General features: G+C 42.2%; 2 long non-coding RNA genes across 2 annotated transcripts in view; both read left to right on the top strand.

Moving 5' to 3' along the window:
• Window positions 1-639, top strand: part of LOC308583519 — an 18,408-nt gene extending 17,769 nt beyond the window's left edge. Inside the window, exon 4 of the long non-coding RNA XR_014006272.1 lies at window positions 1-639. This exon is cut by the window's left edge and continues 699 nt beyond it. This is a non-coding gene — a long non-coding RNA (uncharacterized lncRNA).
• Window positions 640-10,980: 10,341 nt separating this feature from the next.
• On the top strand, window positions 10,981-21,379 carry LOC308583520. Its single transcript, XR_014006273.1, has 3 exons — window positions 10,981-11,082; window positions 20,398-20,462; window positions 21,307-21,379. It is a non-coding gene; the product is annotated as an uncharacterized lncRNA (long non-coding RNA).
• The last annotated feature ends 50,710 nt before the right edge of the window (window positions 21,380-72,089 follow it).

Here is a 72,089-nt window from a genome sequence, read left to right on the forward strand (position 1 = left end):
TGGAATAGAATTTTCCAACAGTCAACAGGAAAGGGAAGAATCCTAGACAGAACCTAAAATGTAGCATCCAATTTCACACATAAGCCTAAAACAAATGCAAACTTCAGGCCTCATGCCCTAAATAGTTCTGCTATTTTAGCAAGGTGTATATGTCTGTTTGTGATGAGATTATGGTCAGGAGAAAGACAAGTATAGCCACAATGTGCTGATTCTCCTGTGGTTTGATACCATCAACTATGGTATTATTCTGGATAGGCCATCCTTGTTGGAGACTAGAGGCACCGTACTATATTGCAGTGGTTCCACTTCTATCTGGATGGCCTGTTCTAGAAGGTGATGCTAAGAGGCCTACAGCTCAGCTCTATAACATTAATGCAATGGGACCATGTTATTTAACATCTAGCCAGTGTGGTGTAGTGGTTAAGAGCGGTAGATTAGTAATCTGGGGAACCGGGTTCGCGTCTCCACTCCTCCACATGCAGCTGCTGGGTGACCTTGGGCTAGTCACACTTCTCTGAAGTCTCTCAGCCCCACTCACCTCACAGAGTGTTTGTTGTGGGGGAGAAAGGGAAAAGAGAATGTTAGCCGCTTTGAGACTCCTTCAGGTAGTGATAAAGTGGGATATCAAATCCAAACTCTTCTTCTTCTACATGTAACTGTGTGGTAGCCATGCTGTTATGGATGGGGTTGCCTTGAAGGCTCAGCTTTTGTAGCTTATGGCTGCTGTTGAATCCCACATAAGATGGAACCAAGCCATTTCCACAGCACACAATGTCTTTTATCTTCTTAGGCTGCTGCCTCTGGTTACAGCCCTTCTCGCAGTAATAGTCTGGTCACTGTTATCCATGGGCTTGGAACTTTGAGGCTGGACTGCTGCAATACATTGGAGCTGCCTTTGAAGATTTCTTGGAATCATCAGTTGGTACACAGTGTGGGGCTAAGCTAGAACCAGTCACATTGAATGGATATCACCAGTTCTTAAACAGTTACACTGGTTCTAGTGTCTCTAGGCAAAATTCGAAGTGCTGGTCATTACCCATGAAGGTCCAAATGTCTTGGAACTCAGCTATTAGAAGGACCAACCTTTTCCACATGATCCTGCCTGAACCTTTCAGTGACCCACCCTCCAGCTCCCCACTCCCTCAGTACCTGAGGCTAAGCAGGTGCTGACTAAGGAGAAGGCCCTAAGGAGAGTTGTGGTGACTCAGAGATTGTCTTTCCTGGTGAAGCTTGCTTGGCAAAACACTCAATGTCTTTTCAGTACCAGGGATCTAAGGAAGGAGATCCAGGTAGTTGATAACACACCAATTCAAAGAATTTGGTGGCCTCAATATCACTGGCAGAGGAAGTTTGCTTGTCCAGCTCAGTTGGGATGGCTTGATGAGGTGGGGCAGCCTGTTCCCTTGCTTTAGAAAGGCTCCTCTGGGCTGCCATATTCAGAGGCAGGCTGTCTCTAAATACTTCTGGAGGCATCTGTCTGGTCATTGTGGAAAGCAGAATGCTGGACTGGGGTGGCCACTTGATCTTCTCAGAGAAGACTATTCTTACATTAGGTGCATGACTTTGTGCACCTCTGTTACTAAAAGAAGGCGTTGCATTGATGAAATTCAGAAATCTAAGTTAGTCATGTATATTGACTTCAATGGGTTTGAGTAGAACTAGCACTGACTACCACCCATCCGCTCTATCAGTTCACTCCACTACAGGAGGATGTGGGGAACCAGACAGCTTCCTGCTATTCATCCCCCACTTTATTTTTTCTTTTCTTTCTCTTTTTTAAAAAAATGCTTACTAGATGAGTGGCTCCCGAGTAAGATATTTCACAGCCCCCAGAGAAATTAGAGACATTTATAAAATGTAGTAAAACCTTTAAAAGGTTCAGAAAACAATACAGAAATCTTCCATTCAAGAAGCGCTTGTGACACTTGAGCAACCAAATCCTACAAAGCAAGATGAAAGTGCTAGGAGTTATTCAAAATTAAATTATGATAATTACAACATATAAGCATGAAGCCGTTCATGTTCATTCTCTCTCTCTCTCTCCCTCTCTCTCTCTCTCTCTCTCTCTCTCTCTCTCTCCCTCATACTTCTCTTTTGTCTCATTTGGGACAATGGCTGCTGTTCTTGGCTGGCTGATACACCTTTCTGATTTAGTAGAATAGAATTTAACAAAGAGATCCAGCTTGTGGCAGACACTGGTTTTTGAGAGCACGCTTTTGAGATTTGTTCAAAATCAAAGTACCCTTCAGTTTCAAGGCTTTTGAATAGCCAGTGCCTTTTGGCAGATGCATAGGATAAAAACAAAGGAATCGCTCTTATTTTATAAGACTTTCTGGGGCTACTAGTTGTAATGGCTATATGTTACCTACAATATTGGAGGAAGCATGTCCTGTTGAGGACCATGAGTGGGAAAGTTGTACTGCACTCAGGGCCTGCTTGCAAGTTTCCCAAAGGCATCTGGTTGGCCTCCATGAGAACAGGATACTGGACTAGACGGGCTTTGGCATGGTCCAGCTGGGCTCTTCTTACTTCCTCCCATACATGCTGAACATGAGCCCAATCTAACAGACCCATGCATACAGCAGTTGGAGTTGTACATTTTGGCACTCCTTTGGTCTCCATTACTCTCATATACTAAGGTGTGCATCTCCCATTTGGGGCCTCTGCTAGTTAGGCTGGGGCCAGTGATTTTGATGCTAGAACATATCACATATACTAACAGGAAACTTGACTCATTTGAGTGTTAATCCTTATGTGATCAAAATGGCACTAACTCCGCCACCAGAGGGGAGGTCTAAACAGGCCTGAAAGAATACCCAGCGTTTGTGGAAGTACAAAAATCTTTAGAAAGCTAACTCTTAGAAGGAAAAGCCCCCCAACATCCCAATGAAAACTGAATGTGATCAGTAGGTATGCAATTCTGACTTTCTTTCTTTTTTGAGGGGAAGAGAGAAATGGAATTCAGGATGAGGGGAAAGGAATGACACTCACATGCTAGCATTAGATTAGGGTTCAGTTGGTGAGTCCTACTAGCAAAAGTCCACACAAGGACTTCCACTAGTGCAATGGGGCTTTGCCCCCTCTCCACCCCCTCACACCCCACAAAAGGCCTCTTGGAAGGTGGGAGAACAGTGTGCAAGGGGAGGAGGGGGGTAATTGTTTTATCTGTCAAGTTGCAGCGCTTGTGCTGAGGGACTAATTGCCACAGTGCTACATTGAATCCCTCCCTCTGTCGCAAGTCCCACTTGTTTTCCCCCTATTTCAGAGCACTGTAAAAGTGAAGAGCTAGGACAACAAGTGTCTCACGGTCAAAGTAAGGCAGGCGAAAGAGAAGTGAGCAAAAATGGCCTGGAGTAGCTATGCACATACACTTCAGCTTGCTGAAGAAAAGAAGGTACACAATCCCTCAATATAAGTCTTTGGATACATAATGGACTTGCATTCATTTGGTAATTTTGTCATTTCCCACACACCGTAAGAAAGAAAGACAAACTACCTAAAATGAAAATGACTCACTCGTTCCCTTTTCTTCTCATTAGTTAATGACGCCATTATTAAGATGTCTCACACTTCGTCAAGCCAAGCAACATCATCTCCGGACCTCCCACCCAACCCCATTTCCCCCTTCACTAAAATAGATGTGAAATGCAAGGCAGCATCCCTGGTGAATTTCATTCACACGATGTCGGGCTTGCTTGCACCTTTCCCAGGGCTCGCAAATGCCTGCGATGATGACACGGAGGAAGTTGTGATGGTGTCCAAGTTCATAATGACCTGGTTCGGAATACAAATTTGTACGCCTGGTAACGCTAGGCCATATTAAGAATTGATCTACAGTGGACCCTCCAGACATGAATTAAATTCATTCTGGGGGTCTGTCCGCAACCCAAAAAGTCTGTAGGCAGAGGCGTCGCTTCTGTACACTCGCACAGCGCGATTGAGTGCTTCTGCGCATGCACGCGGGGCAAAACCTGGAAGTATACTTCTGGGTTTGCCGCATTCGTAACCCGAAAGTTACGTATCCAGAACAGTACGTAACTAGAGGGTCTACTGTACTGTATTCTCAAATGAGACCCTGCACATTCACTGTTAGCACCCAGCAGACCAATCACTCAAGCCAGGTCTTTGTAGGCACATGGACTCAAGTTATTTGATTTTCATCCCTTCATGGCCCCTGAAGCTCGCATCGATTGCTGTGATCCTCACTATCAAGACAGCTGCCTCCTATGCTTATGCTCAGAAGATCTTTAATGCTAAGCCCCCAAATTGATTGGTGTGAAGTATGTGGCCAGCCCACTTCATCAACCACCCTTTTCTTATGTCTAGTTTATTTTGGCCCATCCATTATTTTGACCATTTCTTGAAAAACATTTTTATGTTGCGGTGGTTCCTCCATCTTCATCTGAAACTGTCTTGTTCCCCAGCGTGTTTGCAGAAATAGCTGCTTGAGTTTCCAAGGAGCTGCCTGTTGTGGCTTGTGCAGGCAATTTCAATTCCCAGGAAGCAGGTGGAAAGACACATGCATATGGCACCATCAGCATGTGGGTGCCAACATTACAAGCTAGGAGAGAACTTTTGGGAAATAGATTTTCCCCAGCCACGAAAGCACGCTAAAGAAACCTCAGGAATGGGTACATCTTTTTCCCAGGGACAGATTTCAATAAAGCGAGTGGCAGGCAGGAACACTTGTGGGAGTGAAAGTTTGATGAAATGACAACAACATGGGAGATATATCCTGTTTCTTTTTTCTACCACAATATGTACAAGAACCCAAAGTCTTAATTTTTAGCAAAGCAAAACAAAAGTATCACAGACAGGTAACAAAATGGGTCGCAAGGTGTGGTCTGAGGCACTTAATGGAGCCACATTGCTGGAGAACCTAAGCAGATCCGGGCTTGGTCAATGCCTGGATGAGACACTGGCTGGGAATTCCATGATCGCCACCCGGAATTCCATAATGAAGATATCAAAATGCACAAAAGGTGGAGCAACCAGCCCAACTGCTCCAGTGATACACACTGTACTAAGCAGTCTAGGGTGAGGGGTGCAGACTAAGCATCTCTATATGGAAGAATCGTTTGATAGGAATGGGCAAATCTATCCATTTCTGGGTCCCCCTTTTTCTAATCTTCAGTTCAGTTCTCCACATTTTGAGACCTGTTTGCAATTTTAAACAGAAGTCTTCGTGCAAATTCAGCGGCATTTTAGTTCAGTATTTTTCTAATATACATATTTCCATGCAATTTTGCCTAATATATACGTTTTTGAAAAACACACATTCCCCCCATATATTGTACATTTATTCCTGTTGTTTTCTCCATTACATGCATTTTATGGACACCAGGGGTGGCTCGTCCCATTCCTTCTCCTGAGGTGAAACAGGAATGTGTTGTCTCCTGTCCCCTGCTGTGCCCCGCTCACCCCACTACTTCTGCTGTCATCATAATGCCCCCCTTGCCAAAACCTTGCAAGAGGAACCTTGGTGCTCATCTTCTCCACCCCAGGGGCAGGGAAGATAACTGGCAATACCCACGTGTGGAACGCCCTGTGTGCTCATTGAAACTCGGTGACAGGGCGGCATTCCAGTGGTGGTGGAAGTGCTGGGGCAAGCAGGGTGCTACCTCTTGCATTTCTGCCAGCTGAGGCGGCTGCTTCACTCTACCTAATGGGTGAGCTGGCTCTGATGGATATTTTGCCCTAGTAGATGCATTTTTGTATGCATTACTTGGCTGGAGAACTGCACTGTAAAATTTGGAGAAATTTCAAAGGATCACTGCGTGTTGGTTTGCATATTGCTTTGGAAAGTGCAATTTAGGCAGGTTCCCTTATAAATGTGAACTGAGTTGAATTTCTCCCATCTCTACTTAGATGGATCCACCATTAGGGTTGTGTGCATGCACAGAGGTGGTAGTAGTGGAAGGATGGGGGTTCCTGGGCTCAGCAAACCTGCTCCCTCTCCTCTGCTCCCATCCTATGTAACATATCATTAGCACTGAGTGAGGTTTCCTAGGGAAGCCTCTTTTTCCTAGGGAAGCCTCTTTTTACTGAAGGATGCAAGAGATGATACTGCACTGAGTCTGGTGCTGCCTTTTCTCTGCTTCGATCTCACTTAGCATCTGGTCCACATGGCCCAAATAGGGCAACCTCAGCCAACCTCAGCCAAATAGGGCAACCTCCACCAACTTCAGCCTGCCACCAACCCTGGCTGTGAGCTCTGTCCTCCTTAGAATCACTATTGCCCCTTGTGGAACTCAGCCAGTAGGAGAATGGGCCAAAATTAGAATTAGTTGGCTCTGCTTGACATTGGTTCTGACTTCACCTACTGTTGGTTTCCCTGCCTCCCACCCTGCCAGTCCTAACGGGCACTAATTACCACTGTGCTAGTGGGAGCCCCAGCAGCTAAATGCAGTGGGTGAAAGAGGTTGAGTAGCCCCTAGCACAAATGCTAGTATTATTCTTATCCTTGGTGACAGTTAAGCTGTTGTACTACTGTTTGCTCTACCTGTTAGAATTCCTGCTCCGTGATCGCAGTCATGCGATTGTTGTCTATCAAATGATGGTATGTTTTGTCTCCACAGAGTGGGAAGTGATGGAGACAGGATGTTTGTGTTACTGTGTTCCGTGAAGTGGGACTATTGTCCTTTGTTCTTTCTCTTTGCTGTCTGATACTAGAGAGAGAGGGAGCCATGTTGCAGTGCTCCGTGTGTCTTTATATGTAAATAAAGGAGATTAGCCAAAATGCTGAGTTGCTGAGGTCTGTTATGCATGATGTGCAAACTCTGCGGATCCCTAGGTGTGCCGATGTCTCTTGGCATCAGTTGCTGTGATGTTCGGGCTGAAGAAAGCTTTTGAAGTTCCCAAACTATCAACCAGGAGGGAGGGAACATGCCAGTCAGGCATGTGTCTCTGCCAGGGTCCTACTCAAGTGTAGGCTGAGCTCCTGACACTACCAACTATCAAGGTTATCAACGTTATATTGGATGTCACCCCAAACATGCAGAGTTCTCCAGACTGGGTGGATGGGCAACATCTAGCCCTCTCAAGCTGTAGTTTTCAGCCAGTACCTTTTCTTCAATGTGTAGGGTATAATATATTGGATCCTCTCCCAACCCCAGGCTTCCACTGGGCAGCAGGTGGTGGGCTTGAAATGAGATTTAAATTTTGTGGACATTGTCCAAGGGCTTAAGCCTTGCCAATGCTAAAAGATCCAGTTATTTTAACACTCAGTGCAGCTTGTGTGCATAAATGGGTATTGTTTTGTAGCCTAAAATTCTTATTAATTCAACATTGCTACTTGCTTCTATTTTAATAAGTTCACTTTTTAATTTTTCCTCTAAAGCTTTTCTTTGATGTGCTTATCAACTTGCTATTTAAAGAAAATAATATTGGCATGTCACATCTGACAGAGCGTTCTGAGTATAGTTGAATATTTGTACTTTGTGGGTTTTATAAAAGTAATGTTATGTTATGTTCATGTCATGTTTCCCTGTCATGAACTTAATGTTTCAGTCAGTCTCTCCCCCCCCCCCAATACATGTACCAAACACAACCAGAGGTTACAGTGTCAATTAGCAAAAGTTCATTTTTGGAATGTATCAAGTTTATAAACAAAGTGGATTATGCACAGTTGTTCTTTTCATCATTTAATGAAGGCAAACTCTTAAATGTCTAAATCTGTGCATCTGAAAATTTCAGTCTTCTTGTGTGTTTGGTGTTTGTTCCCTATAAACCCAAAGGCCCTGCCATGTTTTTGCTGGGTAAGAGATCACCAATGCAATAAGAGATCACAAATGAAGCTCTTTCTGGACACATCACCACAAAGATACTGCTTGAAACAGCCAAGATTTCCTTTTGAAATTTCATAGTAAAAAACATTTGCAGCCGCCAGGACAGGATGTCATGTCAAGCTGTCAACATATTTTTCTATATTTCAGCATGTTCAGTGCTTTTAACAATGTTAGTGTTCTGGTCAAACATATTATATATTTGTTGCTTCTAGCTGCATTGGTTGGTTGATGCTTCCCTGGCCCCTCAACCCAGCACAATATGTTCTGAACCCAGACAGCTATTAGAAATGAAAGAGCTGAAAATGTTGTTTATAAATTGTTCCAAGAGGTTGCCGCTAATACTCAGTGGTAGAAAAAATGCTTGTAAAATAGCAACAGCAATGCAGTGCAGTCATCAGCAGGAAACGGCAAGAAATTAATGTGGTGTGATCAGAAATCAAGCTGTCTAAGGGAACTCTCTTTCACAGTTTTGGAACAGGAAGAACTAAGGCTCCACACCCACCCTTCCACGGGGCTGCTTTTGAAAACTGTTCAGAAAACAAAACTAGTGCAAAATACATAGGAACCATAACCAGGGCTAAATCTATTATTAGACCGAACAAGCAGATTTTGGATGTCATGAAATGACAGTGGATGATTAAAACCCAAATATGCATTACAGAAACAACATTTTCCTATAAATGCTCTGCTGTTTAAAATAGCATTTTCCTACATGTGACTGCTGTAAGAAAATTACATATATTCTGCAACTTCTTAGCCACTTCCAGAAACATGTTCCCTGATACAGAGATCCTCAAATGCAACAGATAGTTGGAATCTTTTGCAATGACAGCATTGTAGTTAACAGAAGGGAGTGATCATCCCTCAGTATCCTCAACAGGGGATCAGCACTACCAAGGTGAACAGTTCCAAATATTTTTCTAGCAGTGCATGTGTAATTTTGATCCCAGGGCAACTGTGTGTGTAGCTCTAGTTACTGGACATAGGGTCTTCTCCCCACACCCACAACATGCTTGTGTATATTTCACCCAAGTATCCCCCACTTCTGAGTTTGAAGGCCTACAAACCCTTTGGCAGAGCTGCAAAATATGACAGACAAATCCGACAGCCTGACTTTTCTGGAATTCAATCAATCAATGTTTATTATGGCAAGCAGCCAGCATATTAAACCAGAATTTATGCCTAATTCTCTACATAAGCATAATTTCTACATAATTCTCTACCTGGAATTCTTCAGGTTCAATGTAGGTGCTGGCAAGCTGGAATTACATCACTATTTGGAACCATCACTTTTTGGTTAATCTCTAAGCTTTATCTTCCAAAGGACTGCTTTTTTTGCTACAATATCACCCAAGAATTTAACGTGGGTAGTGGGAAGCAACATCTTCAGAGATATAACAAGGTCCACCAAGGGGAATCATCTCTCATCCATCACACTAAAAAACGGCCTGATTTGGAGAATAGTGCTGGCTGCGAGGAGAAGTGGAGGCCACACCCAGAAGGCGCAAGCCTATGAACAGGCATAGGCAAACTCAGCCCTCCAGAAGTTTTGGGACTACAACTCCCATCATCCCTAGCTAACAGGACCAGTGGTCAGGGATGATGGGAGTTGTAGTCCCAAAACATCTGGAGGGCCGAGGTTGCCTATGCCTGCCTATGAACCAAGGTAAGAGTCCTTACTCAGGTCTTGCCTACTGATGACTCTGGCCCCAGCCATTTTTGGCTCAAGCTCTGCCCACCACCAGCAAGTGGCCCCCACATATTACCCACAAGGAAATGTGTGATTATGTAGTGCTGCCTTCACACCAGTCCTTCACACCATGGAGAAACAATCACTTTGTGACTACTTCTTGCTGTCAAAAAAGATTGCTGAAAACTCATCCTGCACTCTTAAGCACACTTATCAGGAACTGGGCTTCATCTACCCCAGTGAGACTTATTCACACATAAATGTGTTTAGGGTCAGAAGGCTTTGATAGGCATTACTTGCCTGGGGCTGCATGTTGCAAAAGTTAATGATCTCTCTATATACAAGAGTCTCCCTTTGCATGTTTTCCAGCTGTCCTTGGTCATTAATTTTTCCTTTGGATTCCTTTGAGCCTATCCACCTCTGACCTTATCTCTGTTGCCATAAAATTATACTATGTTGGAAGGCCTGTACAACAATCCTGTGCCACCTCTAAATCCCATTATAATTTGAACCTGTCAGATTGACTGCCAATATCAGATGCTCCACTCCTGCCTGCCACGTAGCTCTGGGCCAGCTTCATGCACTGATGAAGCTTGGCTTTGATCTTGTAATATCTCAGCACTTCGCCGAAGGTCTTTATGAACCTCATTAATCGTGCCATCTCCTATAAATGGGCCCTTTGCTGCCTGCTGCCTCCCCTCCGGCTGCTCCCAAAATACATATAACATTTCGGAAAGGTCTTCTCCGATATGTGTGAGAAAGCTGTCAAAGGTACTCCTGGAAGTGCTTGTGATGAAGGGGCAACCTTTTAGTTACCTTTTACAATGCATTTAAATATATGCACACGCCAACCTGCCTCGCATTGAGGTAGGGTGTTGCCAGGTAACCACAGCAATCTCCATTCCTCACGAGAGAAACCATTTTATCACACTCCATTTACCTGGTCTAGAGTGCAGCAACCAGATTATTAAAGGGATGTGGCCCATGGGAGCACATTTCAGCTGTGCTCAGAGCACTTGGCTCCCAGTTAATACCTGAGCCCAATTCAGAGTGCAGCTTTTGACCTTTATAAAAGTTTAAAGCCATAAATGTTATTGATCCAGACTGAAGGAGCAGCATGACCCATGTAAGAACACAGGAAGTGCCCTCCTGGATCAGAGCAAAGGCCCATCTGCTCCACCATATTGTCTTCCACAGTGGTTCCGCCATAAGAAGAGCCTTGATGAATGGAAAAACTGGAGAAAAGGATACAAATTGCTTGTTGGCAGGGAGCGGCATATGGTGAAGTGCTGAAGCACATAATGTATTGGCTGCTGAGGAAGAGCCACAGCTTAGTGGTAGAGCAGCTGCTTAGAAGGTCCCAAATTCAATCCCCACATAGGGCTGGGAATGGGGCCTGCCTAAAACGTGCTGCCAGTCTGTGCCGATAGCACTGAGCTAAATAGAGCCACAGTACTGACTCGGCAGAAGACAGCTTTATCTATTCTTATGTTCCACAGGCCCTCAGAAAGCACACACGTCTCGCAGGAAAGCAGCGTGCAGGATAGGACAATAATGATGCCTGCTGAGCTTCCCAATTCTGTGTATCTTCAGGACCCGTGTACTGTAAGTGCTTTCTTTGTTTGCTTGGCAAACATTTTCTATATTTCGCCTCCCTCTCTGCCCCTTCCACGCCCTTCATTGTTTGGAATGCCTCCACCCCATCAATTCCTCTTGTATGTTTACCCTCAGGAGCTAGGCAGCTATCACCGAGTCAATTCCCTCTAATTTTATTTTGCTCTGTAGACTGAACCAGATGAACTACTGAAATGACATTTTTATAAAAAGTAATGGCGCAAGAAACCTTCCGTGTTCAGGTGGATAATTAAATACAATTTCTTCCAAGGATTCCATTTGCAGTTCTTCATGTCTGCATTTTCCAAAATGGAGACACCAGGCTTTCAAATGCAGAACCAGCAAACATTCATTTTTTAAAAATGAATTTCTAGCTTTGATTTCATTTTCTTTATCGAGTGAAGATGATGAGGAGAGTGTCAGTCAATTGTACCAAGCATTCAAGGCAGTTGGAAAAACAAAACAAAAAAACCTTTAGCTCACATTTTCCTTTAGCTCTGATTCAACGTCCAGATCCCAGATTCAGAGATATGTGTAGAGGTGGGCTTTGCAAGTCCACCTACACGAATCCCCTCATCCAAATCAATGATCCCTCTACACAAAGAAGACTGTATAATGGAGGTACATCAAACTGAAATAAACAGGGAAGTCCACCTGCACTGGATTTCTACATGCTTGCCCACAGAGCATATAGGATGTTTGAGCAGGCAATTTTGTCTCCTTTCTAGTGAATGTAAGTCTGGAATAAAGCTGGAGGATGAAATATTTCTCTTGCAGTAAGGCAAGGCGTTTTCCCTAATTTATATAGCCTTGGTTGGAGGAATTGACTGTTTTCCACTTAAATATAATCACTCAGTTCTTGTCTGTCACCGGGAGTCATATTACTGTAGAAATTGTTCTGGCACCAGCTAATGAAATAATGCAATTTTACTGCACTGGTGTAGACAGAAAACTGTCACTTTAGAACTGGCCAATAAAATTCGCATTGTTTTGGAAAATGGTCACGAGAACATTTCAGAGAGTACACAGATTTCCCCAAAAACAACAATGGCTGTGTTTATTTGGGTTAGACTTTCATAGAATGGACTGTTAAGTTTTCTGCAGGTGGAATGTTGGAGCCTGGCAGGATTCCTTCTCCCTGCCCCTTGCATCTATCTGCTCTGCTCCTTATATTCAATTTCACCGGTAAATATCACCATCCAAAATGACGCCTTAGCAATCAACACACCACAAAACAGCTGATATGTATTTTTTTCCCCTAAGAAGAGATAGTGTGTAACATTTGTCAGGCGTATCTCAAATTACAGTGATATGAAACTCAAACAAGCTCCCTCAGTCTTTATTACGCCAAGGGTGAGATTAATTTGCTTTCCACTCTTACTTCTGATAAGGTTCTAACAATAAAACATCTCTTCTCTTGATGTAGCTGCTTACGCTTCTTTCTTTCCTTAAAGATTAGAGACCCTTCAGGATTAGGGACCACTTTCCTTTTCCCTTCCCTTTTAACAACAACAACAACAACAACAACAACAACAATAATTATACCCCACCCATCAGACTGGGTTGCCCCAGCCACTCAGGGCAGCTTCCAATGCATATAAAAACACAGTAAAATGCCAAAATGCCAAACATTAAAAACATTTTGAACAAATAAACAGATGAACTATACTTTCTTGTTGTTTTTTTTTAAATCTACCAACTATAAACGTGTCAAACAAATACGTGTTTCCCTTCAAGTATATCACAATTTTAATGATAGCAAACTAGAAATGATCCATAAAATTACAATTCATCTCAGGACCAGATACAGAAGCCTAGAACACTGCATTTGGTTCCTAGGCCCAAGGTTCCCCAGCCCTGCTGTAACATGTCAAAGAAGCAGAACACAAGATGAGGCTATGCAGATCGAAGCAGCCTTGGTTCCATGGTTTCCATAGGCAGGAAGCAGGCTGATCCACAACTTTACTTTCTTCCCTACACCTGAATAGCTGCCATCCATTCCTGTGGGAAATGTAAAGTGCTGCACTAGAGGAACTACACTAGTGGAGCCAAACCTGACCACCACCAACACTGGGTGACCCAGAACCAGGATGCAGGAGATGGCGATGTGTTCCTGAAACATCTCCGCTCACCCTCCAAGACTCAAATTCTTGGGAAGATGGTCAGTAAAGAGCACTTCCTCCTCCCATGCCCCAAACATCTTCTTGGTTGGAGGGCGACGCATACCCTGGTGAGATGTGAAGACCTTGGTAGGTATTGATTGTAGGGGTACTGTGGAACAGAGGTAGGTTTGGGAAAACCACACTGTTTTCAGTGATGGATGGATGGATGGATGGGTGAGAAAGGAAGAGTACGAGGAGAAGTGGAATTGACAAAAGAATGGAGATTCCCCCTTGCTTCCCTTCTCCCACCTGTCACACTTGATGGACCTTCAGCTAGTCCGTAATCATTCAATCAGCTGAAACCTTAGAGTTAAGGATTTTAATGCATACATTAAGCTTGCTGATATGCAAGCTTCAAGTTTCCTCTGGGCTATATTTAGAGTCCAGGTTATGTTAGATTTGTTGATCATCAAATATTTATCCATTTTGAACTATAAAAAAATAAAATAAATTTCCCTCTCGCCAGTTCTTTATTGCTCAAATGAGAAAAACATGTTTGATCATTTCCCTTTTACTACCATTTCCTAGGCTGTAAACACTGTGCCAGTGCAATCCATTCCCCCACCTTTATGCACATTAAACTGATGACTCTTAACACAACTGCGCAATGAACATAAATTATCCAGACCCACCCCCACACTGCGTGCTTACATAAGTTTGCCCATATTCTGCTTACAACTCTATTTCTTTCAATGAATTAAATATATGTGAAATGCTTTCAAGTTCAAAATATATTCAGCATTTTCAGTGTATGTCGGGATAAAATCTTTACTGAATTTTAAGCAATACACAGCAGATTGGAAAAGGACACCTTACAAACATTTCCATACACACACACACATATATATATATGGGGGAGAAAGCAGAATGGGAGAAACGGAAGGGATCCATGGTTAGGAACAATCACATTTAATACAAATGACATCAGCAATAACAACTAGCCTTTGGGGAGAAGGCAATCAAGGTTATTCTCTTTGTTTCACTCAACTATCTTATAAACTACTGGTTTTATAGAGCTGGAAACAAAAGGAAATTTGCCCAGGCAGGCTCATTTTGTGATCCCTTGAGAGCGGTGAAATAACTGACACAGAACACCAGGTGTTGGTTGATAATCGGACCAAATCTTTATTGACTAGCAGCAGGTAAGCAGGGTTGGCGTGGCAATAGGGCAAGGATCAGTTGCTCACTCCACTCAGCCCTCTGTTGGGTTGGAACTACCCATCCCTTTCCCTGGGAGTTGCCCAGTGTTGAACCCTGTTGTGGTGTAACCCAAGCATCTAGGGTCTTGCTGTGTGACCAAGGTGGGAGATTCCATCAAGGCAGGGGCCCTGACCTGAGCTTAGGGCATGTGATGGCTAAGCCCCCTCCTAGGCCCCTTATGTGGGATCCCTTTCCTACTTCTTCCCATTTCTGGCCACAGTTCTAATAAAATGAACCCAATGCCTAACACAAGGAAGCCAGATTTCACTGAGGGAAAAGTGAAAAGCCCACCAAACAAGGACCAGTTGAGGTTTATAGGGGGAAAGTCCCTTGTTGACCCTGTCAACCAGCAACCCCAATAGCTCAGTGAGATGCTAACCTGAAGGTGGGTGGGAAGCTTGTGGGGGGAAATGGCTCCAAAGACTTATGGGTGAGGCCTGTAAAGTCCTTGGTCATTTCTCCATCGAGTGAGATCCCACAGGATGATTGTAGTCTTGTGAGATCTCATGAGAGTCAGCAGGGAGATGCAACTCAGTCTCTCCATTGCTTTCCAGGACCAAAGACGGTTGCATCCCATAACCATGTTAAACTTTGTCTTTGAACTTTAGGCATAACCTTGGACATGATTCAGTGCAAGTTAAAAGTGTGTAACTCCTACAGCTTTCAACTGGATATAATTAAGCATGTATTTAGCTCTTTTCTTAGGCTCAATGAGATCTAAAAGTGCTTCACTTTGGTTGAATCATTATCTAATTCTTATTCTTCTTTGGTATTCCCCTCCCCCATTCTTCTTTTATTTTTTTAGAAATTGATCATTGCAAGGAAGCATATTTGTGAAACCAGAAAGACATTATGCACTATTACAAGGGTGTTATCATTGGCCAGCAACCTGATAAGTAACAAAAAGTAATAATGCGATTACATTACAAATATAGTTTTCACTCAGACCTAATAACAGCATAGTTGACACTGAGGTTCAGACCTAGCAACCAAATTTCCTTATTGACAAGACACAAAGAGCTATATTATATGTTTGCATAAGCAAAGGTCACTTCTGAAGTAAGATTATGTAATATGTCACTGATAAAAATAGCTTTTACATTTGTATTTTAAATAAAAAATAACACATACCCCACAAGTGTTCCGGGAAAAAGGGACATCCTAGCTTTTTGCGTGAGAGCACGGTGGTCATTCTTCCCCCCCCAAAAGCCCTTTTGGGGGGCCGCTATCTTGCATGGCATCCCAAAATGTGTGTTTATGAGCACTGCTTGAGCACAACCCCAAGAAAGTGTGTCTTTTGGGCTCTATGATCTCACACAGGAGCATGGGTAGGAAGACTTGTATCCCAATTTTGGGGCTGATTATTTTGGTAGTTAAAACCAAAGTTCTTTGTGTGGGGAATCTCCGAATTTGCTTCAGGTTTGTTTGTTTGTTTTTCCTTCAGCTGAGTGACACAACATGAAATTAGATTATTACTAACTGGCACATGTGTGTGTGGAAAGTAATTGGCATAGGAGATATTTTAAATTGACTTTTTGTGCAATAAACCGTCATGGTGTTGTTGTTGTTTTAAAAGATATAACTTTTATTATGATATTGTGTCTGCTGCTTTTTCTTTTCCTAACATGAACCTGGAGATTCTAGCTTACAGTAGAATCCTCTGCTGTTTATTTGGAAGAAAGTCCCATTGTGCTCAGTATGGTTTAGTCTCAGCTACCTGTTGATAAGATAGGGATGGAGGTGTCTGTCAATTTCAGCTTCTCATTTTTTCAATCTTAAGTTCATGTTCTCCACATTTCCACCTCAGTTTGTGAATTTCAGGGTAAGGTTCACTGGACATCTCAACTGATGTGCTGTTTCGGAACAAAGGAAGCTTCCTTATGATGAATCAGACTGTTGGTCCACCAAACTACGCTGGGGGTTTCAGACTGGGGTCTCTTTCAACCTTGCTTGAGATGTGGAGGATGGGACGCATAACCTTTTGCATAGAGAGCATGTGCTCCGTCACTGAGCCATGATGCCCCCACTTATTTTCTTACTTTTTCTGGTTTTGTTCAAATACATAATTAGACCCTCTGTTCTGTCTACCTTTAAGCTGCAGAAGCAGGTATCTCAAGAAAGCACAGCAAAATATGCTGTGGCATAAATCTAGTGCTCTAAATCCCAAGCTAAAGTTGCTTTAATGGTTAGGCTGGCCTTGGATTATGCCTCTCCTCCAAATATGCTCTAGGATGCTGTGTTAGTCACAAACTCCAATAATTACAAAGGAGAAGGCTAGCCTCAAGATGAAATAATCATAGTAGATACCAGGGGTTGTTTTGTGGGTTTTTTGCTTTCTTTTGTAGATCAGAAAATGACAGAGAACAGCCGTTTCAAAGCTATCATTATACAGCCGAATATAAGGAACAATCACAAACCCCTCCTGGAATTACATTCAGTTGTGTGCCAAGTCATTAATTCCAATCTGGAGAACTTATCTATAACTGTACTGCTATTGTACATTGTCGGACTCCATTGTTCAGCTGGCTTTTGCAAAGCTGGTTTTGATGTTTTCCCTCCCCACCCCACCTCAAACACTTTTAAAAAGGGAAATTGCCACCTACTGGTATTTGAATTGGGAATGGGCAGCATTTTTTTCTTCCTTTAAGAGAACCACATGCAGGAATAAAAATTAATATTGGGGAGAGGTGCCTCATACATAGTTCTGCTTGACTGGAGAAACATAGTTAGATTTCCTCTTAGACAAGCAGGATCTGTTATGTAACCAAACCCCTGATCCTGTTCAGGGCTTCAGCCCTCTCAAATGGGACTCTGGCATGTGGGAAAAGAGAAAGTTTCCCTGCCAAAAGTTGCAGTGCTGCTCTTCAGGATTCCAACCAGTCCAATCCATTCCCCTTTCCTGCAACAGGGAGGGCTCACCCACACTTCTGCTTGTCTCATACCTTAAAAACACAGATACAAGCTGTTTTACCTTTGCCCTCAAATTTCCTCCTCTGTGATGAAATGCTTAGCTAAAGTGTGGGGTTGTGTCCAACACTGCCTTTGCCTTAAGGCAGGGTTTCCCAAACTTGGTTCTTCAGCTGTTTTTGGACAACAACTCCCATCATCCCTAGCTAGCAGGACCAGTGATCAGGGAACTGTAGTCCAAAAACAGCTAGAGAACCAAATTTGGGAACCCCTGCCTTAGGGCACGGCTGAGCAACCTGGGGCCTTCCATATGTTGTTGGACTCTCATCAGCCACATGGGCAGTAGGTAAGGAGTGACAAAATGTGCAGTCCAGAAACATCAGGAGGGCAGTAAGTTCTCCAGGGGGCTTGCCTTAGGGCAGCCTTTCTCAACCTGTGGGTCCCCAGATGTTGTTGAACTACAACTCCCATCACCCCTAGCTAGCAACCTCTGCCATAGGGGAACGCACTTCCACTTGGGTAAGTTAGGGCCCCTGTTTTTCACTGATCTCTCCTACTTTGCCCACCCCAAACTCCTGAGAACTGTAGAACTCTCTGCAACAGAATGGGTGATGGTGCAACAGACTGCAGCAGAAGGGGGCGGGGGGCAGAATTGAGGGGGGGAGGGTGCTGCTGCTTACATGAAACAGTTTTCACTAAGGCAAAGCCACCACCATTGTATACACCAACCCATTGTTGTGAGGCAGTGTCTTCACAGTATTAGGACATCTGATTTTATAACTGAAATCTTACCCTTTAAAAACAAACAAACAAACAAAAAAACCCACCCAACTCAATACATCTATTAATGTACATTATTCTGAGTCTCAGCAGGGCTCCGAGGCTCTGTCGAATATTTCAGAAGCAAATTGAATTTCAATTCCCGACATTCCGAGGCTAGCTGTTCTACCAGCCAGACAAGGTTGGTGAAAGGGGGATGTGATCTGATTAGAATGCAGTGAAAGAGACAGCTTTGTTAGTGGCTCATTGCACCTGTGTGACTGGCAAGATGTCATGTGTGAGCACAAGTCTGCATAGTCTGTCAAGCACCAGAAATCAGAGTAGACTAAACACAGTGCTTTGTACAGTGAAGGAGTTGGGGGAGGAGACATTCTCTTGCTTATCCTCAGGTGGAAGGAAAACGATGCCATTTTTGAAGCAAGCAGAATTTTTTTGTATAAGCAACAGAAGACTGAAAGTTTATATGTAAATAGTTACAGTCATGATTACAATCTAGAAAAACATTACATGTGTGGATTTCATGGACACAAAAAAACCCCAAAGTATTCCTGGTGAGAAATAAATAGGGGCCCATCCACACAAATGCCCACTTCTGCTTTCCATTTCAGCACCCTAGCTTAGGTGAGAATAGTCACTTTGCTGATGCCCTTATGAAACAATTGAGTGTTGGAAACCCTGGCCAATCTAATGCAAATAACCCAAGGGTCTAATGGTAGATCCCAGTCTTCATTCTGCCCACCAATAGTACAGCAGTGGGAAGCCTTTTTCAGCATGAAGGCTGCATTCCCTCAACAGCAACCTTCTGGGGACCACATACCAGGGGCAAGTGTGGCTAGAGGCCAACTAGAGAGGCCTGAAAAGCCACATTTGGTCCTTAGACCTGAGGTTCTGCCCTCCTGTCTTAGCATAAACATACATGCTTTCCACCATATGATGGGCATATCCTGAGTTCATGAAAAGTAACAACAATTAGATTGCTACAGTCATGCTGGAAGTGATAAGGAGAGAAAATGTTTAGAGTAAATAAGAAGTATTCAGTGAGAGATATGTTGTGTTAGCGCAAGTCAATTCATCACACACCAGATGCTCTGCATTTAAAATTCCAGCAATTAAAGAAATAATGTAGCTCTAGTGCATCTCAGAACTAATGAGTACTCTTCCAATAACTGATGCTACACCTAGAATTTGCATGACAATTAACGAAATTATGGTGCACATGCTTTGGTTTTAATGAGTGGAATGTGTATACCTTATATTAGCTAAGAAATATAAGCATATTGGTCTAAATAAAACAAACTTTGTACAGGTTTTTTTTTAAAAAAAAAATCATAAGCTGAGTATGTCATTCCAAAACACAGCTCCCTTTTTTCCAGTACTAGATTGCCAGCATGGGGAAGAGATTGGTACATAACTCTCAGACAAAATACTGGGGCAACCCAGTCAGACGGGCAGGGTACTACTACTACAACTACTACTAATGATGATGATGATGATGATGATGATGATATGCTCGCTGGGTAGGTGTCCCAGAGGTGATAGGATAAAACAGATCTCCCTCTCCAAGGGCTGAGAGGTCTTTGTAGGTCCTTGCACCATGCCATGGTGGAAACCTTCACAGTCCTCATCTGACAAGCTTTGGAACCCCAACATTGGTAGAAGTTGCAAGGTGGGGCATGTGAGGGTGGATCGGGGAAAGGCATGGGTCTCACAAGATCTCGCCAGAAGCAGGAAGCCACCACAGGCACATCTCACTTCTTCAATGGCAGTGGTGGGGGACAGGGGGACAGGATGATGTGGTGGTATACCTCAGATTCTGCCACCTAAGGTAGCTGCCACAGTTTGCCACATGGCCAGGCCAGCCCTGGATCAGAGATAGTTATTGGCTTTTTCATTGGGTTTTCTGGGCCTCTTTCTTACGTGATGCCCCACCCTCTCACAGCCACAGATTGCCCTCTTCCATCTAACCTGACCTGTAGCAATCTGTGGTTGTCTGAACCTTATTGATCCAATGCTGGTTCCCTCTGAAGATGCCTAGCTTTGCTCAGGCCTCAGACAGTTCCTGTGCACAACCTTCACGTTTACAGACCTTTAGCATTGAAAATGCATGAATGTAGGATTTAAAACTTCAGTTTAATAATATACATAGATGATATATTTAACGTGAAATGAGTAGTCACGACCTAGCCAAAGGGGAACTTTTTAAAGTTGCATCGAAGTCAACAGCAGAATTAAGCAACTGCCTAATTTTCTTCCACAGAACTCAATGGAACTTTAAAAGTGCATTAACTTTGGCTGAATTCTGACTCATACATTTATGTTAATGTGAGTACATAAATTCATCCCATAAATAAGGTTTCTGTAAAATTAGAAGCCTAAAGGCACTTGTCCCTATTTTAATAAATTATTTTGCTCCTGCTACTATTGGCAGAGAAACCAGAGGTGGGAAGTTGAGAACACTGGAAAGAAAGAAAGAAAGAAAGAAAGAAAGAAAGAAAGAAAGAAAGAAAGAAATGAGATGAAATCTCAAGGGTGCACAAGAATACAAAATATCCTTAGCGCTACATGTTTCAAAATATACTTCTTCTTTGGAGCACAACTAATAAGAACAAACAATTTATGTAATATAATACTACTAAAGCAATTATACAATATAATAGGAAGGGTGAGGTTTATATCACTGAAATATCATTAGCAAGAAGTATTTTTTTCTTTAAAAAAACAACCCACAACTGCACCACTGTTATTAAGTTATGTGATACTAATATTGGTGGAAATATTTGTAAACTCCTCGCACTGAAAGGTGGGGATATAAATGTTTTAACTAAAAGTGCAAGTACTCCAGGAGTTCACATCTGGGAGAAATTAACTCCTTCCAGCTTACCAACCCTGATCACAGTAATATATTTGAAGAGTTGGGTATGATTATAGCCTGTATGGATGGTGGTCATCTTTAGTAGGATGGGATAGGATTTGTCCTTTTTATGTTATTGCAAGATGAGCATGTTCAGCTAATTTATCTTTTTTTTAAATGTATTTTTAATTCTATATGTATTATTATTTTTGTAAATCGCTTAGGGGCACTTTTGTAGTAGGTGACAAATAAATGTAATAATAAAGAAGTATTTTATTCATTTATTAAATTTCTGTCCCACTCTTCCTTCTAAAGGAGCCCAGACTTGCATCCTTGGAATGCCTTGTACCTTATGCAACCACAGAATCATAGATTTGTAGAATTGGATTGGACCAGGGGTCAGCAACCCGCGGCTCCGGAGCCGCATGTGGCTCTTTTACACCTTTGCCGCGGCTCCGGGGCGGATACTAGCGAGGGGAGGAGGTGCATTGTGAGCCCCGACACTCCCCACTGTTTTAAATGTCGCAATGGTTTTGCGGCTCCCAGTTTTATTTCTTCGGTCCAAGTGGCTCTTTTTGCCTTAAAGGTTGCAGACCCATGGATTGGACCTATTTGGAGAGCTGTCCTGCCCAAATCTGGTTTAAAGATGAAGAATTATAAGAAGGGAAAGCTGCAGAAGCCTTGAAGTTGCCCGTAAACAATGAGAACACAGGGCCAACCTTTTGCTATATGGTGTGATATACTGTATATCCATATAAATTATAGTGATTTTTAAAAAATACATCTATACATATAAATCGGCATTTGCAGATATGATGCAAATCAGTGTCTTCTTTTGGCCTATTTTTTGTCTTCTTTTTTTTCTGATACCTAAGTGAAAAAGCACCCTGGTACTGATCCTGATTTAGGTCATTGCTGCAGGAGAAAGATTTTCAGAACAGCCCTAGACCAGACAACAAACTGGCACAAAAACAATGAAAATGTTTTCCAGAAAGAGTCATGCATAATTGCATGCTTTTTTAAAAAGAAAAAAAAAAACTTAGCAGATAAGTTTTGTGGTTTTTAAAATACATGCTTGCGCGCACACACACACACACACACACACACACACACGCACACACACACGCTCATTAAGCTGCTTTTGTGAATTAGAAATCAAAATTCATTGTTCTCATGGTTGGTTATCTGGTGGATTTCCATCCCCGCACCTGAGGTGGTTGTTTTGTAAGCAGCTCTTCACCCACCACTGCCATCTTTTGGCAGCCCGATAAACGAAAGCTGTCTCTAAGAGCCATTAAGTCTCCCACATTATTACAGAGCAGCATTTAAACTAATTAAGCCACTCAGCTTGAAGTGCCTAGTGGGAAAAGCCAGCCAACATTCCCTCAGTACCTGGAATCCCCAAGCCTGAATTAAAGGTTTTGTTGCAGAGTCTACCAATAGAGGACAATACAAGTCTTCCCTACTGTTTAATAATGCGTGTTTTTCTCCAGACAGTCATAAATGCATGGGTGTTTGTGGAATGCTCTGGTTTAGCTCCTATAGTCGAATAGCTGCACGATCAACAGAAAAGCTGGTTAGAAGCAACAATGTAAGAATTTTTTAAAAGTAGCTGAAGAAGTGGAGGAGTGCGACTTATGCAACACATTGCCGATTAATATACACAGAACAATAATTACACATACTTTATCAACCTTCTGAGAAAAATACAAAACATTAAACAAAGCCACAAAGACTTGCAAACCACCCAGCCTAAAATGAACTTATAATGTCTGGTTTCAATAGATTTTTCAAATAATTAAATCAGTCTTTTGGATAAGTTCATGAAGATACCAACAAAAGATAACTTCGGTGATATTCATAATACCGAGAGAGGCTAGTAGAGTTGTAGACAGAGACAGGGTGCCAGCGTTTTGCACCTGTTTCACCCTGGCAGTCCAAGTAATCAAAAGGCCGCTGTTCACCCCCAATGGGGCCCTTTAACTGGGGCTTGCAGGTAGCACACTCCCAAGATAGTTTTCTGGGCTTCTTCAGTGGTCTAATCTCAAAGTCTTGATACATATATTGATATTCAATCTTATAGAGAATAATCTTCCTTGGCTTAAGTTTAAGAGACTAATTTGCTTAGCAAATCAACTAACCAGCCTACAGCAGGGATATATAATTAGGACTTGTCAGCATAGTGCTGAACTGAGCAAGACTCCAGCACCCTTGGTCCCCAGCTACCTCATGGTGGCAGTGAAGGGTGGCCGTTTAGTTTTTCCACAATACCCCTTATGTAGCAGCCCTTTGGGCCACCTAAGGAAGCTGCCAAGGCCACAGGGCCAACCAGTATCCTGGATGTCCATCTGTGGTTTTACCTCATGGCAGTAATGGTGGACATTCATTTACATTTCCCATAATGCCCCTGGCACAGCATTGCTCTGGGGCATTGTGGGAAATCAAAATAGAGAAGCAGGGCCCACCAGAGGGCACTTTGCTGAGGGGCCCATCAAACCAACCATGGGGCTGTGAAAGGCAGCTGCTGCTACTCAGAGTACGGATTTCAGGAACTTCTCTAATACAATCAAAGAACAGCATTTGGAGAGGATTGGATAATGATTCCATAGTGGCTGACCTTGTGAGGTTAACAAAATATAAAGCAAGTCATCTGGTTATAGTAGGATATGTGATATCTTAGCAGGCCCAGAGTCAGCCCACTAGGACATCATTGCTCCCCACACTGGGCATCTGCGCTTGCTGCCACATGGGCCCCCCTGCAGCATAGTTGCTAGCTGCCAGTCACGTCGTCCCCCTGGATGGGCCTACTCAACGGTGTTGGCAGTGGTGTAATGGGATGTGAGCCAAGTGGCGGCTTTGCCATGTTTAATCTCCCACAGTGCTCTGCCCGGTGGCCAGTATGTCAAGCTACAGCCTTGCATATTACATTATTGGAGTCCTTTCTTTCAGCATGCCGAAGATAGATCAGCAGCACAGCCCCACAAAATACAAAACTATACTCATTAGAGCATGTGCTGCTATCTAGGTGTTATGGATTACCAACTCCCATCATCTCTGACCATTACCCATGCTAGCTTCAGGCTGATGGAGAACACCACATCAGCTGCTGCTTCATTAAAGCATTGTCATTTTTAGCTGCTGGCTGAGAGTGCAAGCCAATGCAAGCTTATTCAAAAGCGGATCCCACTGGGTTTAGTAGCTTTTACTTAGGACAGCCAGGATAGCTCACTTGGTTACAGCGTGGTGTTGATAATGCCAAGGTTGCAGGTTCGATCCCCATGTGGGACAGCTGCTTATTCCTGAACTGCAGAGGGTTGGACTAGAATTGATGATCCTCAGGATCCCTTACAACTCTAAAATTCTATGATTCTATCTATTAGTCAAGTTTAGAGAGACTACTTACTTCTCAATAAGAGACATAACACACAAAAATCATAGGAAGCAACTTTATCATTTCCCATCCCTGGCAAATAAATAAGATATCTCAGATTAAGGAAATTTTACTTTCATTATTGAAACTGTTCACCTTACTCCACCTTTTCACTGGTCCACAGCTTGCTTCGTATGACATTTATTTAATTGTCTTTGTTGCAGATGGTATCTTGATGGTTTTATATATAGGTTTAAATTATTATTTTTTTCTGTTACTGTGGATATGCAGGCTATGCTTTGTTTTTTTAAGAAAAGGTTTGCGTCAAAAATCACTACATAAAAAAGCAGGTGAAAGCGTCTCTGCTGTCCCAGACTAAAGTACCATTTACTCTAGCATCCTGTCATCAGTGGTGCCAACCAGATGCCTCCACTGGAGAGCCAGTGTGGTGTAGTGGTTAAGAGCGGTGGACTCGTAATCTGGTGAACCGGGTTCAATTCCCCGCTCCTCCACATGCAGCTGCTGGGTGACCTTGGGCCAGTCAAACTTCTTTGAAGTCTCTCAGCACCACTCACCTCACAGAGTGTTTGTTGTGGGGGAGGAAGGGAAAGGAGAATGTTAGCTGCTTTGAGACTCCTTCGGGCAGTGGCGTAGTGTGGGGGGTGCAGGGGGGCTGGCTGCACCGGGCGCAACATCTGGGGGTTAGGGTTAGGGGGCGCAAATCCACGGGTTAGGGGGCGCAAATTACTTGCCTTGCCCCGGGTGCTGACAACCCATGCTACGCCACTGCCTTCGGGTAGTGATAAAGTGGGAGATCAAATCCAAACTCTTCTTCTTCTCCAAGGTGCTCAAAATGAACAGCTCTTCTGGCTCCTCCACCATGGTTTTGTCTCCCTTCAACTGGCAGTCAAAGCTATACTGTCTCTAAGCAGAAAGGTTCCATTTAGTTACCATAGCTAAAAATCACTCCCCTAATATATAAGCATGGCATAAATCTAATTTGTTCAGCTTTCTCTTCCAAATTCTGATAGGTGTCTTTTCCTGGCCTCTGGAAGGTGACATTTCCACAGCCATCAAGGAATATTAATGTTATTTTGTTAAGTCTTGGCCACCCCTTAGTTGCCAAGTGCTCAGCTGATTCACAGTAATCCAGACAAGCAAATAAACCTTCCTTCCTTCCTTCCTTCCTTCCTTCCTTCCTTCCTTCCTTCCTTCCTTCCTTCCTTCTTCAAATGATACAGAAGATAGGTAGTAACAGAATGATGCACTACTGTCCCCAGTCAACAGTTCACATTGCAACTAGAAAAACTACACCCCCAAATGCAGCTAGGCATCCCTTTCAGGACTTGGATACCTTGAACCTCTCAGATTGGTCTTAAAGCATATAATTATAACACCAATTATGCTGCCATATCTGCTTCCCAAACACTGAGATATGTAAAAACAAGTATAGCACACTGTTTTGCTCAGTGTCTGGCTTGGGCACAAGCTAAAAGAAGTGACTCTTCCTTGCTTTTAAAATTACGTCGGTAAAACAATGCCCTGTATAATCTTGATGTTCCAAAACTAAATATTCCAAACAAAGATGTTCCAACTTCTAAGTTTTGCTCACTGGACATGATTGAAGGGTTATGTGCATCAATAAAAGCCAAAAGAATTTCCTTACTACGACCACACTCACTGACAATACGGACTGCTTTTGTAGTGCTTCCTAAGAGTAATTGTTCTCTAATGAAGCTTGATGAGTTGTGGATATAGCTTGCAATTATAGTATTTATCCTTTTAGCATAAATGGCTGCCAAGACCTTATAATATTGATTTAATAAAGATTCTGGATGACATGAAGCTGTCAACTTAGGATCTTTATCTTTCTTATGAAGCATAATAATTACAGCCTCATTCCATGAATTTGGCCTTTCAGAAGAGGTCGAAACATTCATTACAAAGAGTCTGTAGCAAATTCAGTAGCAGGTTGGCAAATGGTCTATAAAACTCAGCAGGAAAGCCATCTAATCTTGGAGATTTATTTGGCTTCAGGTTTTGGATGACCTATTGTATTTCATTCTTGCAAATGGTAGCACTTAACTGTTGCTGATCTTGTTTAGAAAGTTTAGGAATATGATGCTTGCCAAGAAACTCATTAATTAATTCTAACTTTTGAGGGTTGATCTGGAGATTTATGAAGTGCAGCAAATTCTAACACAATTCCATTCATTATTAGTAGCAGTCTTTCTCCCCCTGTCCTCTCCCCACCCCCACCCCATGGATTGTTAGTATTAATCTACTTTTCTGTTCCCATGCTGATTTGTGAGCTAATAACATATTGGCTTTGTTGTCCTTTTGAAAATATTTGTGCTTTGTAAATGTCAAGGCCTTATCAGCCTCCTGTGTATTCAGAAGATCAATAAGATTTCTATATGTGTCCAGTTCTTATATATGTTCAGATTACTATGTAGTGAGTGTTTGGGTGTTATCTCGGGGGGGGGGGGAGTATCATTCTTTTACAAAAAGTTGTTTTTCTGCTTGTTGAGTTATGAAAGATCTCACCCTAAAAGGCCCCGGCCCCCAAAATGAGTTTTAGTAGCATCCAATATCAATTTCATGTTGCATCAGATGTTCAAGAAAACACAAAATACTCCTGAATTTCCATCCAATAGCTGTTAATCATTTCTTAATCAAGAGAAAGACACTGAAATCTAAATTCTTAGCCTCTGCCAGGAAGAATGATATATCCAAGTTGGTGTTTTGTGCATGATCACTTATCAGCAGTCACTCAATTTTGGAATTCCAGAGAGGAAAGATGGCGGACTAGATGTCTCTTCTTGACACTCTGTCAACAAGAGATAATTATGTGGTGATTAATGATAGCTAAGTTATAAATCTTGGTTATCACATTTTCTCTGGGAGAACAGAAAAAAAACAGGGGATTAAGATCTGATCCTCTCCATGCTGGGATTCTGAGAAGCTTCAAGATGGAGTACAAACTGCAATTGCACTCAAACACCACATAATAGCCCCGAGGGTCAGTCAGAGAAGGTGACCCTCTAAGCCATTCTGAGGATGCAGACCCCACTCCAATAAAAATCCTTTTCTCACATCACATGGCAACCCCAAATCAGGGCTGAGTGAATAGGTGTGCAACCTCCCTAAACCAAGTGCTAAACCTCCCTGAATACATCAGACATGGGTGGTCTAAATAAACCAAGCACTGTTCTGAATCTACCAGTCCATCTACCATGGCATTGACCATCCCATTGGTTGTGTCTGCTCTCCTCAAATTCACAAATCACCCTCACCAGTGACTGGCGCTCTGGTGAAGTTAGGAAACTGCAGTTAGGAAACTGTCCGTTCAAAGCACAGCAGGCTTAATTCAGAGTTAAGCGTGCGTAAAGAGGGTGTGGGGACTTCCCATCCTCCACACAGTAGCCTTCAACACCTCCCTCAATGCTAAGTGGGGGAAACAGATAAATGGAGCAGACTAAGGCATGGGAGATGACAGGGACACCCCATCCTAAAATCAGGTGGAGGAAACTCACACAGGCAGGAGGTGACATGGGGGGGGGCAAAGATGTCAGCTTCTACCACTTCTGTTATGCATCCTTGATACAGGATCCAACTCGGTATATTTAAGCTCTTATTTGTCTCAGCTAAGTCAGTTACATAATGGTTTTATATTCACCGAAATCAGAAGTTGCCCTGAGTAGGTTTAGTCAATAGAGTCTAAGCTAACAATAATTACTTTTCTAAAAGCTGTAAACAGAGATATCCCCCAGAAAGGCAATTATATTTATTGTCAGAAAGCTATTGCTCATATTTGTGTGGGTGGGTGGGTGAGGGGACTGCTATTATTTTAGGATTGCAGCAGCGTCTTAATACCACTCGGCTTGGAACAGGCGAGCTAACTTGCTTCTTTCTGCTACCTTTGGTTCCCCTCCCCTGCAGTATACCAAAGCTTCTGTTCAGTGTGAGGGGTGATGCCGTTGCCAGTGGATGGGGAAGGTGCTCAAGAACATGGGGCGTAGTGCAAACAAAGCAGACGTTCTTAATGCTGAGCGCACACACACACAACCTGTATGCTGGTCTATGACCATAATAAAGTACTTGAACTTGGACACACACACACACCCTGATGAGCAATTTGATTTTCTATGAGACAGTATTGAGGCATATGGGTCAAAAGGTCAGAGAAACTGAATAACTAGGCTGAGGAGGAAATCCCCTCTCGCCGAAATGTTACATGAATGATCTGACAGATAGAAATATAATCAGCTTGTGGGGAAAGCCACAGGAACCTAAAGTACAGGAGGTATAAAGCATTAGAAAATGGTTTACTGTAAAGAGTATAAGAGTAAAGGGAAATAAGGACAGGGTAGAGGCTTTTAGATCTGGTGAAAAGGTCACCGGTGATTTTAGCAAGGGCAGTTTCAGTGGCAGAAGCTGGACTGTGGGTGGTCAAGAATGGAGTAGAAGGAGACAAAGGCAGGAATAAGCAGCATTTTATAAGAGCCTGAAATCAAAGATATCCTCCAGAAGACCTGTTTTTGAGCACTCATCCTGATTTGTTTGCACAAAGATTATATGGAACTTAAACTATAGCCAGACTTTATACAGCATTCATTCTGATAAGTTTGTGTGGTGTTTGTAAGTCTTCTGGTTAATTTTTCAGTGCATGGCCATGCCACTTTGCTAACCACAAAAAGTTCATGCGGGGTTGTTGTTTTTAGCAGATTTGTTGCATTAGGGTGCATTAGGGCGAGAAAATGCACAAAAAACCCCACATGAACTTACCTGAATTACACAAATCTAAATTACAAACCTAAATTTTGCGTCCTGCAAAATACTGACAGTCTGGAGGTGACCAAAGTCAAGTGAGAGATCATCTCACAATAAGAGGATTGGGGACCACAACTGCCTTTTATCCAGATGCAAGTAGAGGCTTATCTCTGATTTTAACGCTATGATGCTGAGCACTGAAATTGGAGAGAAGAGATCTCCTATCTCCAATCTTAGCACTTGGTGCTTAGGTCAAGGCTGGGGGATTGGTGGAGGGACAATGAAGTGTGGTCAGAGGGAGAAGAAGACGACGGGAGGAGGAGGTGTTGGTAGCTGAAGGGTTGAGTGAGCAGGAAGAGTCTGTGGCAGAGAGCAGTCTAGAAGCAGAGGCAGGAGCAGAGGCTGGAAAGGAGTGGGGGAGGCAGGGATGAGTCAGGCTGGTGAAGAAGCCAGGGTGTTTCCCCTTCCTGCTACAACCAATTTCCCTCTCCCCTGGTCTCCCAGAACAAAAAGAAGTATGAAGTGGGAGGAGCAATAACAGGCATGGCGACCAAGTCTCAGATTGCTTGGGAAGGACACAGGGGAGGAGGAGATTTAGGCAACTGTGGGAAGGCGCCGACCTTCAGTTCCCACAACTGCCTCATAGGGCCAAAATCTACTGGGACAGGTTGCTGTGCTTACTAGGCCAGGCCTCCTGAGCAGACTTCACTTCCTTCAATAAAGAATTAACTTCAATGACACCATGTGAGTTATTGCTGACCCGTTCCTTACACCTACAAGGCAGGCCCTCTTCTGACAGAATGGAAGAGAAATGGTGGAAGACAGAGCTTTCCCCCTGTCACCTCTCTTTTCCCACACACCCTTGTCCAAAGTACTTTTTCTGTTGGTGTTTGAAGCCCAGCAGTAAAGTTTTAATATTCACATTGGAGCACAAAATAGCAAAACATAAAATAAAATGCATATATCTTTGAACATATTCTAAGCATGTAGAGACATAAATATGAGGAAGCAAGAAAACAATACCTTTAGACGATCGAGTAGATATAGAGGAAAGCTTTCCAAAAGTTTCGGTGTTTTTCCAATTCTATTAAGTAATTCAGAAGACCATCTGCCATAATTCCATAGTTTCAGCTTCAAGTCTGTCAGAACAGATCAAAACGTAAAATGTACATCAAAAGTGGTGACTAGTGAGATATAATAAACTTAATATGGGGTGTGAAATTCAGCCCTGCCCCCCTTTTCAGGCTTCATTCCAGTCACTGAATAAACTGCTAATGTGGAAATTGTTTTGACGTCAGCTGGTCTGGCCTTTGTTAAAGACTGCTAGGTATTCTGCCAAGCCAGGGCAAATTTGTTTACTGTCTAATACTTAACTGAATTAGGCTAGAAAGATAGATGTTTTATGAAGCACCAAAAGAATTGATTTGTTCTGAGCAATTTCAATCACAACTATTCCAGAAGCATCTTACAACTCAAAAGACAGTTCAGAAGCTTTGGGAAGACTATATATGTGGGTAATATTTTGCACTATTTAAACAGCAGTGGTCAGTAAAAGGAAGGATGCTTCCAGAATGTCACTATTTTTGGGTGGGATCCAATCACATGCTGGCAAATTCAGGTTTTGCAATTGGGAGGCCTTGTGCAACAAACCCACTTCTCCAAAAAGGTCAAGCTTTTTGTGACAAGGTAAGTAATGGGTAAGGAATGTGTGGGGTGGCACTTGCTTTGATGCAACGTCACCTAACTTCCCCGCAAGCGCATCAGAGTGCATGCTCATTAAATAGCCAACATCACCTAATATCAAAACCAGGATGCATCCTCAGTTAAAAGGTCATCTGGAAGTGCCCTAACTTAATCAGGCACTTAATGAATTAGAAATAAAACAAAAACAAAAAAACCCTGCACATTACTGTTAGTTTTCCATAAAATGTTTGTTTGCTTGCTCGTTTTTCAGGAAATGCATATATTGCTCTTTGCCAAAAGGTCAGAAGGCATTTAATAACATAGAAAAAACAATACAGTACAAACAATGGGTTGTATCTAGAGAAGGTGTTTCATTTGCTCAGAGGCTTCTGTTTGCACCTCCCCTTCCTCTGATCCCCTTATGCAGTCGCCAAATCCATTCTGGGGGTTACCCAAGATTCTGAAGAAAAATTGGGGTGTGGGGTATGCGGGTGTGCACGGGGAGAGAAGAGGGAATGGTAGTTCAGTTGCGCAAGTGGAAGTCCTTGCCCCAATGGGACTATGCTGAATGCAACCCAATTATAACTCAATAGTTGCAGCGTCAAAATATTAATAGATTAATAAACAGTTTCTCTCATCCAAAAGCCTGGTGGAAGAGGTACATTAATATATATTATACATTCCACTATTTACACAAACCCCTATTGAACCGTAAAATTTCATAACTCATTCCACATTTCAACAAGCATAGTATTCTTGATACTATCATTTCTCCTGTGTATCATATATATTAATTTACCTATCTCGGATTTTATTATTATTTTTTATTGATGAAATTAATAAATTAATTAAGGATTTCATGCCCTTTGGGATATCAGCCTCAATCTAATTAAATAAAATCAGTTTAGGACTTAATCTTATCACTGTAATTTCTGTTATCATACGAGTTGTTTCCAATAATCATACACCACTCAATATTCACTGGGGCATGAAATAAATTTAATATCAGTTTTGCTTGGAAACCTTGGAAAGGCAAACTATAGATACATCTACAGTACATCTACAGCACAAATACATATATAATACATAAAGTATATAAATAGTACATCCTTTAATATGTGTTACTTTTTATTGAATTTGAAATATAATCCTTTTTATTAGGATTCATATCACACCATATATTTATACCTCTTACAACAGATTTATACTTATGTGAATCCAAAACCATGTTGAAATCTCTTGCCATTATCATTTCCCCTCTTACAAATTTCTAGATATCTTTGGTTAACTAGTGAAATTTTTTTGCTACTAAATGATTTGGTGCATACACAGCTTCAACAGAGAAATCCATAAACTGTGGGATAACTTGCAGTCCCATAGAACTAGCACGTGTAGCTCCAGTTAATGCATGAAGGGGTTAAGACCACAGAGTAAACTGTTGTTGCTAGACTTGACTAGGTCACACCTCCTTACCTCCAATGAAGAAGGAAGTGAAACTTCTTGGTTCACTCACAGTTTACCATGTAAACTCACCAAGATAGGATGTGCCTGAGGCTGCTCGCTACAAGCTCAGACCGTGTGCTTAGAGCTATTTCATTATATTTTGTATCCCAAGAATTTTGCTTGTGTTTACTTGCTGCTGCATGAAATAACACATGAACCTGACCATTGTAGTTTGCAAGTAAAGCATTTACTGTAAACTTACTAATGCTGTGGTCTGTTCCTTGTGAGAGGGGTAGAGAAAGAAAACACTGTAAGGGGACTAAAATGGCATATTAAAAAGGTCTAACAGCCTGTTATTCCCATGTTACATTGTTGCTTGCTTCTGCGACTTTTAAACTCTGCTGGAGGGTTCTCTCTTGCTGGAGAGTGTGTTCAGCACCACACTTTGAATTTAGGGATCCAGCCAATTCTTTTATTAATTACCACAGACAGGTGATTTGTATTGATTGCCACTCTACATAAACCCCCTCCAGACATCCTTTCTCTTGCTAATTTGTGATTATTTGTGCTCATGATACTATTGGTGTGGTCACGAACAGTGTCGATACTGTTTGGCTCTTTTGATGCAGGTCACACTGCTTCATTTTTAATAGAGCAATATCCTGTAACTTTCTGCTGTATCCTATAACTTTTTATACCACAAACGTTCTGGTTTATTTTTGTCCCACTTTTGTTGCATCATTGGCCCCCACCGCCTGGAGTGCAATAATGTGGAAGCATTGGGGCAGCATCACAGAAAAACTAATAAAAGCAAAATAAATCTACCACTATTATTGTGTCAAGAATATGGGTCAGAATACACCTGAAATAAAACACAGTCTGAAATAGCCCCAAGAGGCCAGTGATCCTTTCTTTTGTCAAATATCTTCCTTCAATCTTTCTGTATTGATCTTTACATTCCCATATCCTGCTCCCGCAAGACCACCATAGCAACTCCTTTGGTTTTATTATATGCACATAAATGATATAGCTGACTTTTATGAATCTTCCCAATAAATGACTGTCTTTCTATGCTATGTGTATTTACTCTGGACATACACCACTTGCTTCTTGTCTTTTTATCTGCCAGGAGATCTTGTTCCTCATGACTGAGTGATGTAAGCCATTCATATTAAGAGAGATACATTTGCCATTAAGACATTTTAATCATAATCTAAAATTATACAGATATTAAGCTTCCCCATGCTATTGTTTTCCTTCATATACTTTCACTTATCATGTATGATTCAGTACATATATTTACCAACAGTGCCCTTTGAAATGTATTACCCATCCAATGCTGGCATGTCCTCCCCCTCCCCCCAGTTATTGAAATATTTTGTTTTTCCTTGCTCCTTTTAACTCCTTTTGGTTCTAACTCAGCTTTCAAATTGTTAAGTTGTGGGTGAACATATAAGACGACACAGCGATTCTTCAAACAGCTCTTGTTTATTCACAGGCCAGAACAGAACTGAACTGAAGGGTTCAGCCAGCCTGCTTATATAGAGCTCCACTACAACACAACTGTAACAAATTCCTGTAACTATCCAATCACTGAACGTCACTTTCAATCCCTTATTTGCATATGTGGACCTGAGTGAAAACTATCTACAGTATCCCCCTGCTGGCCCAGGGTGAGAACTTCAGTACATAACACAAATCTTCTTCTCCTTGAAGATCCCAGGTGAGAGCTGGGAAGGTTCACTTCTTTCTGTGTGGGACAAGGGTAAAGATCTACCTGAGAGAGAGGACTTTGCATTTTTCTTTTTGCTCAGATTAGTTTGTCTGTTATTGCAATGTATTATGAAAAGCAAATAAAATCCTTTTAAAAAAATCATTCCCTTCTCATGACTCAGTCCTTATGTTTTCTCTAGCTAGATCAAAGTGTGATTTGCCTTTCTCCCCCACCCTCAATTTTTTATTTTATTAATACATATCAAAAACAAATTGTACCATATACTTTAATTTCATTTATGCTATCTTTATGTCTTAATATAATTGTCAGGGATTCTGAAGCTAAAGTTTTTGAAACTATCCTGTTTGTACATATGTTAGTTTGTGGATGTATATCCATGACCTAAAATTATCACAAACACGACCAACGGAATATTGGTACTTAAATGGAGGGCTGCCTGGAGACATTATTTTCTTATTCCTTAGTTATGAAATCAGAAATGTAAATTCCCTAAATTCTGTAAACACCAAGTGTTTTCAGATAATTAATTTGATTCAGTATTGGCCATTTGATCTGGATTTTTACTTTATGCTTCCGATAGCTCTTTTATGCAACCTTTAATAAGTAACTTCTTTCCTGCCCAGTATTGAAAGTTAACAGCTTCCTTTAATTAGCAGTGACTGCTGTATATGCCTTGATTATTCAGGCACGTATGATGAATTAATAAAAACCCGTATTTCCAATGCTTTCTGGCCAGTGTACAGATAGCATGCAATCAGCATCTTCCCTCTTCACAAAATGCACACATACGGTGTATTAATTCAATCCTCCTGGTGTGTAGGTGTGTGTCTGTGTCTGTGTGTATGCATATCCGAGAGAAAGAGACAGATATGTGTGTTGTGGACAGGGTTGCATTGCTGCAAAAAGCACAATAGAAAGTACAGGTTCACATAAAACTTACATATACTAATTTATATGATTGCCTCCTTAGATTTATTACCTCCCTCCATGCTAGAATCCTAATATGCATGGGGTTGGGGTAGCGCTGATAATTTGCATAAACAAAAACACCCTGAACTTGAGGGTGCACTTATGGAGCTAAAGTAACATCTAGTCCATGGATAGGCAGATTAAGGCCCGGGGGCCGGATCCGGCCCAATCGCCTTCTAAATCTGGCCCGCAGACTGTCCGGGAATCAGCATGTTTTTACATGAGTAGAATGTGTGATTTTATTTAAAATGCATCTCTGGGTTATTGGTGGGGCATAGGAATTTGTTCATTTTTTCCCTTCAAAATATAGTCTGGCCCCCCCCAAAGTCTGAGGGACAGTGGACTGGCCCCCTGCTGAAAAAGTTTGCTGACCCCTGATTATAGTCTGACAGAGAGAGCAAGAGAGAGCTGAGTATGGATTCTGTGAGCTAAAAGCATTCTGGGATGCTGGCTACATCCTCTGGTAGACTACTGAAGAGTTTAAGCTGTGCCTTCACTTACAAGCAATCAGTTTATTTGCAAATTAACTAAAATACTACATTTACACTGTAAACTTCCAGTGACCTCCTTCCAAAGGAAAGACAAACTTGGGCGACTGCTGCATCCCCAAATCTTGCCAATGCTTGTAAAATTGGAAATACCGTAAATTCCGGCGTATAAGACGAATTTTTAACCCTGGAAAAGAGGTTTAAAAGTTGGTGGTCGTCTTATACGCCGGGTATCCACCCCCCGCTGCTGCTGTGGCGGCTCAGAAGCCGCCACAGCAGCAGCGGGCTCCACTCCGCGCCAGGAGAGAGCCGCCCACCGCAGAGCCCGCCCACTGCTGCTTCAGAAGCAGCAGCAGGGGTGGCGTGCTCCGCTCTACGCCGGGCGGCTTTCTCCCGGCATAGAGCTGCCCAGCTTATTAGGCAACTGGGCTTATAAGACGAACCCCCAAATTGCAGCTTCCAATTTGGGGGGTTGTCTAATACGTCCAGTCGCCTAATACGCCAGAATCTACGGTAATGGGAATCTGCATTAATACAAGAGAGCACAGAAACTAGGAAGTAATAAGCTAGATAAACAAGTCGGAAGATAGATGCTATGATGAATGATTGCCTGCTACTACTTCGAAAATAATAAAACTATTCTTTCTGTGTGTTCAACTGTCACATAAAGATTGATTTTTTTATGGGGGGATATAATGACTGAATGGAAGCTTTATTATTCTGAGCATTGCTCTGAGTTTTGCTTTAGCGAAGGTGGTATCAGCTGTGGGCGTTTCACTAGTTTAAAAAACACTTTTCAGCAGGATTTAGACAAATCAGAGCTTAGTCTGCCAGAACAGAAAAGCACATTTCTCTAAAAGCCTCAAAATATGATAGATTGCCAGTTGCCAAGCCTGGCACATGGAGCCTGAATGCAAAACTGCTTTTAAAACAAATGTTTTTGCTCTGCCCAACAATACTCACTTCTAATCTTATTGCTGGAAATGAAAATCTGTTTTTTTGTTACTTTTGAGTCTTCAACTTGAAAGTGCACAGAATTCCCTCCTGTCCTTTGTGGAACAGCATGAACATGAATAAGGTCTGCCTGTGGCTTTCTTCCTTTCTCTCTTAGGTAAAAACAAACACCAGCCAAGTCTCCATGGAAATAATGGAAATCTGCATTAATACAAGAGAGCACAAAATAAGCAGCGTTTATTCCCAGGACAGGGGAGAATATAGTAATAAAAACCTATACTTTGCCAACCACAATAAAGAAGAAATTCAGACAAAGTTGTACAGTATTACGAAAGGTTTGTGTGAATTTTAATAGAAATAACCAGGGACAGTTAGACAACTGGAGGAATGTACATAACAATATCAGCCAATGGTTGCTTCACATGTTAAAGATTACCAACACCATAGTAATTCACATGTAGGGTTTTGCATGAAATTTGTACATACATCACGTCTAATTATGTGAGGGTTTTGTTTTCACATGTGGAAAGTTCACTTGGAAACCCAAGGTCAGTTATAATATTTAGCATGTATATAGACAATTCTGCACTTCTTATGACTTGGGGTGGAGGGACCTATCCATTTTGGTTTTCGTATGGTCTCATTTTTCCACTCTTATATTCAGTTCTCCACATTTCTGCAGCTATTTACAAAAAATCACCAGCATCTTAGTGCGAATTTCTTCTAATTAAACCTCTTAAATGCAGTTTTAAGTAATGTTTTTGCAAGCCATTTTCCTTAATATAATGCCTTTTAATGCTATTTTTCACTAGCATGTGCATTCTTATGCACACTTTCCCCTAATATGTGATTTTTTTTGCAAACATGGATTGATGAAAGAACTGCATTGTGAAGTTCAGAGAAGTGTGAATTTTGTAAAATGGCTTTGTTTTGATTCTCAGGATACTGTAAGCCCACTCACCTTTTCTGGTGGGCGGTGTTGCTGGTGCTGGGTAGGGCCCCACTCAGGGATGGTCCCATTGTCCAATCAGGGCCAGCAGGAGGTGTGGCCAAGGGAAATATAAACCGCAGTGTGGCCGGGGAGCCCTCCTCTCAGTTAGGCATTGGGTAAGCCTTTGTTTGTATGGAGGAGAGGTTGTAGCCTCTGCCTGCCCCTCCTCATTAAGGGTATCCTGTTAAAGGGATCCAGGAGTGTGGATTCTGTCTGATGCCCAGAAGTGGGCTAGGGCTATGCCATGACCCCAACGGGGACCCCTCGGAGTGCCCCTATTTGATGTAAGTCATAGGGCTCACCCTATCGGTGGTTTACCCTTAGATGGACTCCCTGCAGACAAGCAGAGTCAAGATATAGTCAAGATATAGCCAATGCTTAAGCCAAACCGCTTACATCTGTATCCAATATAGTTGTGGCCTATTTGAACCCATAAACCTAAATACTCGTGTCCGTGTGTGTTTATTATCCATTAGGGAACTTCGGGTTCATCGGGCCTTGGCACCCAAGACGTAAGGCACTCAAACAGGTCATTCCACCTACTATCCCTACACACAGTTTTGTACTCAACTCCTAAATATGCTGAATCCTCATTGACCTTTGGTCCTCTTAGTGGCTGGTATTTTTAATTTTTATTTTACACTGGCAATCTCAGGGTTCTCTTGAGCACCCTGTTACCTCTCTCAGACCCTCTTGTTTTTTTCAGTGGCACTATTTTGGCTCTGTTGGCATTCAGCAACTGAGTTCACTGTTACAGGGACCAATTGCAGAAGGAGACTATGAATGAAAGACAACAACTTGTCTAACACCATCCATTGAACTGTCCTCATCAGTGGGATTTAAAACAAGTACTTTTCAGTTCTCAGCTTAGTCTTTTAACTACTAAGACACTACACTAATTTCCTAAACCAAGCATAGCCTTCCAGCACATGTACACAAAGTCAGATATATGAACAGGTACACTGAACAGGTTTGTCATGCCGTTTTCTCAATGGAAGCTACATGTGAAGGTCTGAGGGTGCAGTCAGTGAGGCCAGAGAGATGAGGATGGGGGGTGGGGTAGTGAGCATGGCACCATTTCTTCCCCTACATATTAGAGTTGAATGCCCAGTATGGGCTCAGGAGTCCATACAAATGATCAAACTACCCTGGAATAAACTCTCTTAGCATAAAGTAGCATGGTCCTTGTATATATTCTTATCAAGAGGTAAGGAAATTCTGAAAACACATTAGCTGCCAATGCATGCTAAAATGGTCAACCAGGCTCCATATCAAAGCAGAATCTGTCTTGCTGCTCAAGTGCCTCTTGGGCTGCCTGTCCCCTCCCCCTTTCCTCTATCCTGTCATTTGCTCTGCAGAAGAGAGATGGTTCCCCTATTATCATAATGGAAATTGGCATGTGATCAAAGAAAAGACATGAAAGAACAGGCTGTTATTCATTCTCTTCATCAAAAGACGATGCTGGAAACGTGCCTACGGTAAAAGAAAACAGCTACTGCAAAGAACTGGCCTCCTCACTTTTCTGCATTTCTGTGGGCTTCTTGTGCTATGGATGGTAAACAGAACTCCCCCTTCCTTTCCTTGCAAGTTCCTGCACCAAGATTAGGGAACCTGTGGCCCTGCAGATGTGGTTGGACTCCAGCTGTCATCAGCCCCTGACAGGATGTCCAGCGGTCAGGGATGACAGAGAGTTGTAGTCTAGGAACAACTGGAGGGCTACAGGTTCTCCATCCCTGTCCAACACAACACTCTTATCCTTGGAAAGAAAGGAGACCCAGAGGCCTTAAGTCGAATATTGTGTTCATATTAACCCAACCGTAAGAAAGGAAGAAGGCATGTGCATATTGGAGTGTCAGTTCCCAAAATATGTCACCGTAGTTAATAAACAGGCAGCCACCACACAAAACATTTTATAGGACAATAATGACTGCAATGACCTATGCAGGTTAAGAAGGGAGTGGGGGTGTTGGGGGCTCCATAGGAAAGTAGAAACCATGCCTCAAAGTAGGATTCTTGCATTTCTTCCATGCAGCTTCCCAGCTCTTCCTTTGGAGAGACAGGGCAGAGAAACTCAAATTTTCCTGATCACAGAGTTTCTAATGTCCCCACAGAAACAGGGAAACTGGTCTAAACTTTCTCAGAGAGAGGTTCTACTTTATGCCCCCCACCACTTGTGGAATGCCCATGCTTGTATACTTCGATAGCAATTATTTTGTCCTAGGCTTTTGCCCTTGAATCCTGCTGATTTTCCAGACGGGAGCTTAATTTGCAAACTGGTCATTGGCAACACAGGTATTTAAAATGTCTAACCTAGAACCCTATTTCTCCCTACCCCCAAGGTCTCAGGAGCAATGGTGGCAACCCAGAGCCGCAGGAGGACCCTCTGTTTGGCTGTCAGTACAGGAGCTACCTGGAAGGAAAGACCTACTCAGGAGAAAGGTGAAAAAGCTAGCTGTAAGCAATCACCCAGGCACAGGCAGTGACCAGAAAGATGACCATGGGGGGACAGTGATCATATAAGTCAGTTCTGGAGCTTTGCTGGGCTTTCAGAGCTCCTTAATGTTCCTGCTCCATCCACACTGCTGATTCTAGCTCCACCTTCCACACCTGTTGCTTGCCATGGACACCCAGTATACAAGAGCAGAGGATCAGCTTGTCCATGCAGCCTCCCTTCCCCCTGGTCCAAGCCTTTTCCATGGTATGCCATGGTGAAGCAAATAGAGACTATTGTTGGATATAGCCTCATAGAGCTTTTATGGGTCTCCGAGAGGAGATTCATTTTCTCCTGATTGGTATCTTGCTTCCTAAGCCAGCCATTTAGTTGTGTTTTATTAAAAGCACCTTTTTAACAATCTCTGAATTTGGAAATCTGCTTCATCTCCTGGTGTGGCTGTTGCAGCAGGCAATTTTGTGAAATAAAGAACAATTTATAATTAGGCTTTCCTAATGTTCCATATATATATATATTAAACAGAGTCAGTCAAATGCTTTTAAAGTATTTTTTAAAATCCAATAGCAGTTCAATCCCCTAAGAGACATCTAATAAATGTTATGACTCAGAGCAAATGACTACAGATGCCTTTTACAAAAAGTGAATGCCTTGAGCCTATGGCAACAAAAATCTATTTCTAATTCCTATTAAAATGGCATGTTTAATAATGAAAGACAGGCAGCAACAAGACTCCCATGTCAATCTATCTGTGGAGCCAATAAAACAAAAGCTGCAACACCTCCAGCAGCTGTGAGATCTTGGAGGATGGGCAGGACAATGGGGGAGGGCACTGTGCCACTTGGTTAGCTCCCTGCACATCCTTGTAGGCAGGGCAGGCTTGCCCATATATAGATGGCTGGGGGGGGGGGGAGATAGTGGCCCAAAGGACATTCAGAGGGACAGTAGGGAAGGGTTGGAGGTCTGCAGGCGAGAATCTGCTTTGCCTGCCAAAGGTCTCTGGCATCTCCAGCTAGGTCTGTCTGGGAATGTCCTTGAGAGTTTCTCCCAGTCACTGTAGACCACAGGTTCAAGACCCTGTGGCCTGTCAGGCAGGTCTAATGTAGCCTACAATCAGCTGACATCACTCCAATGGGTGGGTAACATCAACTGATGGTCGGAGTTCAATTCTGCCAGTTCTGCACAGGGCAACTGCGCCACCAGAAGAAGCTTCTCCTTTTTTTTTGAAAGTGCTATTAGTCTAGGGCTGCCAGACGTTTTCCTGGACATTACCAGGATTTCAAAAGTGGAATTGATGTCTGGAGGGAATTTCTGAAAGGCAGTGCTTTGTCTTGTCTCAGGCAAATCAACTGAAAAATTGTGGGGGGCGGGGGGGCGGGTTGGTGTTTTTGTAAAAAAAAGGGGGGCTCAACAATTCCAGTGGTTCCCTAAAAAAAAAAAAAGCTGGAAAAAAGTTTTTCCTAAAAAGAACTCATCAACTTTGGAGGTGTCCTAGTTTTTACTTTTTGAAATATGTCAACCCTATATTAGGTCCAATGTTACATGTAATATCTAGGGTTGCCTTCATCAGTCGCTTATGGTAAGTAATAGGACATTTCTTTATGAATCTATGAGACATTCCAAAGCAAAACTGAAGCATACTAGACAACTTCTGGATTGCTTCAAATGTCATGGGGAGGGGTGGAGAGAAAGGAAGAGTCTTGAGCTCTGCTGAATGGCATCTGTTAAATATAGTATTGTTTCAACAGAGTTTTCTTTCTTTTTTCCATCAGTGGCACGTGTCCCCATTCCTATTGATTCCATGAAGCTGCACAGCCCCATTGGCTTGACAATCACATTAAAAGTATTTTGAGAGCTCCCCCCAACACACAAACCATGAACAGAGCCTGTAATTTAATTTTGGCAATGTTGTAGCAGATGGTACACAGTCTGCTCTCTTTGCCATTGAATCTTGAGAATCTTGTGGGTGTTGATGGCAACTGAGTGAAACTGTAACAGCTTCAAAATATCCCCAAACTTTCAAAGAACATTCTCCCATTCACATTTTTAAAAAGAAAGATTTCAAACGACCCCTCTCATTCTTCTCCACAGCTACCACCACAAACCCAAGAGGCTACAGACGTTGTGAGGTGATTGGAATGAACGGCGGACTAAGCTCACCACTGAAGTTAGTTAATTGATGCAGATGCATGCAGCATGCTGTGAAAGTCTGCCCCTTTCTTCACTTTACTTTGAATGTTTTTTTCTTTCTGCAGATTCCCTACAGATTCCCTGAAGGAATTGAGCTCACAAGTACTTGTAATTGTTTACAGAAAAACAAGACACATAGCTGTGTGTTTTCTATTAAGGAAAACCTTTCTTTGGCCCTTAGTGACTTGCATGAGTGGCGGCTAGGAATGGGGGAGAAGCTCGATTCAGCTGGCATTTAAAGGTGGGCCTATTTAAAGGAGGGCAACCAAAATGGTCAAAGGCCTGGAAACGATGCCTTATGAGGAACGGCTAAGGGAGCTGGGCATGTTTAGCCTGGAGAAGAGGAGGTTAAGGGGTGATATGATAGCCATGTTCAAATATATAAAAGGATGTCACATAGAGGAGGGAGAAAGGTTGTTTTCTGCTGCTCCAGAGAAGCGGACACGGAGCAATGGATCCAAACTACAAGAAAGAAGATTCCACCTAAACATTAGGAAGAACTTCCTGACAGTAAGAGCTGTTCGACAGTGGAATTTGCTGCCAAGGAGTGTGGTGGAGTCTCCTACTTTGGAGGTCTTTAAGCAGAGGCTTGACAACCATATGTCAGGAGTGCTCTGATGGTGTTTCCTGCTTGGCAGGGGGTTGGACTCGATGGCCCTTGTGGTCTCTTCCAACTCTATGATTCTATGATTCTATGATTCTATGATTCTATCTAATCCACGCTTTCTAAAATACAAACTGAAACACAGCCATTATTTGAAATTCATACTTTTCTGAATATTGCACTGCAGTTCTCCAGCCAAGTAATGTGTGCAAAAATGCAAATAATAGGGTAAGATGTGCAGGAAAAAATCCAGGCATTAGAGTAATCATAGCCGGGTAAATGTCTTTGCAAGAAAAATGTGTATTTTGGGCAATATTGCATGTAAAAATGTGTCTTTTAGGAGAAACCGACACTCAAATGCTGGTGATTGTTTTTTAATTAGGACTTTAAAAAAAAAACCCAAACTGATATGGAAATGTGGAGACTGGAACTTAAGATTGGAAGAATGAAACAGAGAAACTGAAATTGACAGATTCACCCATTCCCAGAATGAGCATGCATAAATTGGGTTGACTTTGATTTTTTAGGAAACCAACATTTGGCTCCTGAGTGATGCAACAAGAGAGCCCAGATGGAAGCTGGTGTGTGGCTGATGAAGATTGGCAGAATCTGGTAGGTTAGAGAGCAGAACCCAGGGAAAGGCAAGATGGAATTGGGTCACAGAAAGAGTCAAGGGAGGGAGGGAATGAAGCAGCAGGTCTGTTTTGGACCAAATTGAACCTTGTTGGCTTTTCAGGTCCCAGTAGTTCGGGTCCCAGTTTGCTGGCGTGACACTTTTAAAGCTGAGGACACTAAAAGAATATTTGGTTGGCTATCCTACACGTGAACTAGGCCCAGAACCACCAGGTTCAGAAAACCACCTGGACAGAGATGGAACTGTTTGTTGCAGATTTGTATAATTACACCTGAACCTCTAGACATGTCCACTTTGAAGTAAGTCTCACTGAGTTCAATGAGACTCCCCAAGGAGGTTTGCATAGGACTGCAGCCTAAACCTCTGTTTCTGTATGCTGCTTCTCCCCGTACTCCAGCAGGATTTTTTGTATTTGTACTCACTAAGTAATTTATAATGCCAGTTTCATCTCAAGAGTTGTTGGGGCTTTCCAGTTTGATGGCTTGTTGCTTTAGGGAATCAATCACTTCGGCTCAATGTTTTTTTCCAGTTCATGGCTCAGATGATGACAATCTTTAAATACATAGAAATAAACTAACTTAGTTGGTCTTTAAGGTGCTACTGGAAGGAATTTTTTTATTTAGAGCCTATGCAAACATTCACTTTCTGTAATCAATAAAGTTGTGGCCTAAATTCTGCCAAAAACTAAACCAAAATTTTGAGTAAAGTGTGAATTTATTTAGGGGGGAGGTTTCTGGCAAATGGCAGATAGAAGCTACAGTCAGCAATATCCCCAGTGATAGCAGCCACAAGAAACCCCTGAAATGGGGTGGAGAAGGGAGTGCAGATGAGCCAGCTCCGGATCCACTGGATTCTGAGCCAGCCCTGCTACCTTCATGTGATGGCAACAGGTTTGGGATCTGGCATAACGCCCAACACTCACACAATCTTTCACCCAGACTGCCACAAATGGAGTGGATGCAGCAGTGGAGTGGATGCAGCAGTGGCCAATCTGCTAAACCCTGCCATAGCTGGACAAAGGTTGGGATTGCATTCTTAAGCAGAAATGTATTTTTGCCATATTAGAGTCCACTGTGGCAAGGTGACCTGTCTGTGCTTGCTCAGTCTGCTGTTGATAGGCAGCTTCAAGGACCCTGGTCTCCCTTCTCATGGTTCTTTGTCTTTAAGCCAGATTTGGACAGGAGAGCCCTTCAAACAGAGGACACCTCAGTTTGAAGATTATCCTGTAAAAGCCCTCCAGCTAGAGTACTGCCCTCTACAAAATTGGACATGAGCCACCATAATTGAACCAAACACCTTCTGTTTCTGACAGAAGATAGCTGACTGTTCTCTTCACTCTATGCTTGCTTCTTTATCTGAAACATTGCTGTTCTGAGAGGAGCTGGAAGTCGAATTAAAATGGCGGTTCCACACAACACTTTGTATCTTTCTATATTTATCCAACAGTGCCCTTCCCCGTGTGTGAGATTCACCTATCAGGTGTACTCATTGTATATCCCATTCAGCAAAGGTCCTTCCAATGTTAATTAAAAGCTTCAATAGTGCTATTGAGCTGTGTAAAAATAAAACCAGTAATTAAAAGCAAGTACAGTTGTACCTCGGGTTAAGTACTTAATTCGTTCTGGAGGTCCATTCTTAACCTGAAATTGTTCATAACCTGAAGCACCACTTTAGCTAATGGGGCCTCCCGCTGCCGCCGCGCCGCCGGAGAACGATTTCTGTTCTCATCCTGAAGCAAAGTTCTTAACCCGGGGTACTATTTCTGGGTTAGCGAAGTCTGTAACCTGAAGTGTATGTAACCCGAGGCAGGAATTTCTTCAGGATTACAGCAGGGGAGGAAAGAGTTGAAACTCCCCTCCAAACCTGCTTGGAACTCTCACTCGCACCCCTGGTTCTGTTTGCAATTTAGATGAAAATACTTCTCTGTAAAGTAAGAAGATGTTTGCAAGGATTGGCAATAATAGTGAACATAGCTCAGCTGGGGGCTATGATACTATTTCTAGTACCCGTGGGAAATATCTGTCAGAAATTGCTGATCAGTTGTTCATTTCATTCTGTTTCCTTGGCTGTGTACACACCATATATCTAAAGCGTGTCCCCACTCAAGAGAATCTGGGAACTGTAGTTTGTCAAAGGTGCTGGGGAATTGTCAGTTCTCAGAATTTGGGGTGGGGTAGGGTTGTGCTATAACTATGCATTAAATGCATGGTGTGTACATAGCCCTAGTTGTCAGAAACAAGACTGAATTGGAGAGACAATCTCTAGTGCTTTAAATTGTTTTATACTGTTTTTAACATTTTATTCAATTTTTTAAACTTGCCCTTGGACCTTATTGGAAAGGGAAGGTAATAAAATTGGAAACAGGTTACTTAATTTTTCTGCAGTACTGTATTTCTCTAGATCTTTTATTGTATGATGGATTATCTGTCATGATGGATGACGATTGGTTATGATCTTGTGCATTTGGGACTCTGGGATAAACAGTGGCAGCTTATAAAAAAAAATCCCCTTTCAAAAATTATTTCAGATAGAAGAAATTAATTAAAGATGGAATTGCACATGTGAAAGAAAATATGACTGACCATTGGTACCAAGCAAAACCTTTGTGAAATGAAACAAACCATGAAACTGTTTATCTAAAGATATCAGCGACCTTCATTAGTTAAACTGTTAACAGGAAAGAGATCTGTGGTGAACTGGAACTACATAATCGAAATGATTTCCCCTAGTAAAAAGTACAACAATTTAAAACAAGGGAGCAATTAAATCAGGAAGTTCAAGTTCAGGGGTATGCATACATAAACATGTGTGTCTTTAAGAACCGGTGGAATGCCAATACTGATCGGGCCTTTTGTAGGTAACTACACATTTTGTTTTCTTTGTCCATGGAGTTTTCTTGGCAGGAATACTGGAGTGGCTTGCCGGTTCCTGCTCCAGGTGGATCACGTTTGGTCAAAACTCTCCACTATGACCTGTCCATCTTGGGTGGCCCTGCACGGCATAGCTCATAGCTTCTCTAAGTTATTCAAGCCCCTTCGCCACGGCAAGGCAGTGATCCATGAAGGGGCTCCCTGCTTATTTAACTTATATGCAGAATTCATCATGCGAAAGGCTGGGCTGGAGGAATCCCAAGCCGGAATTAAGATCGCCAGAAGAAATATCAACAACCTCAGATATGCAGATGACACAACCTTGATGGCAGAAAGTGAGGAGGAATTAAAGAACCTTTTAATAAGGGTGAAAGAGGAGAGCGCAAAATATGGTCTGAAGCTCAACATCAAAAAAACGAAGATCATGGCCACGGGTCCCATCACCTCCTGGCAAATAGAAGGGGAAGAAATGGAGGCAGTGAGAGATTTTACTTTCTTGGGCTCCATGATCACTGCAGATGGTGACAGCAGTCATGAAATTAAAAGACGCCTGCTCCTTGGAAGAAAGGCCATGGCAAACCTAGACAGCATCTTAAAAAGCAGAGACATCACCTTACCAACAAAGGTTCATATAGTTAAAGCCATGGTTTTCCCAGTAGTGATGTATGGAAGTGAGAGCTGGACCATAAAGAAGGCTGATCGCCGAAGAATTGATGCTTTTGAATTATGGTGCTGGAGGAGACTCTTGAGAGTCCCATGGACTGCAAGAAGATCAAACGTATCCATCCTTAAGGAAATCAGCCCTGAGTGCTCACTGGAAGGACAGATTGTGAAGCTGAGGCTCCAATACTTTGGCCACCTCATGAGAAGAGAAGACTCCCTGGAAAAGACCCTGATGTTGGGAAAGATGGAGGGCACAAGAAGAAGGGGACAACAGAGGATGAGATGGTTGGACAGTGTTCTTGAAGCTACAAACATGAGTCTGACCAAACTGCGGGAGGCAGTGGAAAACAGGAGTGCCTGGCGTGCTCTGGTCCATGAGGTCACGAAGAGTCGGACACGACTAAATGACTAAACAACAACACACATTTTGTATGTTAACTTAGGGCCCCACCAAATGACTTTTTATTGTGCATTCATGATTATTTGTGCTATCAGGGAAGTCAGATGTGATTGTGCTTTCAATTTTATCTGCACCTGGAATTGTTTTGGAGCTGTCATACTGCTTAATTTCCAATCAGTGCATATCCCATAACTTCCCACTGCAATCCTGTGACTTCTCATACCACAAATATTTGGGCAGGGTCTGTCCCATTTTTGTTGCATTGTAGCTCCTCCAGAGAGCAATATTGTGGTAGCATAACAGAACTAATAAAGCAGTATCAATGAAGCACTAATGCACTATTGTGTTAAACGCAGGTTGCAGAATACACCTACAATACACCAGTCTAAAACGGGCCTTACATTGTAATTATTGTGAGTTTTACAATAAATACAGTTTCCACTAGGGAAATGACCTTTTGATGATGTGGCACATGATAATTGTGACCAAACTGTGTATTGCTGTCGATCAATGACCCCTTAATATTCAATGTCCTCTTTTTAAAGCATTAAACCTTTTTGAAAGCTAATGTCTTGGCATGTTTTCAACAAATGACTCTCCTTGAATCCTATTCTGCCAAACTTTGTTGATGTGATCACATGCCAATCTCTGCTTCTGTCCATATGTTGTGGTATGTATCTAGCAGATGTAGAGACATCCACTGGGCATCTTCCAGCAATTAAGATGGTCTACAAATTAAAATTTTAAATACTAAAGCATTTCCCCCTCAAGCATCAAAACTGTCCATATGGTGACCTGTCTTTGACACACTGTTCCCGTAAATGGTAATAAACTTGGGCATGTTTCTTGGTTAACATCTGAACTGGCCCTATTAAAGAAGCCTCTGCGGAGCAGAGAGAAGTTTAGCTACAGTCTTCCATGCACTTCCTTGATTCTAGCTTTGTGTTCAACTAACAGCTTTCAGAATCTCATGCATACAGAAGGAATACAAACCTGTAGCTAAGTGATAAAGCAGCATGTTCTTACATATTTACAAAGGGGGGCGGGCAGAATAAGAGACAAATTCAAAGAAGAGTGGAGGGAAGAATACAGTGGTGCCTCGCAAGACGAAATTAATCTGTTCCGCGAGTCTCTTCGTCTAGCAGTTTTTTTGTTTTGCGAAGCAACCCTATTAGCGGCTTAGCGGATTAGCGCTATTAGCGGTTTAGCGGCTATTAAAGGCTTAGCAGCTATTAAAGGATTAGCGGATTAGCGGCTAAAAGGCTATTAGCGGCTTAGCGGCTTAGAAAAAGGGGGGGAGCGAAAAAAAATCGGAACACTTGCAAGACGTTTTCGTCTTGCAAAGCAAGCCCATAGGGAAAATCGTCTTGCGAAGCAGCTCAAAAACGGAAAACCCTTTCATCTAGCGGGTTTTCCGTCTTGCGAGGCATTCGTCTTGCGGGGCACCACTGTACAGAGGGAAGGGAAGGGTGAACTTACTAGTAATTTAGTGGTATAGGGTTTGGGGAAACATTAACAGAGATGACAGGTAGATAGGCATTATGGGAAAGGGAACATAGGGACTGCCTTTTGGTCCAGTAATAGATGCTTATGCTCAGTAATGCCTGTGGCTTCCATTTCCTCTGTGGCTGGGAAGGTATGTCCTACAGATACATTTCTTTCACCTCTCTTCTAGATGGAGGTATCAACATTCCCTCTCTCTAAAACAACAAGTTCATTTGTCAAATTTGGGACATGTTTAGCTTTCCAGGGAACCTAGTGATATAATCTCAGTATCGATAGAGGCTAACATATTCACCATGTCCACATTTAAAAGGCCATGTTCCTATGGCAGTGGTATCAGGGAGAACAAAGTTGCCAATGTCTTGTTTAGTGTTATGTACATAGGTGTCAACTTTCAGATTTGAAAATAAGGGATCAGCAGCCTCACCTGTCCCAGGGGTGGTCTACGGGATATCTAACAATCCAGGATAGTGGTGGGAAACAGTGGGAAACAGCACTGGAATAAGGGAATTTCCCGCAAAAAAAGGGAAGGTTGACAGCTATGGTTATATATTCTTTGCCAATATGAACCACTGGGCAGGTCTAAAGTTATATGCACCATAGGGCCACTTTGTTATCACACGTATAGCAAATGCTTGTAGCTCACATGTGTTTCTGGTGCAGTCTGTAAGTGGCTCAGTACACACTCAAAAGGCAATTGCTGCTGAACTAATCATCATCTTGTATCAAGTCTAGAATATGTAATTATTTGGAGTACATTTTTTTCCCCATTATAAAGTGTGAAACTGCCCTTTAAAATCCTTACATGCCACTTAACACTTCAGAATATTACCCATGTCATATAAATTATTTCACTTATGTAAATATGCAACATCAAGTGAAACCATTTGTTTATATAGCTCAGTATTGTCCATATCTGCTGTAAATATCTCTTCAGGGGTACATAGTATTACATTTGGATTTCCAAGGACCTCAAGGCAACACACACATCTTTCTGTGTATATGTCTGTATAAACGTAAATCTTATGAGGTAGACTAGGCTGAGGGAGAAAGACTCTGACTCAAGGCTATTCAGTGAGTTTCGTGGTTGAGTGGGAGTTTGAGGACTCTTCGTCCCCTCCCTACTGAAGAGTGGGAGATAGGAAAGGACCTTCCACCCTTTCCCTTAAGTTCTAGATTTCTACCCTGATGGTCTCCTCAGAACTGCTCTGACACCCTAAACATTAAGCCCCACAGTTTCTCCTGGAGGCCTACAGATCTGGATTTGCAAAATGGTGACAATCAAGAGCCCTATACCTAATCTCTAACAGACTAGTCTAGTCCTAAACACATTTCCTGGTAAAATAAGCTTAGATCAGAAATAAGAGCCATTGACTGAGCTCAGTCAGATACAATTTCAAATGATTCCTGATTATACAAAGCACTTAGAAGAAACATCTCCCAATATATTTACTCCAAAATTAATTAACAGAGTAAACAAAGGACTGTAAATGACCAAACTATAGAGGGGGGAAAGTGAAAAGTTATTTACCCAGTCTATGTCATTAACAATTTGTTTGCAGTGTATTTATTTAGGCTGCAATCCTATACATGCTTATTAGTGAACTCAATAGGCATTACATCTGAGTGGGCGAACAGAATTGCACTGTCACTGGACAGGCTACCAAACAATTGTATAAGTATCCGAGGCACATAATTGAATGCACCATATTTGCTGCTTAAATCAATATTTACTCAAGGGGAAAATGGCTCTCTAGCTTTGAGAGTATATGGTTTACTGCTAGAACATTGGTGTATGATTGGTAAAGTAAATGCTTCTAAGTGGGCTTCTTTGGAAGCAAATCCAAAAAGCTATTATCATTTAGTCTAGTCTCAGTATTCATTAAATGTGCTTTGTGAGAGCATCTGTGCCTATCTGGCTGAAGATTTAATTCAATGGTAAAACGGAGGATCAATTTATGCAATGACACTTTTGGTGCTACTGTCCCAAATACCGTAATTACTGCAAGTAATGGGTTCTGCTATCCCCGACTGGCAAAGAAACAGCTTCTCTTCCTGTGAGACCATCACCTAGCTTGAGTACGGCATCATTACCTCTTCCTTTATTAAAGCAAGATGCAAAATCTGGGCAAGGTGCCATTGGCCTTGATAAAACTCCAGCTAGTCTCAAAGGCCACAACTCATCTTCTAGTAGATAGAATATACTGAAAATAGCATGGCTGTCATTTATTTGCCACTTTAAAAAATGTGGCTAAGTGCTTCACAGCTTTGTCTTAAAGGTAAAGGTACCCCTGACCGTTAGGTCCAGTCGCAGACGACTCTGGGGTTGCGCGCTCATCTCGCTCTATAGGCCGAGGGAGCACAGCATTCTTACACCAGGGATGGGTCCCATAAAAGATACCATCTCACTGATTCCTCCCTGCTCTTTGAGCTTTATGCTCCTCAGCTAGACAAAAACATGTGTGGGATCATGAACTCATAAGGCTGAATGCCCTGAGTAATTCTGCTGCCCCCTGGCATACATGTGTACACATGAAAATCTCCAGGGAGGGACCCTTCATGCATACATGATGCTTCTACGTGATCTGCAGGTAGTGAAACAAAGCTTGAACAATCTGAGCAAAGTGTAGTATTGCCCATGCAAACACTCCCCCTCTACCAATGCTTGCCCTCTATGCATGAGTGCCGGGGGTGGGGCTACTTGACATGGTCCCACCCCCATGTTTATCATACTGGTTAGTATAGTGCCTCTTTCTCTCTCTCCACTGAACAATGCCCAAGTAGAGTTTAGCCAGTCATTAGAATTTTGCTATCTAACTTTACAGCCTTTTAAAGCTGATCCGGCTTTGCATAATCGTTACTCCCCAGGTTTTCATTCAAACCCAATGAAATGGTCACAGCTGTGCTGATAGGACTACAATGGGGCCCATTGAGAGGAAATTCTCTCCATTCTAATACTCTCCAGATAAAAGCAGGGTTCAAGCTTCCTGCATTATATTATATTCTCAAAGTGCTTGCCTGCCAATTAGAAAATGCAAATTCTGATGACTAGAGCTCTCAATATACATTTGAGGTCTCAATTTATTATATATATAAAACAATGCTTCATGTGCATTTGTTCAACAAAGATCACACCTCAAGGATTATAGCCAAACGAAATAAAAGCTGCCACTCATAAATTGTCTTATAATAGTACAGCTCTCGTCCAGCTGCTTGCCTCCTCGGGGTTTTCCCTGCAGACCTCACAGAGCTACCCTAGCAGAGAACAGCCTCAGTGCCAGCTTACCAGGTGGGAGGAGCAACAAGGTTGCCACTGTGCAGCCATATTGGTGGAGCCAGTCCAGGCCTCCTAAGAAATGTGCCTGCAGAGTAGTGTGACCTTGCCAGTCACTCATCCCTTCCCTCTCTGCCACTTGGTAAGTAGTGGGGATCCTGCAGCTGGAAAACTAACATCACAGCTGCATTCCACCTGGTGAACCAGATTATTGCAGGTATTAACAACTGGATGCATAAAAACTGACTCCTTTTGGAATAAAGCATTGCCCAGGCCCGTAAGTTTGATTCAAAGCTTTACTTGGAAAACTTCCCTCAACACAGAACAAAAAACAGTAAATGATACATCCAGGCAGTTCCATAAGATCATGTGCATGTCCAGCACAGCTGCAGCATCTTAGAAATAACTTTAAACAGAATTGAGATCAAAACTCTGTCTCTCCCCCATTCCAGCCTGAGGTAATATACTCTGGGAGAGCTTCATTATCGCATCTTACTCCCAGTCTAGCTGGGAACAAAAGACCAAAGGCAACTCCCTTCAAAATGGTGATTTGCAATTCAATAGCCTTCGTCTTCCAAACCAACTACTCTATTCCGAACTTAAAAATGGAAAGCGTAATGCTGGTGGTCAACAAAAGAGGTTTAAAGACTGTCTCAAGGCAAATCTAAAACAATGTAGTATAAACACAACTGGGAAACACTGGCCTGCGAGCGCTCCAGTTGGAGAACAGCCTTTACCAAAGGTGTCATGGGCTTTGAAGACACTCAAACTCAGGACGCAAGGGAGAAACGTGCTAAGAGGAAGGCATGCTTGGCAAATCCACACCATGATCAACTCCTGCCCAGAAACCAATGTCCCCACTGTGGAAGGACGTGTGGATCCAGAATTGGCCTCCACCGTCACCTACGGACTCATTGTTAAAACCGTGTTTATGGAAGACAATCTTACTCGGCTACGAGAGATCGCCAAAGAAGATGATGATACGATCTAAGGTTAAACACCACATTAGAGCTAGCAGAGTACAACAGCAGTTAATTATCAACCCATCTAGGGACCTTAATATACCCCATGGAAAATCCTCATGTTATAGCCTTCAGAAATACACATTTAGGCATTTTCCATTAAGCAGTTATACTTAACAATAATCACCACCATCGTTCTCATTTGCATTTGAAACAGGAAGAAAACAAAGACTGGCAATAGTAATAAAAATAATGACCATACACAACAATGACAAAATCCATTGCCAGCTGATACTGACAGTAAGACTACTCCTGTTTTAATTGTATACATTAATAGAGGCAGTCCACCTGAGTGTCTAAATGAAACTGACAATGATAAGTCATCTGTTGAACAGAAAGGTCAGTGAGATCTTCCGACTACTGGGTGATAGATGGTGGATGCTTTTACTCCCAGCCTTGCAGTGTAAGTCCTTAGCCACTGTTAAGGCCTTGCATAACCTACATTCGTTGTCCATTTGTTATGGACTATTATGGACAGGAATATAATTAAAGAGTATGCAAACATCTGTTTTCTATAATACGAAGCTGTTGTGAGCAATAATTCCTGACCAAACGTTTTTTGCAATGGATGTGGCTCTTACTTTTGTATAGAGAGCTACATTCTAACAACTGATTCATACAGAAGTCAGAATTTTCAACATACACCTCTCCCCCGCCCCCTGCCCACACATACATTTCCATCTAGACAACCAAGAAGCACAATTAACTTCAAGGTTATATTCCAGCAAGACTAAAGTACTCAGTGAAACTGTGGAGCAGGGAAGGAGAAGGAGAGAAGGAGTGTGTCCTGCAGAATTTGGGTGGTCCTGTCAGAGACCTAACATAGGGTTGCCATATCTTGAAGAGCAAAAAAGAGGACACCCCGCCCCAGTCGCTGCCTGCCCAAGTAGGGGAAAGAGGCATGCAGGCACTCCTTTTTCCCTGGCTCAGGCTGGCAGCGGCTGTGGCGTACAGAGCAGCCCCCCCCAAATAAATAAATAAATAAATAAATAAATAAATAAATAAATAAAGGTAAAGTTACCACTGCCCATTAGGTCCAGTTGCAGACGACTCTGGGGTTGCGTGCTCATCTCGCTCTATAGGCCGAGGGAGCTGGCATTTGTCTGCAGACAGCTTCCAGGTCATATGGCCAGCATGACTAAGCCGCTTCTGGCAAACCAGAGCAGCGCATGGAAATGCCGTTTACCTTCCCACCGGAGTGGTACCTATTTATCTACTTGCACTTTGACGTGCTTTCGAACTACTAGGTTGGCAGGAGCAGGGACCGAGCAATGGGAGCTCACCCCGTCACGGGGATTCGAACTGCCGACCTTCTGATCGGCAAGTCCTAGGCTCTGTGGTTTAGACCACAGAGCCACCCACTTCCCTAATAAATAAATACCCCCCCCCAAAAAAACCTGGACATTTCCTTTAAAATTTAAAAATCCACACAGATGCATATGGCAACCCCACCTAACAGCCAGATCAGAAGTCCTTATTTGGGCCTGAGGTTTCCTGCCCTTGGCCTAAACTAAAGAAGGAGCTTCGTGATGAGTCTTTCTGGTGAAGAGCCATTTGAAAAGCTTTTACCTCAGAAAGCCTCCTTCTCACAACGGAACAGGAACACACTGTCTCCTGCATTACGACTGATATTAGTGGTCCCTATTTCATGAGCTAAGTCCATTCCTACTATAATGCAGTTACCATCATTCCTGTAGTATTTTTAATGGCCCCTAATCTAAGATAAAAAGCTGCTTATCACTTTGTGTGGTTGAGCAGCCTGTTCCAGAAAGCAGCTTCTCCTCAGAAGAGGAGAGTTATCCTAGACCTCATTCTAGGAAACTGCAAATGAAGTGCACTCTGGAAGAGTTGGAGATTATTTGTGACAGGCTTTAAAAATGCATATAAAATGCAAAAAAAAATCTTTGAAACTAAAATGAGTAACGGAAAATCTGTTGCTCGAGGATGAAACTCCAACCCAAGGCAACAACAGCCTTGTCAGCCTGCATAACCAATTACAGCCTGCATAATTCAGAAACGCTAATTAACCAGAGTCTCATTTGCCCTTTGAGGACCATGAAGTTATCAGTGGAACAGCTCTGCATTGTAATAATTCTGGGCCATAAATTTGGATTTGGATGGTTGTTAACAAATAAACAGTGTGTAAAAATAATATTCTGAGGGTTTGTGTTATTTCCATATTTTGTTAGCTCAACAATCTCACCGAAGCAGCAGTCTTAACAGGTTTTCATGCTGATGCAATATGGCTTCCATATCCACAAGCAAGGACAGACTGTTCTTTCAGTTCGTCTGCTGTTGATAATGCATGGCTGTCAGAGACTTGCACAAGCTCTCACAGTGGGCTGTGTATACTATATACCTGGCATTCAGCTCTGTGTGTGTGTCTGTCTTGGGGCAGTACATGGGAGTTGCCATTTGGATCTGGCCAATCCTGCAAACCTTCTGTTATCTCTTTTTCTTTTGTTTTCTTTTTCTTTTGTTTTCTTTTGTTTCTTTTGATTTAAAGAAGAAGAAAAAAACATTTGAAGATCTGGGATTCAGAAATACTTCAGCATGGAATCCTAGCTGTATTTCAGGGTTTTTGTTAGCAAGTTCCTTTCAAAAAAGAAATAAATGAGATCATCTGAGTAGCAACAGGAATTAAACCAGCCAAGAAGCTTAAAAAATGCTATTCAGCCCACATCATCACCATTTGAGATAATGGTTAACAAATGATATGCCTATTCATCTGATAAGCTTGCCTCCAAGGCAGGTCCGATAAGACAGCTGCTATCCTTGTTGATAGTTGTTTTAAGCTATCATCGCACAGTAGTTGCAGCTATCGAGAGATATGAATCAGCCCTTATCTAGGCAATGGTAACTTAACATGGAAATCCTACAACAGCAACACTCATACACGCAATTGAACACAAAACAATGGAAATACTGTACTTTTTTTGGCTAGAACTATACTGTATATTCTTCCACAGCTGGAGCTGACAAAGGGACCGCCATATGGATACATTTGAGGCACCTGTTCATTAAACATTCATCCTGATTTGTTTGCAGGGAGATTAGATGATGGCAAGAATTATCCTATACATTCCAGCTTTTTCCTGTCCATTTCCTTATCACAAAAGTCTGATTTTGTTGGGGAAGCACATTGGTTGCCCAAGATCTCCCAATCAACACCCATTATGCAGCCTGAATTTGCCCACCTGTAATTGCAGGGCCAGTGCACCCATTAGACCAGTGTTTCCCAACCTTTTTTGGGCAAAGGCACACTTGTTTGATGAAAAAAATCTCGCGGCACACCACCATTACAGCCCCGTGACGTCAGCACGCAGCGCCACGCCGGGAGGGACGCACGAAAGTGAAAGTTTTCAAATTTTTTTCCTCCCCCTTGCCGGGGAACCTCCAAGCTTTGGGGGTGGGGGGGGGAGGAGGCAGCAAAGCGAGGGACTGAGGGACGGCGGCAGCTGAGGCGGCGGCGGCTGTGGTGGTGGTGGCGGCGATAGCGGGCGGAGGAGGGGGCGGCGGCGGGGCCGAGGTGGCCGGCGGCGGCGGGGGAGGCAGCGGCGGGTGGAGCAGGAGGGCGGCCGAGGCCAGTGAGGGAGTAGGGTTGCCCGGGGCTTGAGGAGCCGTCGCCGGGAGTTGCTGCTGCTGCTGTTGCTGCTGCTGCCCGGACATGCCGGCCTCCTCCTCGTCCGCTGTCTCGCGCTCCTCCCTTTTGCACGCGCTGCCCCGCCGCCGCCCCATTGGCTGGGTCCTGTCAGCTGATCCTGTGTTATTTCCTTTTTTTTTTTATAAAATTTTTATTGGTTTTACAACATTTTTGAGAAAAACAGACAAACATTAAAAATGACAAACATACACGTATAGTTTCAAACATATTTTCATAAACCTCCTTTCTAGGACTTCCCCATACCCCCCCTCTCTGCATCCCAATGTCCGTAGTTCAACTAGCAACTCCCAGTTATTACTTTCCAATCTCTATCATCTTAGTCCTCTCTTACACTCTGACCTTATGTCCCTGTACCCCTTTGTTTCTGGAAACTACGACATTTTAACATTCATTAAGTTTATAGTAGTCCTTAAGATAACTTTTAAATTTTCTCCATTCTTCTTCTACCGTCTCTTTTCGTTGGTCACGAATTCTGCCTGTCATCTCGGCCAATGTCATGTAGTCCATCACTTTCATCTGCCATTCTTCCAAAGTGGGTAGGTCTTGTGTCTTCCAATACTTTGCGATGAGTATTCTTGCTGCTGTTGTGGCATACATGAAAAAAGCTCTATCTTTCTTTGTCACCAATTGGCCGACAATGCCCAAGAGGAAGGCCTCTGGTTTTTTAGAAAAGGTACATTTAAGTACCTTTTTCATTTCATTATAGATCATTTCCCAGAAGGCCTTAATCTTCGGGCATGTCCACCAAAGGTGATAAAAGGTACCTTCAGTCTCTTTACACTTCCAACATTTGTTATCGGGCAAATGATAGATTTTTGCCAGCTTGACTGGGGTCATGTACCACCTGTATACCATTTTCATAATGTTTTCCTTTAAGGCATTACATGCCGTAAATTTTATACCGGTGTTCCATAACCATTCCCAGTCAGCTGACATAATGTTATGTCCAACATCCTGAGCCCACTTAATCATAGCCGATTTAACTGTTTCATCCTGTGTGTTCCATTTCAACAACAAGTTGTACATTCTAGATAAATTCTTAGTATTGGGTTCTAACAATTCGGTTTCTAATTTTGATTTTTCCACCTGGAAGCCGACTTTCCTGTCCTGTTTAAAAAATTCCATTATTTGACGATATTGGAACCAATTTTCCACTTTATGCTTCAATTTCTCCTGACTTTGTAATTTGAACTTATCTCCATCCTGTTCTAAAATTTCCCAATACTTCGGCCATCCGACCTCCATATTGAGTTTTTTCACTGCATTAGCCTCCACTGGTGACACCCATCTAGGGGTTTTGTTTTCCAATAGATCTTTATATCTTATCCAAACATTAAACAATGCTTTTCTGACAATGTGATTTTTGAAGGCACTGTTAACTTTATCATACCAAAGATATGCATGCCAACCAAAAGCGTTATTGAAACCTTCCAGATCCAAGATGTCTGTATTCTCGAGGAGCATCCATTCTTTGAGCCAGCAAAAAGCTGCTGCCTCATAATACAATTTTAGGTCCGGCAGGGCAAAACCCCCTCTTTCTTTAGCATCTGTCAATATTTTAAATTTAATTCGGGGCTTTTTGCCCTGCCAGACAAATTTCGAGATATCTTTGTGCCACCTCTTAAAACATTCCATCTTATCAATAATCTGCAAGGTCTGAAACAAAAATAGCATTCTAGGCAATACATTCATTTTAATTACTGCAATTCGGCCTAACATTGACAGTTTCAAATTTGACCATATTTCTAAATCTTTTTTAATTTCTGACCAACATTTTTCATAATTGTCCTTATACAAATTCTGATTTTTGGATGTTAGATAAACCCCTAGATATTTGACCTTCTTGACCACAGTCAAACCTGTTTCCTCTTGAAATTTCTCCTTTTCCATATCTGTTAGGTTTTTCCCTAAAACTTTGGTTTTTAGCTTGTTCAACTTAAATCCAGCTACCTGGCCAAACTGTTGTATTATTTCTAATACCTTTTTCGTACTAGTGTTTGGCTCTTGCAAAGTCAATACTAAGTCATCTGCGAACGCTCTTAACTTGTAATGTTTAGCTCCGACCTGCACACCTTTAACCTGCTGGTCATTTCTTATCATATTCAGCAACACCTCCAGAACTGAAATAAAGAGCAATGGGGAAATCGGGCACCCCTGTCGTGTTCCTTTTTCTATCTTAAGCTCCTCAGTCACAACATTATTTACAATCAGTTTGGCTTTTTGTTCAGAGTATATTGCAGCCATACCATTCTCAAAACCCCGGCCTACCCCCATCCTATGAAGATTCTTCTTCATAAAACTCCAAGAAATATTGTCGAAGGCTTTCTCCGCGTCCACAAAGATCAATACTGCTTTAGTGTTTATATTCACCTCTAGCTTTTCCAGAATGTCTATAACATTCCTTACATTGTCTGCCAGGTGTCTTTTAGGGAGAAAGCCTGCTTGGTCCTTATGAATCATCTCCATCAAAACTCTTTTGAATCTTTTTGCCAAAATGTCTGCAAAAATTTTGTAATCCACATTGAGCAATGATATTGGGCGGTAGTTCTTGAGTTGGGTCTTTTCAGTCTCTGACTTTGGTATGAGTGAAATATATGCCTCTTTCCACGATTCAGGTGCCCTTTTTCCTTCAAGGATCTCATTACAAACTTCTCTTAATGGTTGAATCAACCATTCCTTCAGCGATTTGTAGTATCTAGAAGTCAGTCCATCTGGTCCCGGAGATTTGCCCAGTTGCATATTCTGAATGGCAGCCTCTATCTCTTGTTCTGAGATTCTCTGGTTCAGGTCCATCTTACTTTGCTGAGAGATGTTTTGTAATCCATATCTTCCAAGGAATTTGTCTATATCTTCTTCATTTTGCGGGCCTTGAGTGTAGAGTTTTTTGAAATAACTTAAAAAGCAATTTCTGATTTCATTGGGTTTAGATATGTTCTTTCCATCCACCTCTAGGCTTGTAACTGTATTTAGTTTCTGCCTTTTCTTCAATTGCCATGCCAAAAGTTTACCACATTTATTTGCTGATTCAAAAGTTTTTTGCTTCATTTGCTTTATCTTCCATTCAATCTCTTGGTTCATCAATTCCATATATTGAGTTTGATATAACTTGATCTCTCTTAAAATGTCCTGAGACTTTGGTTTTGTTCTTAATTTCCTCTCTCCTTCCTTTATCATTTCCAAGATCTTCTCTTTTTTCTCATTTTGTTTTTTCCTCTTTATTGAATTTTGTTGAATCAAAAATCCTCTCATAACCGCTTTACTTGCATCCCAGATCACTCTTTTCTCCACGTCGGTCCTCAAATTTATTTCAAAATAGTCTTTTAGGGTCTTTTGGGCCTTCGTGAGAATCTCCTTATCTCGAAAGAGGGTGTCATTCATTCTCCATCTAAATTGACCAGTTATTGTGAGTTTCATCTCCATCTTCACGGCGTTATGGTCGGAGCAAGTTTTTGGGCAGATTTCCACTTTCTTAATCTTTGGAGCCAGTCCACTAGTAACCCAGATTTGGTCAATTCTGGTCCAGGTCATCATTGCTTGGGAGAAAAAGGTTCCCTCTCTCTCCAGAGGGTTCCTTGTTCTCCAAATGTCTATCAAGTCCATGTTTTCTGTCATTTCGAAAAAAGTCTTAGGGAGTCTCCCTTCTTTAGTGACTGTTAGTCTTTGTGCCTTGTCCATGTTAGTGGAGACCACGCCATTCATGTCTCCCATGATTATCATATTGTAATCCAAATAGTCCGTCAAAGTTTCATGAAGTCTCTTAAAGAAGTCAGATTTGCCTTCATTTGGTGCATAAATTCCAACAACTAAGAATTTTTCTCCTTGTACTTGTATCTCCACAGCCAGATATCTCCCTTGTTCATCTTTGAATATCATTTTTGGAGCCCATTTCTCCTTCACATATATTACAACTCCTCTCTTCTTAACTTTGTCTGATGAAATAAATTCTTGTCCTAGCCTTTTATTTGAAAGTAATCTCCTGTGGGCTCTGGTTATGTGAGTTTCTTGTAAGCATATCAAGTCCAATTGTTCTTTATTCAATATATGAAATACTTGTCTTCTCTTCAAAGGCCCATTGAGCCCATTACAATTCCAACTAAGGAATTGCAGAGCCATCTTGTTATTTTCTTAAGGCTCCTCCAACAGCTCCAAGTTGTTGCTCTTCTTCTGATGGTGGTGGTTTTTGTCCAAACGAGAGATTCAGGATGTCCAGTGCTCTCCTCTGTTCTGCAAGTACGTCCACAGTCCCCTTCTGTAAATCCTCCTGGTATCTTGCCAAAAATTTGTCTTTATCTTGAATTGTCTTTATTTTCACTTTCTTTGCCTTGTAGTCAAATGACAGTCCTTGTGGAAACTCCCACCTAAAGCGAATAGTGTTCTTCTTTAGCAAGAGAACCAAGTCCTTGTAAAAGTTTCTTAAATCCAAAATGTATTTTGGGATGTCTTTGAAGATCTGTACAGCTGAATTTCCAATTTGCAGGGCCTTTTCAAAGTGTAATCCTAATATTTTGTCTCTTTCCTCCTTGGATCTGAGTGTAATCAAACAGTCTCTCGGTGTCTTTCTATCTTGCTTTTTACCCAATCTGAAGGCAGTCGTAATTTTAAATTCATCTTCCTCAAGGTCCCAGCAATCCGCAAACTCCCGTGTCAAGTATTCCACAAGGCTGTCTCTTTCGTTCTCCGGAATCAGTCTTAATTTTAAATTTCTCTCTTTCCTCTGTAACTCCCACAAGGCCAAAGTTGCATCATGCTCATAGACCTTCTTGGCAAGCGGCTCTAGCTTCTCCTGTGTCTCTCCGGCAGTGGCTTTGGCCTCCTCGGCAATTTGGCGCGTGGTGGCGTTCTCCTCTACCAATCTATTTATAGATTCTGTATTCTGGTTTAATCTTGCTGATATTTCTGTTAATTTTTGTGTGTTCTCTGAAGTCTGTTTTGTCAAAGACTCCAGGGTTTGGTTTATCTTGAGCAGGGCCTCTGTCACAGCTTCCATAGAAACGGCTGCTCCCTTGTCTTGACCTGTTGTTCCTGCTGATCCGGCTGTTGCGCCTGAGATTGAGCCTCTTTTCTTTGCCTGTTGCAGCTGCAACTGTTGTTGTTGCTGTTGTTGCTTGATCTTGGCTCTTGTGACTATCTCTTCTTGTGGGCCACTCATGTCAAGGTCAATTCCCACGGGATTTGTTCTCCCTTGGAAAATTCCACTGTCTTAAGCCGTGCCGAACTTTACTTTATCCTCTAGAGGGAGCAAATCAAAATGGCCATAGAGCGAAATTTCCAAGTACCAAAACAAAGGAGACAGTCCAAAAAGTAAAAAAAGGGAGATTAACACAGTCAAAGTCAATGTTACTAAATACTTATAACTTCAAATTGCCACAGTTGCCCAATTTATACTGTTTCTTCTTATAATATGCAATAGTCAGGCAGTGTGGAAACTTTGTATCAAAGTATCACTTCACAGGGAAAAGTCAGTTCAGTGTACTAAGAAGGCAGACCGTTTCGTACTTTCAAACAGATGAGACAGCAGAGGTTTTTTTCCTCCAAATAAGTCATGCAGTTAATGGTCAGATTCGCCTCCCCTCTGCCCTGCTTGCTAGAGGGGAGATCAAAGGTTTAAATGTCCGGTTTAGCTGATCAAAGGACGGATTTAAACGGATGCAGGTTTAGAGCTCCGTTGCTTTCGCTTTCATGCAGTCGGGGGGAGGCAGACTTCCTTTGTTTAAATCTCCCCCGTTTTTAGCCCAATTTTTAAAATTGAAAGAGTCCCGGTTATTTTTCAGTTCTTACTCACGGGGAATCAGTCCGTATTTCTTTTCAGGAAGGAATCGGCGCTCTCCGCTTATGGCGACGCGGCTTCACTTCGCAGGCTGGGTAGCGACTCTCAGCACCGCGCTCACTCCCGATGTCGATCCGTAGCCTTTAAAAAGGCTCTTTCACGGTACCGGGGGGCGCGAAGGTGCCCACCGAGTCTCCTTGTTCTCAGGCTTCAGCGCCTGGGATTTTAGGGGTCCCCCGCTTGCCGTAGCGGGTAAGACCCGAACTTGCGAAGCAGTCCTTCTCCGGAGCTCGGAGCTAGGACCGCCATTAAGCGCTGGCACCGACCGGAAGTCCCGATCCTGTGTTATTTCCTGTGTGTGTGTGTGAGGGGAGAATGGAGAGAGAAACCTCGGCACCACCACCGCGGAGCCGCCCCCGGCTCGACGCGGATCCTCGCCGTCGCCGCCTCTCACCGCCCGACTCGCCCGCCTCCCTCCCACGGCACACCAGCCAACGTCTCACGGCACACTAGTGTGCCGCGGAACACTGGTTGGGAAACACTGCATTAGACAAAGTGGAATGGCTGCTTCGGGCAGTGGGAACCCTTGAAGCGCTACCCCCATGTGCACCTTGCCACCTCCACTGATGGCAGAGAAGTAGCACTGGAAGCAGCAATGATTCCAGGTGAGATTTTGCCAAAATTGCTTGAGATCTTGCAGGGCACATAAGATCTTGGTCAACTCCAGCGAGATATCACTGGAAATTGCTGCAATCTCGCCCAAAATGGCTGCCACTTCTCTGCAGGTGATGGAAGTGGTGGGCTGGGTGGGGCAGGCAGCAGCACAGGGTAGCACTTCCTGTTTTGCCTCAAGCGGCGAAATGGGACATGCTGCACCTATGTGATTGAATCCCACCCAAAAACAGCACAGCAAGAGTCTGGAAGCCCCCTTTGTAAGGTACGGTATTCCCTAAAGGCCTCCTCTACGAAGCAACTGTTTGTAGATAACAGCTTACCCCATGGATGGTGGGATTTTCTTCATAGCACCAAAAATCTCCAATAACAAACACTGTAGCACACCCCAAAAGTAGTCAATAATATATACAAGCTGATTCAATAGTCACTGCTGGATTGAGTTCCTGCTGAGCCTGACAGGTGAATCACCATCACTAATATTAGCTTGCTTTCTGCATTGAGTTCTTTGAACCCAGAGTGGTAATTTTCCTAATCAGAGCATGCAAAAGTTAACAGCAGATCACTGTGCCTCAATGAGCAAATGTTTTTACAGATCCAGTAGTTAAGTTGAGGCAGCTAAGTGCACTGTGTGTGTGTGTGCGCGCGCACATGTGTGCACACATGCGCACGCACACACACACTACAGTTTCTGATTTTCTGGGTTTGTATTTAGCAATGCCAATGAATAGTTTCTGTTTTTGTTGGCTACTGGTTACTTCTTGTTGAAAAGACCCCTCTAGAGCATCACATAAGTGTTATTTGCAACTGCGGATTGGGGAGGAATCTGCCAAACTCTGATTCTAAAGCAGACTTGCTGGACTCAGACCAGACTGATCATGTTCTGGATCCGATAATGGATCCACTTCAGAATACACAGTCCTGCACATCACCTGCTGAGGTGGTCTGTGGCTTTAGCATTGCCTCTCTGGCGTCAAAGCTACTTCCTGACTTTCAAAAGTTCAAAAACAGGTAACCCAGCTGCTCATGACTTGGACCAGCCAGTGTGAAAGGCTCCTTGCCACCATTCGCTTTGAACACAACACAGGAAGTTCCCTCTGAGAGCAATGGAAATTGAAGACATTCCTTCACTCTCAGAGGGAATTGTATAGGGGGAGGGGAACATGATTGTGGTACCATGACCTGTTTTTGAAATTCGTAAAAGGGAAGAAATAACTTTCACCTGAACCAAGATAGCCTCGGGCCACCTCCTAAGTGTTTGGGGTTTGGGGTTTTTTTCTTTTGCAATCCTTATTTCCTCAGGTAGATTTTTAATTGTTTTTAATCCTTTAAAATCTGCATGGAAATGGACGAGACAGATTTAATCTCATCACTATGTGGCGCTGGGATGGGCCAGGCTTTAATGGTTCTGTGTCTCTATTTGAAAGGAATGCTTAACTAATTTTCAAATCCCCATAGTTGTGAATGCATGCTGTCCATGGGGTGTGTTCAGACTGTTAAGCACCTGTTTGGCTCAAGTGCACAATACTAAGAGAAACCAATCCATTCTGGGGTTGGGGGCAGGATATTTCATAACTTCAAATGTTTGTTTACAGGTATCAGTAAATGCTGACATATATTGCTTTCTCATAAAAGTAACCACAGAACTGACTATTCAAAAAACACAGCTCCCTTTCCATACACAGACAAGAAGCAGAATTGTTTTTAAGCTGGATTTCTCAGCTATTGAAATAACAGGTGCCAATGTAACTTGCTTAGACACACAATTTTAAAACAAATTTGTAAACAAAGGCAAAGTCCCTAAAAAGCAAAACAAAAAGTGTGCCACACGGCTTTTCTGAACATTACTGCATTATTCAAAAGATGAATGAAAAGTTAAATAGCTTTATCTGCTGAATTTATTCTGGATCCTGCCTGCGGACAGTCCAGGAATCGCCGCGTGGATCGGTGTGGGGATTCTGATCGTTCGAGCTGCGCCATTCCCCCCCCACACACACACACTGTGGCAGCGTCTCCTCCCTCCCTCCTCCTGGCTTCTCCCCGCCCTGCCTAGAGGAGGAAGGGGGCTGGGCTTTGTTGAGCCGTGGTTGGCTGAGTGCCATTTTAAGCAGTCCCTCTCCAGAGCCAGCCCTTTCACGTTGCTCATCGTCCCTCTGCCACTGCCAGCCCCTGTCGCTCAGAAGGCACCGGACGAGCTGTAGAGAAGGGAGGGGACAGTCATGGGGGGATTCCCCCCCAAAAAAAATAGTATGGCCCCCCACGAGGTCTGAGGGACAGTGGACCAGCCCCCTGTGGAAAAAGTTTGCTGACCCCTGACTTAGAGGGTATGTGCTTGGGGGTGCATGGCCGCCTTTGCCTCAGGTGAAAGATTATGGAGTTTCTTGAGCACAGCTATTGCCTTCCAAACCTTCTCTACTTTCTTCTGGTCTTTCTCCGACTTGCATTGAAGAAGCAGGTCAGGAGGTATATGGTAGACAAGCAGACTCATGTCCAGGTATCTGGGATATTATTATTATGGAGGACAGTGTTGGTTGTGATGCCAGAGATAACAATAGATGCCATTTTAATTTTTTCCCTCAGAGACCGCTATGAGACTTCTGGTTCTGTCATCATAATGGTAATGCATAATGCTGTATGGATTTTTTGATCCATACAAATGAAGGTCTGGTCTTAAAAAAAAAATATGCAGGTAGCTGCTTCAAATTCCAAAGATTAGGATTCAAGACTGTGCACAGTCCTATCTGCCGCAGGCACTCTGCAAAGATCAAATGGCTGTGTCCTTGTACAAGTTTTTTCTCTCTTTTAAGGTATTCGGTAAATAAAAAAGAGAAAAGATAAACCCCTTGCAGCCATTGCATAAGGGGGCGGGGAGGCTAAAATAATAGGTTCGCCACAGACTTGTTAAATAACAGAAGTGATAAAAACAACATAATCTCATTTTCATTTTGACATTTTGAAAGAAAGAAGAAAAGGATTAGGATCAATCAAAGGTACACATAGCTTATTGCGGAGATTGGAAAATATGTAATTGCAATCTTCTAAGATACCGTATTTCAAACAACTATTTACTGAATGCAGCTAACACAGCAGCAGATGGACACATCCCTCAAATATAGGAGATGGCTAATGGCTGCTGTATGTGGCATTTAACTTGTGGGGAAGTATGGGGTTGGTTTGTGTTCTTCTGAGGCATGCGAGGAATGTTTGGCAATCTTGATGTGCATGCTCCCCTTTCTGTAGAGGCAGCAAAGGTATTGCCACTAACTCCCGCCTTGCACATGAGGAACAACTGTGGCACTTTATATAGGACATTATAAATATCTACCAATACTTTGGCCACCTCATGAGACGAGAAGACTCCCTGGAAAAGAACCTGATGTTGGGAATGATGGAGGGCACAAGGAGAAGGGGACAACAGAGGACGAGATGGCTGGACAGTGTTCTCAAAGCTACCAGAATGAGTTTGACCAAACTGCAGGAGGCAGTGGAAGACAGGAGGGCCTAGCGTGCTCTGGTCCATGGGGTCACGAAGAGTCGGACACGACTAAACAACTAAACAACAACAAATAAATATCTATTTTAGCTAATGTTTTCAGTCAGAATGGTGCAGTCAGATCCAACTCTCAAGGATTATATATTATTATATATTATTATTATTATTATTATTATTATTATTATTATTATTATTAATTAAGCAAGCTTCAGGAACCATCTCCACTGGCACTGCCTACTTCTCCAGCTGAGAGATCAGAAGAGAGGGGAAAAATGTGATTTAAAAATATTGTTACGGAAAGGCTGGAACAAGCATTAATCGAATGCATAAAATGAGAATAATGAGCCCTGCTGAATCAGACGGCAGCATGGCAGAGCCATTGTGGAAACACACAAGCAGGACATATGGTCTCTGAATATAGATTTCTTTTTCATTTCATTTTTATTATTCCTGGCAGACATCCCTATTGATCTAATTTCCCTTTAAAGCCATTTATGCCAGTAGCCATCACCAAATTTTGTGGTAGAAAATCCCATAAATTAATAGGATGCTGGATGTGCTTAATCTTGTCTGTCCTGAATCTGCTGCCAGTCAGCTTCATTGGCCAATTTCCATTTTTTATTAGTACTTTGGGGGAGGGGGAAGAGGGAGTCTCAGCTTTCTCCACACATGTCTATTTATAAACCACTTTCATATTGTCATTTTTCTCTCTCTAAAGCAAGTCGTTCAGAAGGTTTGATTCTTTCCTCATAGGATAGGTGCTCCATTTTTCTGTTCCTTTCCTAGCTCTATGATTTCCTTTTGGAGACTGGCCAATGAGAAGTCTATCCACTATGCCAAATGTGGCAGTACTATCAATTTGTTAAATGCCCAGGTCTAGAAACTAAAGTGCATTATTTAATATGGGAGCTTCACTTTGGATGAAGTACTCTGGTGGGTTTAAGCAAAGTTAACTACAATGAAATTAAATTGGGTTATAGAGATATAAAACAATTTGGTATAATCAGTGAGTAGACAAAACTGACAAAGCAGAAGTTAGTAAATTAGGAAGTGTGTGTGTGTGTGTGTGTGTGTGTGTGTGTGTGTGTGTGTTACAATTCTATTCCTTCATCAGATCTGAACCTTTAATGGGTGTTCAATCTAATGAAGAGTAATAGTCAAAATCTATTATGACAGTCAAAATCTATTACTAAAAAGTACATTATCCACAAAGAATGAAATTAAATGAAAACAGAATTAGTGACACCTCTGATAAGAACAAGAAAATAGTCTAATGGACCCAACAAAAGACTTTTGGATTCAAGATGGTAAACATCAATGAAAAAATTGTTTTAAGAGAAAGTTATTAATGTTTTAATGGTTCTGTTTTAATAAAACAGTACCATTAAAATGTTAATAACTTTCTCTCAAAACAGTACCATTAAAACATTAATAACTTTCTCTTAAAACAATTTTTAATTGATGTTTACTATCTTGAATCCAAAAGTCTTTTATTAAGAACAAAAAAAATCTATTTTTTAAAAAATAGATTAAGAATAGCAGAATGACACTGACTCCCAGATCTACTAGACAGGGGAAGTAAGAGGTGCCTTCATAACCCCACAGAGGAGAACTGCACATGTGGGCAGGGGGAGGGCATGACTGCTGCAAAGATCCTTTCTAAATCTACAGAAAACTCAGTGGAATAGAAATACCATCCATTATATTCTTGCTGGCTATACTAAGTGTACAGCTCCACAGTGGGGCATTCCAGGAATAACTGGAGATGAAACAGGGTGGCCTTGGATCCACTGGATCACTCATTCTCTGGAATAGATAATTTTCCTCCATTGGAACCAGGAGGGATTAAAAAGAAAAAGATCTGCACAGCAGCAACAACGAAGTCCATCCTATTCCTCCCATCTAATGTGCTACTTCACAACCACCACCATCCCATCCTATTTAGTATGGCACCATAAACAACTTTTTCAAGACCCACCAGTGGGAACATACTGTATTTTGATGAGTCTCTTTGCATTTATTTATTTTTTGCAGTGAAAGTTTGACATATTTATATTTTTGACTTTACTTGACAAATAGTCACACTCTCTGTGTCTTCCCTCCCAGAGCATGGATTTTTACCGCAGTGCAGTTTTTGTCGTATGTAAAACAAAATGGTGCTTCCTTGTAAACAACTGTTACTAGGAACCACCGGGCAGATTCCTTGAAATGTGCTTGTTAGAGACAAATAAAATCTGATTCCTTTTGAGTGACAGGAAATTTACAGCTTAATGGACTAGTTTTTTTGGACTTGCAGTCTCTACTTAGTATGTTAAACAAAAAATGAATAAACCAAAGCCCAGAGGTACTAATGCAACAGATGCCATCGTAAATATAGGATATATATTTCCATTGAACTTTATTTGACTTGTAATTATCATAGTGAACAATAAGAAACTCTTACAATGTCAAGGACAGTCTTTGTAATCTGGAAGATTCATCCTGGTTTGTGGTGGATCTGTCAGAGAAGCATACTTCTCTCCCAAATTCATTTACCCAGGAATAGAAAACTAATTAATCCATCATTAGGAAATGGACACTTTGCACCAAACTCGTAATGGGAATTAACTGCAATGCTTGCCACTCTCAGCCAGCCAGGATGTTTGCCATTGCCTTCAGCTTTTGGAATAGGGAGTGAAAAAGTTGCCCTGTCATTGCTAACTGGACTATTTGTTTTGTTCTCAAAATGAAATTCTTATGGTACAGGTTGGGGCCCAGAGGACAGAGCCCTGAAGGATGGGCTACCTGCCCCTTCAATGAGCTCTGGGCAAATGAGCATCTTTAGATAACTCTACTCTTCCAGTTGCCTCCCCTCCTGTTTTGGAATATGATGATACTTCTCTGCTAGGATGTAAATGGCAGGAAGGGAAGAGGGATGTATAACCTAGATGGTTCTCTCTCTTCCATGCCACATAAATCCCTTCTGCCTCAGCTATCTCACTGCTCTGTACTCCACTACCAGCCAGAATTTAGATGAAACCTGTTGCTCAGCCAATGATGTGCAGCTGGTGTGATGAGGTATGATGGCCATTTTGAAATAGCTAAAGGGCTGTCAAATGGAAGATGAAGCAAGCTTGTTTTCTCCTGCTCCAGAGGGTAGGACATGAACCAATGGATTCAAGTTGCAAGGAAAGAGATTCCTAAGAAAAATCTAGCCAGTGCTATTCAGCTTCTGCTTTCTGTTGGAATCTGGCCGGCAGTTTGCTTTTCTTTCTTTGATCAGTGCTATGATAAGGAAGCTTAGCTGTCTTATTACTATGTTTGCATTCCTTTCTCTAAAACCTTGCCAGAGGTATTGTGGACTTCCAAGGGAGCCTGCAGGGCTACAAGAAGTCAGGTGGGTTCTAGAGAAACTGGCTTCATTCAGGGCACAGCATAGGGTTTGTTTTGATACAAAGTACTCAGTGAAAGACACATTCTCTATTGGAGGCCAGGGCTGAAAGATGATCAGCCAAGGCATCACAGTGCCTGGTATATGCAATGAAGCATGGAGCACCTCTAGGCTGTGAAATACAGCTGCTCTGGCAACAGTGCAGGTTTCTTATCAATGCATGTTCTCAGAAATCTCCGTAATGAAGCTCTGAAGTATGAATGGCAGGAAATGGAAACAGGACTGCCAATTGATTGTGTTTGCTTATTCGTCCCATGTGCAGAATGGAAACCAATCCAATATATTGTATCCACTGCTGTTGACCACAAATGTTATGTAATCAGTTACATTCTCCTACCATCCAAACTGTTTCCTATGAATGGGGTGGAATACCTTAATGACATTTACGTATTGAAAGTGGTATGATTTTGGCATGGTGGGCAGTGAGACAAACTGCAGGAGAAAGCATTAAAGTAGCAGCAGTGTGGGGAGGAAAAGTGTAAATAGGACATGTTTTTATTTGTTTCAGGGGTTTGATGTTAATATCCTGTCTTTCTATGATCAAATCAAACACAGGGCGGCTTAGAATTTTTTTAATTAAAAAAACAGCAACAAAACAATAATGAAAAACAAAATAAGCAGCAGTTAATCAAAATTAATCCACATGGGTTGCTTCCAGATGACCAGTATCTTGAGCACACATTCTGATTTATATGTGGGGAGATTAGACAATGCTGCATCAAGCAAATATTACCCCAAACTTTCCAATGCATTTTCCTATCATTTTACCTATCTCAGAAACCCATTCTTTTAGGAGGGGGAATAGGTTTGTTGCACAAGAGTTTCAAACAGTCTAGAAGCACCATTAGTGGTTATCCATAGCCTGCTCATTGCCACTTGTGGTTATCAGCCTTCCTCTGTTTCACATATAATGGGATTATTCAAAGAGAAATATCACATTTACTGGGTGAGACCACTGATAGATAGTAAACCCTTAGCTCTTAATGCAAAATTGCACAGAAATCTAATCATTGCACCATAAGAAATAATTATTTAGTACACATTCTAGGAGTACAAGCTTTCCTGTGCATGTTTGCTCAGATGTCCTATTGAATTTAGTGGAACTTGTTCCCAAATGATTATGCCTAGGAATGCATTCAATCTTGCACTGCTCTTGCACTGTGAAAACACCAGGGTGCAATGGAGATTTGAAGTATGCATGACCCTTTCCAGCAATTTCAGTGGTAGGGGAACTTCACTTGTACAAGAGTGTAGTGCTTATAAAGAGAAGCTCCAATACGGAAACAACATTTGTCTACACAAGAAAAAAACAGAAAGAAAATCATAGCTCTGCATTCACATTCCCAACTGCATTACAGCTCCTCCACTTGTACAATTTTGAAATTGGAATACTGCAAAAGTAACCTCCATGTATAAATAATGCAATATTGAAATGGGCTCATCCTTTTCTCAATAGTGCCATTTTACAGGTAAAGAAAAGTTCTGATGATTTAAAAGACTGTGGTGTATAAGCAGCAATTAAATTCATAGCAAAATCAATTGACTCTCATATTAGAATTTATAAGCCAATCTTATTAGATAGGTTTATAAAATGCAACCACACATACCTATGGAGTCATATGTAAAAATAGTAGACACACTTTGGCAGTCATGACTGAATCATGACCAGAAAAGGGGGCAATTGTTATTGACTTTTAAATACTTGAGGAACTGCAGAAGATATTAGAACTGAAACTGTGAAATGAAATCTGAGACACTATAGATCAAACGGAAGACATAATATTCTTCAGACTTCCTTTATTAAAAGAATAGGAGTTTGTATATTCCACCGAAAGTGCTCTTGTTCTAGAATTTTGAAAACTGCAAAGTGATTCCACTTTGATTATTTTGAGGTGTTTTTGACTTTTGTATCTCTTCCATCACGTATGTCAAATAGCAAGTATGACTTGTCAATTTTCAGCTGTGTTTAATGCAGCCTCTCAACTAATCTCCTCGTAGGATGTCATTTGAAGACCCATGGCATGATGCAAAAAATGAAATGGAGTTTCCAATTCAGC

This window comes from Podarcis bocagei (genome assembly GCF_964188305.1).
Source record: "Podarcis bocagei genome assembly, chromosome: 3".
Classification (NCBI taxonomy): Eukaryota; Metazoa; Chordata; class Lepidosauria; order Squamata; family Lacertidae; genus Podarcis; species Podarcis bocagei.